We start from the raw sequence: 60,420 nt of genomic DNA, 5'->3' as shown, positions 1-60,420 counted from the left end.
ATACACTCTTCGGGAAGTAGTTCAATAGTAAACCACAGAAAGGGTAAACAAATATGTTTTGAAGTCACACTGGATTCTTTCTAGAGACCCAGTATGTAACTTGGGAAACATGCCCAGGTTCCCCAACGCCCTGCTGAGTGGACTGAAGAAATGGAATAAATGGGTGCCTGTCAGTGCCCTCTGTTTTTGTCTCAGCTCTATCTGACTGGACTCAACCTGAGTTTTCCAGTCCAACCCAATTCCCATTAAATCAATGGCAAAACTCTCACTGATTAAATTTGGAGAAGAATTGGACTCTATGGACCTGATCAAACTCTGCTTTAAGCCATTGGGAGTCTTTCCATTGGCTTTAACGGGAATTGGATTGGGCTGTAAAACCCCACGTTTTCTTGCTCACTCCTCTCCCCCACACTCACTCTGTGGCTGTTTAAAGAAATTCATTCTTGTAGGCCTCTGGGGTTAGTGAGGAGTAGATGGAGCAAGGGAGAGCCCACATCTGAGCTGCTGCACAACCAGCGAGGCAGAGGAGAAAAAAAGGTTCCTGATTTAGGTTTCTAAACTGCTACCTTGTGAAAAATCAAGTTGTTATTTTTGGAGCGGGAAATGTATTCATATGTGATTATTTATTACTTTATTATTTTTCTGTCCATGATCACAGCATCTGATTGCATTGTGTGGATTCAATTACATGGCACAGAGAAGACAGCATAAACAGCACCACTCCTTATATTGCCTGAGTCAGGAGAAAAATGTCCCCAGTGATGATCCATAGTCAGGTGATTGGCCAAAAAGATCTGTCTGCCCCCCAACCTTTGACGCCACCTGGGGAAGCTAATTCCCCACTCATGGACCCTCCATCAAAAGGGTTCTTCCCTCAGTCTCCAAGAGTTCAAGTCTAGGAGTAAGAGGCTGCCTCAGCCATCACAGTGATGCATGCAGGAAAAAACTCTCTCTTACCAGATGTCTGTCCTGCAGCCATGGAGTGTGATTGCATCTCATGCAGACATGCCCGAGAGAGATTAGTCTAGCTCAGTGGTTCCCAGAGATTTGTACTGGTGACCCCTTTCACACAGCAAGCCTCTGAGTGTATAAATTAAAAACACTTTTTAAATTAAATAAATTAATATAAATTAAAAACACATATCAATTAAAAACACTTTTTTATATATTTAACACTATTATAAATACTGAAGGCAAAGCAGGGTTTGGAGTGGAGGCTGACAATTCGTGACCCCCATGTAATCACCTCGTGACCCCCTGAGGGGTCCTGACCCCCAGTTTGAGAACCCCTGGTCTAGCTCACTCGGGTACCAAAACAGTGAAGCTGAAGCAGCAAGCACTTCAGCATGGGTCTTACAATTACTGGGTAATAACTGAGGTGGCCAGCCTGCACTGAACTGCCCGCTGTCATGGCGTCATTCCTTCGGTACTCAAGCCAGCTATGTCTGCATGCGCTGCAATATAGACCTACCCTTCGGTAGTCAGGTCTGAGACAACGTAGATGAAGTCCAAGTTGATAGCTACTGGAAACGGAGAAGCCATGAAGTGCGCAGAGCACCAGTGAATAATACCTAGCTCTTAATTTTTCATCCATAGATCTTTAAGCACTTTGCAAAAGAGGTCAGAATCATTATTTCCTTTTTACAGATGGGGAAACTGACGCACAGAGAGATTAAATGAGTTGCCTGAGGTCACCCAGCAGGCCAGTAGCGGAGCTGAGAATGGAACCCAGCTCTTCTGAGTCTCACCCCAGTGCCCTATTGACTAGGCTGGGGTGGACAAACTATGGCCCACAGGCCAGATCCGGCCCTTCAGGGCTTTGGATTTGGCCCATGGGATTGCCACCCCTGTGGCGCCATGGCCCCACATGACTCCCGGAAGTGGCCAGCACCACATCCCTGTGGCCCCTGTGGATGGGGGTGGGGGCAGCAGAGGGCTCCATGAGCTGCCCTCGCCTGCAGGCACCGCCCCCCGCAGCTCCCATTTCCCGGGAAGGGGGAACTGCAGCCAATGGGAACTTCTGGGGTGGTACCCACAGGTGAGGGCAGCGTGTGGCAGAGCTTCCTGCTTCACCCCACTCCCATGAGTCACTGCTGCACATGCTTGCCACTTCTGGGAGTGGCACGGGGCCAGGGAAGGCAGGGAGCCTGCCTTAGCCCTGCTGCGCACCGCTGCCATCCCAGCGCCGCTCGAGGTAAGTGGTGCCGAGTCGGAGCCCACACCCCAAACCCCTGCCTTGAGCCCCCTGCCACACCCCAACACCCTTCCCTGAGCCACTAACCCCCTACCCTGAGCCCCCTGCCACACCCTGCACCCCAACCCCCTGCCCTGAGCCCCCTCCTCCACCCCGCACCCCTCCTCTGCCCCAACCCCCTGCCCTGAGCCCCTTCCTGCACACCGCACCCCCTCCCACACCCTGCACTCCAACCCCCTGCCCCAGCCCTGCATGCAATTTCCCCACCCAGATGTGCCCTCGGGCCAAAAAGTTTGCCCACCCCTGGACTAGGCCACACTGTAATAGGCGCTCACCCACCCAATTCACTGGGAAGGTGGATTGCTGCTTTCCTCACTAGCAGCAGCTTCTGAGTTGTCTTTAAGGGTAGCCCCAACCTGAACATGTTGCAGCAGTCCAACCTAGAAGAGCTAGTATAGTATCTACCTAGCTGAATTCACACTAGGGATTTACTAAATGCTATCAATCTAATGGCTGCCAGGAACTCCCTGTCTATGGAAAGCTGTCAATGCAGCTTAGTAGTAAATGTGTTTATTTTTTAAAAAGTCAGAATTAATATTTCCCAAATAAGTTTTGAAAATTAAGTTGAGGATCCAAATTCAACACGTTGTTGAGATAGACACAGAGAGCATTTCTCCTAAAAGCAGATGCTGTGTCGGTTTCTGTAAAACACTTCAAATCTGGGGTGTAGTGGAAAGGTTAAGTTAGGCCGTAATTTAGATTCCATGCATACAGCAGTACAGCGAGCAATCAGTATCCACTTCCTCTCCTGCCTTTCCTGCACTGCTGTCTTTAGAACTCGACTAGCTGTGCCGCAGCAGTGAAACATTTCATTTTCAACCGTTTGGACCGTTGTAATTTCATTTTCACTCCAATAAAACTTTAAGGATGTGATTTTCCCATCTTACTCTGCTGATGTAAACAGAAGCGAAACAAAGAAAGACACCCCTTCTCCCACAAATTTACATTAGGACAAGAAACAGATCCAGGAGAAAATGGAATGTCAGAAACATCATACCCGGTTTCTCTTTCTCCTACTGGAAGTGATGTGAACTGGAACTTTGCAGTGCTTAGGGTTTGTCTGCACTGCAGCTACGTTACTGTAGTGTAGACGACTTGCTACAGTGACAGAAAGGGGTTTTCCATCGCTGTAATAAATCCACCCCTTTGAGAGGAGGTGTCTATACTTGACCTTCGGTTGCCTTAACTACGTCTCTTAAGGTGTGAATTTTTCACACCCCTGAGCAACATAGCTCAGTCAACCTAAATTTTAGGTTTAGAGCAGGCCTTAGTTTCCTACCGCTGTTCATTGAATTACAACTTATGAACTGCACAGTACCAGTAAGTGCCTCATTAGCTCACTGGGTATCATTAGTTATACAAGTCCTGAATCAGCAAGGTACTTATGTGTCAACCTGAAGCGCACGAGTAGTTCCACTGAAGTACCTTGCTGAACTGGATACGTATTTCTGTTCAAAATGATGGTATATTAAGGATGGAAGACAGAACAATTTCAAATTACTATGGCTCTTGTGTTGCTGGAAAAGTTGTCACTTTGTGAACTCCTGGTCAAATACATAAGTATCTCCAGTAAACATAAGTTTCATTTCCTTATTTTGAAAATATTTGAAGAAAAAGAAACTCCCTGAGAGAAAAATTGTTTGAAATGGCTGTCTGGGTGATCAGCAATGATAACACTGAGCGGTTGCAGAGAAGACAGAAAGGAAAGTAATACAAACATTCATACACAGCTTTTAATTCAATGTACAATTAATGTTTTGTGATGTATTGAAAAATATATAACAATCATAGGATGTCATTTTAAATTTCACACATTTTTCTTGGTCCAGCTTCCAGGCTAGGCACGGTCTGTGGTGATGCATGCGATGTGGACCTAGAAGCAGTCAGTCTGCACCCAGATAGCCTAGAGTAAAGTTAGTTGTGTCTTGCTGTTTTTAAGGAGAAGACTGTTTTCTCTCTCTCTAATTTTGTATTCTTGTGTGTTATCATTCTAAGAAATAGTGTTAAGTTGCAACCTTCCTGCAAGAGTATTTCATGTTTTTATCAACTTTCCATCTTTGTGCTGTGAACATAACATGTTTAAATCCTACAAAACGGTTCATTTTTCTAATAAATGAAAGAGACTTATAAGAAAATTTTGCCGTGTGTCTAACAGAGAAAACACTGAACCTATGCTTAAATTTACATTATTAGTACTTGATCTACGATTATGGGCCATATTCTCAGTTAAACACATGCAGCTCCATTGACCTAAATGGGGCTGCACAGCTGTAATCGAATTTACCCTTATGAGTCTGTTCCACTGAATATAACTGTTAAATGATGCACACTAGAAAGAAATTATTTTTGAGTGTCTGGATCCATGCATCCTGCCTAAGTCCATGGCCTGCACTGGAAACAAAATTCTTTAGTGAAGCAATTAGAATCACGGTGCCATGAGAAAAAGACCTCAATGTTAACCTCAGCCCCACACATTTAATTGTACTCTGTGCATGTGACCATAAATACATTTAGCTCAGGGTACTTTCTTTTTTGGAGACTATGGTAAAGTATTGAATCATATACATTACAATAGTGGGTGTTACTCAGCCATTGTAGCACCCATCAGCAGAAAAATCGAAATATGGTATTGTTCTTTTAAAAGTAAGTCTGAAATACAGACAAAGTAGCACTAGGTGCATAGAACAAAACTGCTTCTGATCCTACATTCTTGTTAAGGTTGCAAAGTCAAGCACTTGAAAGATAGGAAATGCCAGTATTAAGCTTAATTTTGACCTTTTGTGCATATACATTGTGTCACTATAATTTATTATGTGATCACATAATGTGTTTTTAACAAGCCTCTCTGCTTCATTCAGTGCACCATGTGGACAGCGTTCACTGAGCAGGTAGGATATGTTCTATCCTCATCATTCAATCTGTAGCCTCATGTACTATTTATTTGACATCATCCACACCATGCACTGAATACAAAATTACTAAATTCCTCACAAGATTTTCCATGGGTCTCTTATCGTCATCACTTATTTTTTTACATACATAAATGAATTTATTACACAACACCCCTGTCAGGGGAGGAGACATTATCCCCATTTTACAGGTGGGGAACTGAGGCACAGAGAGATTAAGATAAAAAAGTATACACTCATTTTGGGTGCCCAATTTGCGACACAGATCACGTGATTTTTCAGAGTACTTTGCATTCCGGAGCACTTTATATGTTCAAGCATGGCTCCCACTGACTTCAGTTACAGCTGCGAGTGCTCAGCACTTCTGCATATTAGACCCCCCACATTATTAAGCTGGGCACCCAGAAAAATGAGGAAGACACAGTTCGTGTCCACCATTGAAAAGTTGGTTTAAGTGACTTGCTCAGCATCACACAGGGACTGTGGCAGAGACAGGGAAAGAATCCAACTCTCCAGGGCAGCATTCAACTGCTTCAACCAGGCATCTTTTCTCTTCCTCCATGTCTCTGCTGCATTCACTACACAAATGTCTTCAGCAAATGAAGCAGGGGGTACTACAGACAACAGCATCCTTCTCTGCACAATCCAGATTCATCCTCAGGGGAGCTGCAGCATATGTACTGAATGAGGCAGGGGTCCTGTGGGAAAATACAATGTGATCATGTAATTAAAGACTGTGTCATAAGGAATGTGCACAAGGTGGTGAATCAAGAATACACAGGCAACCTTAATTCTGGCATTTCCTAACTTTTCAGTACTTGACTTCGCAACCTAACATTCTGTAATGTAGATTTTAAATATAGTTTCCTACATTTTCAAAAAGCTAAAAAGAAAAAAAACTCAAAAATTTCCTCATGTGGAACTGTACAGACCTCTGACATGGTTCCTCAGCAGGGTTGAGATCTTTAGCTCCATAGCACAGTCCTCTACCATTTCCGCTAATGAAGTAACTAGCTGCAAGAGAAGGCTGTATTTGTGTATGTGGCCCTGCCACTAGAGGGGAACGGAGACACATACTTTGCCAGTAGTTTTCACAGCTATTTACTAGACAACACAGGAATGTTGAGACCAGGTGAAAATGCCCTTCCCCTCCTTGCTCCTATCTTCCCCCAGTCCCTGGCTCCTGTCATCTTAAACTGCCCTTTGTTCTTATCCCCACGCCTGTATTTTTGGCACCCACCTACCCCTGCTCCTATGCCCACTCCCAGCTCCTGCTCCTAACCTCGCTCCCCCACATGCTTCTATTTCCTCTTCCCCACCCTGCGTCTCTTCATGCAATCCCCCCACCCCCATTACTTACCCCTCTACCTTTGAGTTGGACACCTTCCTCCTTTCCCTGCACCCTGGGCTCCGGCAGGGGGAGCATTGCAAACACAGGCAGGCAGGCTCCCTGCTCTCATTTCTGGCACTTGGCACCACAGTTGCTCCCTAGCAGCCAGGAGCTGCAATTGCAGAGAAAGCTGGCTTGGCCCTTGTAGCACTGTGAATCTTTGGCGAATTTAGCTGCCAAACTCGGACAAGTCTCCACTGAGCATGTGTAAACTGAGATTTTGCAGACGCTTATAATTTACCAAAATTGGGAAATTTTTCACAGAAGTGGCAAAAGGCACATTCCTGATATCAGGTCAACCCCCGTCTCCCCCAATCAAATTTTAAATCCCTACTCCAAAACATGGAGGTGTTAGAGATTCTCATGAAACAGATAAGGAGTACTTGCAGCACCTTAGAGAGTAACCAATTTATTTGAGCATAAGCTTTCGTGAGCTACAGCTCACTTCATTGGAGGCATACTGTGGAAAGTGTAGAAGATCTTTTTAGACACACAAAGCATGAAAAAATACCTCCCCCCACCCCACTCTCCTGCTGGTAATAGCTTATCTAAAGTGATCACTCTCCTTACAATGTGTATGATAATCAAGTTGGGCCATTTCCAGCACAAATCCAGGTTCCCCCCCCCACACACACACACAAACCCACTCTCCTGCTGGTAAATGGACACAAATCAGATGTCAAGAATTATAACATTCATAAACCAGTCAGAGAACACTTCAATCTCTCTGGTCATGTGATTACAGACATGAAAGTTGCGATATTACAACAAAAAAACTTCAAATCCAGACTCCAGCGAGAGACTGTTGAATTGGAATTCATTTGCAAATTGGATACAATTAACTTAGGCTTGAATAGAGACTGGGAGTGGCTAAGTCATTATGCAAGGTAACCTATTTCCCCTTGTTTTTTCCTACCCCTACCCCCCTCTTCAGACGTTCTTGTTAAACCCTGGATTTGTGCTGGAAATGGCCCACCTTGATTATCATACACATTGTAAGGAGAGGTTTCAGAGTAACAGCCGTGTTAGTCTGTATTCGCAAAAAGAAAAGGAGTACTTGTGGCACCTTAGAGACTAACCAATTTATTTGAGCATAAGCTTTCGTGAGCTACAGCTCACTTCATCGGATGCATCTGATCCCTCTGATCCCACTGAGAGTTACCAAAAGAAACTACAGAATTTCCTCAAGAAACTCCCTGAAAAAGCACAAGATCAAATCTGCACAGACACACCCCTGGAACCCTGACCTGGGATATTCTATCTACTACCCAAGATCCATAAACCTGGAAATCCTGGGCACCCCATCATCTCAGGCATTGGCACCCTGACAGCAGGACTGTCTGGCTATGTAGACTCCCTCCTCAGGCCCTACGCTACCAGCACTCCCAGCTACCTTCGAGACACCACTGAGTTCCTGAGGAAACTACAATCCATGGGTGATCTTCCTGATAACACCATCCTGGCCACTATGGATGTAGAAGCCCTCTACACCAACATTCCACACAAAGATGGACTACAAGCCGTCAAGAACACTATCCCCGATAATGTCACGGCTAACCTGGTGGCTGAACTTTGTGACTTTGTCCTTACCCATAACTATTTTACATTTGGGGACAATGTATACCTTCAGATCAGCGGCACTGCTATGGGTACCCGCATGGCCCCACAGTATGCCAACATTTTTATGGCTGACTTAGAACAACGCTTCCTCAGCTCTCGTCCCCTAACGCCCCTACTGTACTTGCGCTATATTGATGACATCTTCATCATCTGGACCCATGGAAAAGAAGCCCTTGAGGAATTCCACCATGATTTCAACAATTTCCATCCCACCATCAACCTCAGCCTGGTCCAGTCCACACAAGAAATCCACTTCCTGGACACTACAGTGCTAATAAACAATGGTCACATAAACACCACCCTATACCGGAAACCTACTGACCGCTATTCCTACCTACATACCTCCAGCTTTCACCCTGACCACACCACACGATCCATTGTCTACAGCCAAGCTCTGCGATACAACCGCATTTGCTCCAACCCCTCAGACAGAGACAAACACCTACAAGATCTCTATCAAGCATTCTTACAACTACAATACCCACCTGCGGAAGTGAAGAAACAGATTGATAGAGCCAGAAGAGTTCCCAGAAGTCACCTACAGGACAGGCCTAACAAAGAAAATAACAGAATGCCACTAGCCGTCACCTTCAGCCCCCAACTAAAACCCCTCTAATGCATTATTAAGGATCTACAACCTATCCTGAAGGATGACCCAACATTCTCACAAATCTTGGGAGACAGGCCAGTCCTTGCCTACAGACAGCCCCCCAACCTGAAGCAAATACTCATCAGCAACCACATACCACACAACAGAACTACTAACCCAGGAACCTATCCTTGCAACAAAGCCCGTTGCCAACTGTGCCCACATATCTATTCAGGGGACACCATCACAGGGCCTAATAGCACTATCAGAGGCTCGTTCACCTGCTCATCCACCAATGTGATATATGCCATCATGTGCCAGCAATGCCCCTCTGCCATGTACATTGGTCAAACTGGACAGTCTCTACATAAAAGAATAAATGGACACAAATCAGATGTCAAGAGTTATAACATTCATAAACCAGTCAGAGAACATGTCAATCTCTCTGGTCATGCGATTACAGACATGAAAGTTGCGATATTACAACAAAAAAACTTCAAATCCAGACTCCAGCAAGAGATTGTTGAACTGGAATCCATTTGCAAATTGGATACAATTAACTTAGGCTTGAATAGAGACTGGGAGTGGCTAAGTCATTATGCAAGGTAACCTATTTCCCCTTGTTTTTTCCTACCCCCCCTACCCCGCCCCCTGACCTTCTTGTTAAACCCTGGATTTGTGCTGGAAAAGGCCCAACTTGATTATCATACACATTGTAAGGAGAGTGATCACTTTAGATAAGCTATTACCAGCAGGAGAGTGGGGTGGGGGGAGGTATTTTTTCATGCTTTGTGTGTATAAAAAGATCTTCTACACTTTCCACAGTATACATCCGATGAAGTGAGCTGTAGCTCACGAAAGCTTATGCTCAAATAAATTGGTTAGTCTCTAAGGTGCCACAAGTACTCCTTTTCTTTTTGCGAATACAGACTAACACGACTGTTACTCTGAAACCTGTCATGAAACAGATGTAAGCACTTTTTAAATATGGGAAAAACAATCTATTTTCCCTTAATCTGATATTCAGACACATGCAAACCATTTTAGCTGAACCTTTTCCCCAATATACCAGACACTCAGGATGGAAAGTATCAGCTTGAACAGTTAAAGTTTGACAATATTATAAACCACTACCCACGCAGCCAGTAACCAGGCCTCTGGAGAGGAAGTCCTGAACAATCACTAATCAGAGGTCAGTATTCTCACACAATTTAATTACAATTTTAAAAATATTTTTAAAAATATAATTAACAGAATAAACAAGATGAAAGCTGGATAATTCCAGGAACTAAGTTAGGTAGATCTGATATCAAAAGTGAAATTGGTAGGAAAAGTCAAGTTCCTTTTGTCAAGATGAGGCGGGTCATTCTTTCCCCATCCGGTAGGGCTGGAGCTCTTTTGCTGATCTGTTTCCTTGTTATTTGTTGCATACAGCAAGACGCATGAGGCTGTAGTAAGTGCTGTACAATCTTTCCTAGGATTAGAGTTTTTATTTTTGAAACTACAGTTGGTGTTGATTAATTTAATTTCATTTAAGGCCTGGACGTTTCTTTAAAGACAAGAGCTGATAGCAAGATACAGAGTGGTTTGAAAACTTTCTCTTCCAATGAAGTCAAGGGAAGAGATGGTAACGACTGTGACTATTGGGGTCTCAAAGAAGATGAATCTCAAAGCAGTCTGATAAAGTTCTGGTATGTATCCACACTCCCAAGTCTTTAGGGATTGGTTTTGAATTTGATCCTATGCAAGTAGTGACAGGTTGTAATCATTGACATCTGCAGTTTTGTCTTGAGAAGAGGGGAGTCTCTTACATTAATTCCTCAGGCTGTCAATACATAGCCTCAAAACATGACCTCTCTAGGACTGCGGTATCTTATGGAGGTGCTTGGGCCAAATCCCAAGTGATAAGCAGGCTCCCAGGCTGGAAAATGTCCTGCCACAATGTCAAGTATAACTTTGAAAATACACGTGACTAAGAGTTGCTATTTTAAATCGTATGAGCCCACATCTTAAAACTGTAACGTTATCTATGTTGGTTATTTAATTGTTCCTAAATATTTCAGAACATTACATAGCATAATATGATATCACTGCAAGTAGTGTTAGAAAAACCTTTGTCCTCAACCTTAAATACAGTGCAAGTTCTAGTCATGTTCTAATTCTGCAGATGTTGGTAGTGATGCTGCAATTTAAATGGCTTTGAGCTTTGCCTTTAAAGAAGTAATAAAATCTCCATGTTTCACCTTTTAAGGATTGAATTTAGTTCCCAGATTTGGCACTTGACATGCCCAGGTTATTTCTGTAGTGAAATACTCACTTTTTCAGAGAAAACATTTAAAAATGCTGCTGTTTAAAATGTTATCCTCTTTTCCTAATTTCTGTGTGTCCTCCAGCAAAATAATCAGAGTTCCCACACAGAGTAAACTGTCTCTCTCACACACACATAGTTTAAGAGACTATCTTAATATTGTCTCTTGAATAACTGCTTTAAACCATATAGCTGTCAGAACTCCTGAGATCCGTTACTTTCATATTCCGACACAGAGTGCCTGCTTCCTTGTTTCACCAGATGTGCTCTGCACGAACCCAGAAAACCTCAGAGCTGCTCTAACTTGCGCTGGGCACTGGTTCAGCCCTTGGTAGCCCTGAGGATCAGCAGGTGTTGAACACGGGTGGCATACAATGGCTTGCCTCTCCCCACTACCACCACCACTTGCACTAAATAGAGCTCAAACAGACCTGAGAATTGGGAGTGTTATTTCTTTTACAACAAAGTTCAGAATGACATTTTGTATTAGTGGTTTATGTCTATTTAAGAAACCACTTAAAGTGTTAAAAGTCTTTTTTCCACAGCTTGAAAATAACGGTCATGTCCTAACTGTCTTTTCAGCCTCAAACAGAACTGAAGCATTTCTAAGGGCACATGCTACAATTACTCCTTCAATCATGCTTCTGCTTAGCCTTACCTGGTATGAGATGATTTCTGTTAGCCTGGCAAATGGAGAACCAGCAATAACTGGTAAGTTTTGTGACATTTAAAATGATACAAAGAAGATGAAATTGAAAGCAGTCTGATAAAGTTCTGGTATGTATCCACACTCCCAAGTCTTTAGGGATTGGTTTTGAATTTGATCCCATGCAAGTAGTGACAGGTTGCAATCACTGACATCTGCAGTTTTGTTTTGAGAAGAGGGGAGTCTCTTACATTAATGTTTCACCTTTTAAGGATTGAATTTAGTTCCCAAATTTGGCACTTTACATGTCCAGGTTATTTCTGTAGTGAAATGCTCACTTTTTCAGAGAAAACATTTTAAAATGCTGTTGTCGGATAGGATGTGGTTGGATAGGAAAGGTGCACTGAAAGTGTCAGGGGTCCTATGGGAAAAATAATATGTGATCATATAATTAAAGGTTGTATCACAATGCATACACACAATGGGTCTTAATCTAGGTGTGATAAATGAAGGGGGCGGAGGGATCTCCTTTTTATGGACACCCAGCCAGCCAGTTAGCTATAAAATCCCTGTTAGTATTTGTTCTCTACTTGCTTTACCTGTAAAGGATTAAAAAAAAGTCCACAGGTAAAGGAAGGAAGTGGGCACCTGACCAAAAGAGCCAATGGGAAGGCTAGAACTTTTTAAAATTGGGGAAAAACTTTCCCTTTGTGTCTGTTGTTCTCTGGGGAAGAGGGGAACAGGGCAGCAGTTATGCTGTGAGAAGCTGAAGGCCAGGTATGAAAATCGTCAGAATCATACCTAGAAATTGCATATTTGGAAACCCAGATATGTAAGTAGATCAGAAATGTCTAGAAAGACGCGATTAGGTTAATTTCTTTTATTTTGTAAAGCTTGTGGGTTCCTCTGTGCTAGCCCCAAATGCTTCTGTTTTGCTTGTAATCTTTAAGCTGGACCTCAAGAAGGTTATTTTTGATGTTTAATTTTTGTAAGTGGGATTTTTAAATATAGTAAAAGCCTAAGACCCAGATGTATTTTCTTTCTTTTTGTTTTTAATACAATTTAAATTTTTAAAAAACAGGATTGGATTTTTGGTGTCCTAAAAGGTTTGTGCCCATGTTTTTTTAATTAGCTGGTGGCAACAGCTGGTTTCTTTCTCAGCTCTTCCCTGGGTTGGGGGTGTGTGTGAAAGGACTTGAGGGTACCCCAAACAAAGGAATTCTCAAGTGCGCCTTCCTGGATTCCAATGGGTTTTGCATTTAGGTGGTGGCAGCATCTACACAGCCAAGGTCAGAGAAAAACTGTAACCTTGGGAGTTTAATACAAGCCTGGAGTGGCAAATATTAGTTTTTAGACTACTTGCAGGCCCCCACCTTCTGCACTTGAAATGCCAGAGTGGGGAATCAGCCTTGACAATAGGCAGCCGCAATTGTGCCATTTCCTAATTTCTCCTGTGGGTCCGGGGACAGAATAGGTCTTCTGCATGTCCTCCTGCATGTCCTGAAACTAAAAGGGGGCTGCCTGGAGAGGGATGGACTCTGCCAGGTTAGAAATTTGCCCAAGACACACCATATGATGAGCAAGTCAACCATGTCTATACCAGATTGATCACAGACCGGGTTAATAATGACCGCGCCATCCACCAGAGCGGACGCAACAAGTATACTACTGGTGTAACCCCAACAAAGAGAATCCCTGGAAGAGATAACATCACCATAGCCACATGGAATGTAAGGACATTGAGACAAATAGTGAAGTTGGAAGAACTTATGTATGAAATGGAATAATACACCTGGCACCTCCTAGGAATCTCTGAGGTCAGATGGAAGAACTTTGGAGAGGTACTAATGGAAGAAGGCCATGTACTCTATTAGAGTGGAGAGGACAAACATGTAAGCGGCATAGGATTTCTTGTGCATAAAGATATCAAGAATTCAGTATTAGGATTCCGTCCAGTGTCCAGCAGGTTTATTTCCATCCTTCTAAAGGCAGTACCATTTAATATCACAGTGGTACGAGTCTACAGCCCGACAACAGACTATGATGATGAGCAAATTGAAGATTTTTACGATCAGCTCCAAGCATCACTGATAAGGTAGACAAGAAAGATATCCTGATTGTATAGGGAGATTGGAATGGTAAAGTGGGTATCATAGGCGCCGACTCCCTGGCTGCTGCCGGGCTGGAGCACCCAAGGGAGAAAAATTAGTAGCCGCTCCGCACCCACTGGGAGCCAAGTTCCCCCCGCCCCCACCTCCTCCTCCCCCAAGCCCGCTGTGTGCCTGCTCCTCCCCCTCCCAGCACTTCCAGCCCGCTGCCTAACAGCTATTTGGCGGTGCTTAGGACTTTCCAGGAGGGAGGGGGAGGAGTGGGGACGTGGTGCTCTCCAGGGAGGAGGCGGTAAAGGGGAGGGGCAGGGGCAGGAACTTGGGGAAAGGGGGTGGAATTGGGGCAGGGTGAGGGGGGGAAGGGGCGGGGCCAGGGGTGGGGGAGTGTCAAGCACCCCCATGGCAGAGGGGAAGTTGGCGCCTATGGTGGGTTCTGACGCACAGGCAAATTAGCGAGATTATTGTGGCCCTTTCTGTAATGCAGTAACCAATGAGAGAGGATTGAGACTTTTGCAGTTTACCAGCTATAACAATCTGGTTCTTGCAAACACATTAGGAGCACATAAAGCAGCCAGACGATCAACGTGGTACACACCTAATGGTCTACATCACAGCCAGTTCGACTACATCATGGTGCAAAACCGATTTAGTTCTGGGATTAACAGAGCTAAAACAAGGAGTTTCCCCGGTACTGATATTGGAAGTGATCATGACCTTGTGATGCTAAATTTTTGGCTGCGGCTAAGGAAAATCATCAGGCCAAAGTTCACCAGAACCAAGTTTGACTTAGCAAGACTCAGAGACCAGAACATTGCAGAGTCATTCCAAGCAATGGTCAGTGGAAAATTTGCCCCACTGCTTGCTTTAGAGGAAGACATAGAAACAATCACCAACAATTTCAATGCTGTAATGCAGTGATTCCCAAACTTGTTCCGCCGCTTGTGCAGGGAAAGCCCCTGGCAGACCGGGCCAGTTTGTTTACCTGCCATGTTTGCAGGTTCAGCCGTTTGTGGCTCCCACTGGCCACGGTTCGCTGCTCCAGGCCAATGGGGGCTGCGGGAAGCGGCGGCTGGTACGTCCCTCAGCCCGCAGCCCCCATTGGCCTGCAGTGGCGAACCGCGGCCAGTGGGAGCCGCCATCAGCCGAACCTGCGGGCGCAGCAGGTAAACACACCGGCCCGGTCCGCCAGGGGCTTTCCCTGAGTAAGCGGCGTCCCAAGTTTGGGAACCACTGCTCTAATGAATGAAGCAGCAATGGACATCCTTGGGAAACATTGTAAGACGACAAAACCATGGGTCACAAATGAAATATTATAAATGTGCAACATTAGAAGAGAACTTAAGAGAAACAAGAACAGCACTAAGGGAGCTGATAAATACAGAGCAATTGGCAGAAAGATCAAGAAAGGAATGAAGGTGGCCAAGGAGATATGGATTGAAAAAGAATGCTCTAAAATTGAAGAGCGTATCAATAATAAAAATAGCAAACGAGCCTTCCAGATTGTAAAAGATCTGATGAAGGAAAGAGGGACCAAAGCTAACGCAATTCAAGACAAAGAATGAAACAGTCTTACAGAAGAAAGGGACATCATCAATAGGTGGACAAAGTACCACTCTGATCTATGCAACTGCCAGACAAATGGAAATCCTATTGTCTTAGACAGCCCAGATTCTTACCATTAAACAACTGTAGGCCAAGGCCAGCAGTGCAGTTCTCGTCAACAGGAGAGTGATTTTGCACCACTGTTGGAGTCTAGGAAGGCTGCCTTTTTTTACCCACACTATTCAACATCTTCTTGGAGTGCATAATGACTGATGCCGTAGAAGATCACATATGCACATTCAGAATTGGGTGGTGGTCAATCTCAAATCTTCAGTTTGCTGATGACACTGACGGCCTGGCAGGCAGTAAGGATGAACTTACCAACCTTGTGAAACGATTGGATGAAACCTCTGCAAAATATGGCATGGAAATCAGTGCAGATGAAATCAAGCTGCTGACAAACAAACGTGACAGGATCAGCTCACATATCACTGTCAGTGGACAAGAGAGGGAGACAGTGAAACAGTTCAGGTATTTGGGGGCAATCATCATTGATGAAGGATCCAAGACAGAAATTCTGTCAAGAACTGTGCAAACAACAGCAGCAGTGGCAAAGCTAAAGCCAATTTGGAGGAATAAGAACATCTCCCTGGAATCCAAACTGAAACTGCTGCACACATTGGTCATCTCCATTTTTCTGTATGCGTGGGAGACATGGACCCTTATGTCAGAACTTGAACAGAAAATACAGGAAGTAGAGGTAAGACACGTCCGTAAAATCCTGGGCATCTCCTACTTCGACCATGTCACTAATGAAGAGGTCTGCAACATCATCACCCAATGCGCTGGGTCATATGAAGACCTCCTGACGACTGTGAAAAAGCACAAGCTGAAGTGGTATGGCCATGTAACAAGATCATCTGGCTTATCCAAGATCATCCTCCAAGGGACAGTACAGGGGAAGAGAAGAAGAGGTAGACAGAAGAAGAGATGGATTGACAGCATAGAAGAGTGGACAGGAATGGACTTTGCGGAGACTCAAGCACTGACACACTATCGTTAGGGGTGGAGACAATCGGTTGATTGCTCATCAGTGATGGTGGCCCAACAACCAATGTGGTTATGGGAGTGATGATGATGATGTTGATGATGAATTTTGGAGTGCTTTTCCTTGCATCCTTAATAATGTTCTTTTAATGTAGGTTTTTGTCTGTTATTAATATTGGTGGGGTTTATAGCATTGCCTATGATTAAGTTTGCCGCCTGCACATCCACTTCCAATTTCCTCTCCCAACAGTTCCAAGAGTTAGTCTTCTAGCTCAGGAATCCCAGTCACCCCTCAACTCTAACTTCCAGTCCCAGTTTTCCTCTTCCCCACCACGAGCCTTTAGTCCAAGTCTGCTGCCCCCTTACAAGATCCTTGTCCAAATCTATTCTGCCGTGCTACCTCCCACCCAGAGGTTTGGCTCTCATCCAGGAGCATAGCCCTGGGTGGGCCTGAGTGGCTGCAGATCACACACTTAGCATCCAGGCCTTCCCAAATTGGGACCAGAGCCCCCCAAATCTACAGGCTGGGATTCCCGACCCTGGCTCAGTGTCTGTGAGCCTGGCCGCTTCCCCATCCTGCCGGCACTGCACACTGCTGCCCTGGTTTCTGGCCCCAGCGCTAGCCCCACGGGCGTTGTGCTTCATGGGGGCGGGTCTGGGTGGGGCTAGCATTGAGCACTGGGGCCGGAGACCAGGGCAGCTGTGCACGCACAGGCAGGAGGGGCACAAGGCTGGGCTGACAGATACTGAGCCGGGGTTGGGAGGGGTTGGCAGACTCAAGCCCCAGTGGGACCCTCCTCTACCCTATGGGCATGCTCTGCAGCCTGTCTGCCCTGGGTGCCTGCTGAGCAGTAAGCGGGGGTGGGGGGAAGCGGGCCTCCCATCCCTCCTTCCTTCCTTGCCCCATTCCCCAGGGCACCTGTGCCCCTGATCCTTCCTGACCCCCCCTACCAGGGCCCCCATCCCTCCTGTCCCTCTCCCCTCACCCCCCATCGTTGCTTGCCCACCCAAAAGCTGGGGCCCACCCAGTTTTCCTATCTTAGCTATACCACTGCTCTCATCCCATCTGAATTTGATTCAGACTGCTTTCTCCTCCAGGCTGCTTTGGCCCAGCAGATGGGGCACTGAGAGCACAGGAGAGACAAGCTCTCTTCTCTCAGTTCTAGTGTCCAGACCTTGCACAGCCTGCAGCAGTTTAGCGCCGAAATTGCACAGGGCTGGAGCTTGCTCAGTGTGGAAAGAATCTTTGGGTACTTTAGCAGCTAAAATCTAAGAACGCTCAACTGAACCTTTGCAAACTGCAGTTTTTCAAAAGGCTTATAAATTGTCTAGATTTGGATGGATTTTCATGAGGACAGCAAAAGGCAAATCTGTCACAAAGGCCACCCTGCCTGCCAAATGTCAGGTCCCTGTTCCAAAGCATTAGCACTCAATAGTATTTCAAATAAAAGTTCTCAAGACTGTTTAATGCAGATCATACAATGAATTCTTTGCTAGGCTTTTTCTCAGAAATGGCAGAACACTTCAGCTTTAGGCAAACACTGGACATGAAAAATTTCAACGTACACAGTTCAATTCTGGTAAAGTTAGAAGCAACTGAAAACAGGGTCTTAGAATAAGAAGTGTTGGGCAACCGCAAGAATGGGCTGTACCATCAGCCCCACCTATTATACAGTAATAATTATCATTCATCTTACTGTATTTACAGCTTCTATTATGGCACCCAGTGATCTGCACATTGTTAAACATGAGTTTGGAGTTATTCTCTCCTGGAACAGTAACATTACAGAAGAAATGGAGACATATTATGTGAAATATATTTTGATTTATAAGTTCAATACAGCTAAGGAAATAACAGTAAGTCACAACACACTTTACACATAGTTTTGGTAAAATAAGATAATGCCCCTTATTTATTGGCTGTCATTTGCAGACCTTTCCTCTAATACCACTACTAATTGGCTATTGCATAGAACTCTTCATTATAATGCAGTTCCATGTTTTCTTCTTCCAGGAAAGACTTCAAGAAAAGGAAAAGATGATAAGACTTGGGTTACACTCTGGTTTCCATGCTAAAGTTAAAACACAGCTTCTTTCAAAAGAAACAGAAGACATTATAAAGGAGAGTAACTGGACTGAATTTACTTACAACGCACCTCCAGGTCAGCCAGTTTTCTGCATAGTGTTAGGATATTAAAAATGTCTGATAAAAAAGTTAGAGATCCACCAGTTCTGAAGTCCTGGCTAATAGCTCTTTCTTGTGCTGGCTATTTTTTGGTATGCATTTCTAAGGAAGGATAATGACAGAGGTCTATAAAATCATGATTGGTGTAAATAGGGAAGTGTTATTCACCCCTTCACATAACATAAGAATCAGCAGTCACCCAATAAAATGAATAGGCAGCAGGTTTAAAACAAACAAAAGGAAGCACTTCTTCACACGATGCACAGTCAACCTGTGGAATTCGTGAAGGCCGAAAATATAACTGGGTTAATAAAAAAGTTAGAAAAGTTCATAGAATATCAGGGTTGGAAGGAATCTCAGGAGATCATCTAGTCCAACCCCCTGCTCAAAGCAGGACCAATCCCTAATTTTTGCCTCAGATCCCTAAATGGCCCCCTTAAGGATTGAACTCATAACCCTGGGTTTCGCTGGCCAATGCTCAAACTGCTGAGATATCCCTCCCCTCCATCAATAGCTCATAGCCAAGATAGTCAGGGATACAACCCCATGCTATAGGCATTATGGGAGAGATGGGTGGAAGCAAACTACAGTTACAAAATGACCACCTCTACTCTATTGACTCAGACATAGAAGCACCCCTCGATCCTCTTGGACTTCCCTAGCAACTGAATGGATTATGGAAGTCCCATAGCACATGGTTGCTGGGGAATCCCAGGTGGGCTCCTTAAGCGACTGCAATAGGAATTTTTGAGTGTTTCTGCAAATGCCTCCAAAGGGACCTCTGGCAATAGGAATAGAAATGTTCCCAATGCCCTATAAGGCAAAGGCAGACACATCCTTTAACTCAGTTCTAAAAACGTGGATCCCTCTCTGTCTCTCTCCTGGATTTGTACTGGCACCAGTCATTTCAAGGATCAATGTAAAGCAAGCAACATGCTAATATCCTTCTCTTTTCTTTCTTGCTTTCTTTTTTGGTTGCAGTATATATCCAAAATTTCTCATGCATCATATATAACATTTCCCATTTAAATTGTACCTGGGACATTAAAACAGAAGCTCCTGAGGATGCTCAGTATTTTCTTTCCTACAGGTAAGGATCCTGTTAAAACAAGCACAAAATAATATTAAAAAATCACCCGAGCTTTACATTACTTCTGTTTGCTTCCTACAGGCACAGCAGAGAAGAGTTTCAATGCCAACTCTATTTAACAAACGCAAAGAACAAAAACATTGGATGTCACATGAAAGAAGTGTATTTTAATCAAGCTAATAAAATCAGATTTAATATCACGGTAAAGGAACTCGGCAACAGTTCAGAAAACCGTTCCTATTACAAAAAATTTACACCTCAAAGTCTAGGTAGGTGTTTTCATTATTGCCTAGCATTGTGAAATGTTCAATTGCTTGTGATTTCCTGCAGGGGAGAGGGGGAAAAAAGCACGACTCACTGCATTCAAAGGGGTATATTCTGTTTCTATAATGCATTGACATTTGTAGGAGTTTGACATAAAGCTCACAAACCAAAGAATCTCTTATACAAATCACTTTGTAATTCGGGCTGTTCGAAAAATGGTAATGATTGTTTTGTGAAAAAAAAAATCAAATGTTTCAAAATCGTTTGTGTCCTGCACAATTTGAAAAGTAATGATTTTTAGTTTATTTAGAACATTTCATGAAGATTTTTATAGAACATTTGTGTTTTTGAAGTTTTCATTTCTCCTAATTTCTTCCCCTATCCCCGCTTTCCCCCCATTTTAATCCTTTTTATTTCTTTCCCCGCTTTTTTGCCACCACAAAAGGGGAAATAAAAACAAAAACTAAAAACCAAATCCTCAAAATTTTCATGTTGGTGTTTAGTTAAAAAAGGAAGATTTTAAACTATACTTATTGGCAATATTCATTTTTTAAAATGAATTTTCATTGAAACCTTTTATGCAAAATGTTTTAGTTGAAGAGTTTCAGTGAGTGCTATTTGTAACTCTGATGATAATTATGGCTGATCCGATAAATTTCTTATTCATTTACTTCTATGGATTAAACCTGGGGAGGAGGGGGGAAAGCTTCTCATAAAAAGTCTGGGTATTTTCCTGGTTGGTTCTAGTTCACATCTCAGTTACAATAAATACGTAGCCACCCTTTTACATTATGAACCTAAAGGGTTGTAGTCAAACCTCAGTTACACTGCCATAAATCTGGAATAACTCTAGATGATCTGATGGTCCCTCTAGAGGCCTTAAACTCTATGAATTTATGAACTCCATTGATATCCGAGCAACAGAAATATTGTCGCAGGCAGTCCAGATTTACACCACTATAACTTATTTCAGAAGATGGCCCACCATGTTTACTCTCATCTACACTCTGACTCAGATTCTGAATTCATTTACACTGATTTACATCACTGGGATTTACTGGCATCACCTCAGATTTACACGGTAACTGAGATCATTATGTGGACCTTCAAACGTATTTCTGGTGTGAACTCTTTGTTCAGACCCTAGGAAAACTTGTGCAGCACTACATTTTGGTTTAGCTTTAAGCTACACTAGACTATTGCGATTACCTAACCAAAATGCGGACAGCATACTTTGACTGAAACTGCCAAACAGAAGCTGCAGTCTGCCAGTATACTGTATTCCATTCACATGCCTGCTTGCTGAAAGAATGTGAAATAGTCTGTTTTTGTTTATTGTCAGAGAAACTGAACCCTCCAATCAATGTGTCTGTATCACTTGAAAACAGAAGTGTTAAAATTAACTGGAAACCACCACCTACTATTGGTTCAGCAAAAAAAAATTGCTTTACATACCAAGTGAAAATTACAGATCTAGAGGTAATATATGGTAATACTTCTTAACCAATATAACCTCAGCTCTATACCAACTAATTCCCCGCTCAGGTTAAACAGAATCAAGTCTTGGTTGAACTTCTGAGAAATTCCAAGCCCTGCAGCAAATGACCTAGCATTTACCATCCTTTCTTCTCAGTACAGCTGGTCAAAAAGTGAAAACCTATTTTCATGAAGATGTAGAAAGTTTTCTTCATTTTGAAAGGAATCAGGTTTTCATTTGTTTTGTTTTGTTTTTTACTGAAAACACTATAAAACGATTACTGACGTTTTTCATTTACTAAACAGCAGATTTTTTGGTAAAAGAAAAATGTCCATAACCATCTCAACATTTTCAATTTTAAAAATATTGGCATTCATTATTTTGTGAAAAATGAAAAAAATAATCAACAATACTGACAAATTTCCATGAGAAATGTCGATTGAAAAGACCAGTTTGACTCTGAATCTTTGTGCTGAAAAATTTTGAGCAGTTCTACTTCTGAGTCATTGCTGATCAAAACTTCCTTAGCAAATACTAGGGTGTTAGAGAGGTTGTTTCTGAGATGAAGGCTCACTTGTTATTTAAGAGCTTGTGATATGTTTTGCAAAAGGATGGGTATGTCCTGGTCAAATTAAAGATTTGCTATTTTATTGTACTCCTTTCCTAAATTTCATTTAGAGTTTCAGTATCTCTGAAACTGGTGAATAGAAGTAACAGATCTCCATAGGCATTGGCATAGGCATTTTGAGTACTTGTGTGTATGAGGGGTGTTATATGCATGCAAGTGTTGTCATAATTGCAGCATTTAGTCGAAATTGTGAAAGAGTACATATCCTAAACTCTAGGCCTTATGCTTATCTTCCCTTAAGAATGTCTGCTAAATGTGTTTTTTGTAGTTCTTGCTATAGTTTTAAATTCATATAGATATAGATATGTTTTGAAACAAAAGACACTGGAAGTTAAAAACAGAGAATGGCCTCCACAATTCATGCTTCCAAAGCTGAGTGTAGACAGAACTCCATGTGCACAAGAAGCAAGTTGTGGGAATTCTGAATTTTGTCTGTGCTCAGAATAGAGAGAGCACCCTGCACTGAGCTACTGGTGAGCTGGGTCCAATATAAGCTATAACCTAGGATTACAATAACATTGGAAAACTCTGGACAATGGACTGGAGTATTTATGGACACCAAGAAGGAAACATCCTTACTCAGAAAAGCACTTAAAGATGTGTTTAGGTGCTTTCTTGAATTGGGGCCTTAAAGCACAATGTTGCATTTTAATAGGAAATTAGTTGAATATAAAAATTTCAGCATGAATTTAATTAAGACTTGCCAACTTTCCATCAGACATTTTTCTCCCTTCAAAATAAAAATGTATTGGAAAAATAAAACTAGATATGTAGTTCACTCTCAAAATATGTATTTAGTCCCCAGTCCTGCAAGGATTTACTCATGCACTTAATGTTACGCACATTGAACTCAATGGCAGTATTCACCTGCATAAAATACATATGTAGGTCTTCGCAGGACTGAGATTGTAACCTGTGTATTTCAAATGCCATAATTTGTACGTGATGGCAAAATTCCTACAATAAAACATCCAGTGTTGGTTTTTCATGAGTGCTATGAAGATTTGAAAAAGCTTCCCTATATAGCTCAAGCATCTAAATTAGTTGTACTAATGAATACAGTGTAATATTAATATTTTGTAATATTTATTTTAGAGATGGACCTCATCTGCCTTAGTTTTTTTTTAAAGCACCTGACACTATAAAATGTAAGCAGCTGAGCTGAAAAGTTATGGTCAATTTATCTGGACAGCTAAATTGTAGGGCTGTCAATTACTTTCAATTAACTCACAAAAATTAATTGCGATTATTAATCGCAGTTATAACAATAGAATATGAATTGAAATTCATTACATATTTTTGGATGTTTTTCTACATTTCAATATTGATTTCAATTACAACACAGAATACAAAGTGCACAGTGCTCACTTTATATTGTTTTTTTATTACAAATATTTGCACTGTAAAAATGATAAACAAAAGAAATAGTATTTTTCAGTTCACCTCATACAAGTACTGAAGTGCAATCTCTTTATTGTGAAAGTGTAACTTACAAATGAAGATTTTTTTGGTTACATAACTGCACTCAAAAACAAAACAGGGTAAAACTTTAAAGCCTACAAGTCCACTCAGTCCTACTTCTTATTCTGCCAGTTGCTAAGACAAACAAGTTTATTTACATTGACAGGAGATACTGCTGCCTGCTTCTTATTTACAATGTCACCTGAAAGTGAGAACAGGTGTTCACATGGCACTTTTGTAGGCGGTGTTGCAAGATATTTACCTGCCAGATAAGCTAAAGATTCATGTGCCCCTTCATGCTTCAGCCACCATTACAGAGGACATGCTTCCATGCTGATGATGCTTGTTAAAAAAATAATGCATCAATTAAATTTGTGACTGTACTCCTTGGGGGTAGAATTGTATGTCTCCTGCTCTGTTTTACCCGCATTCTGCCATATATTTCATGTTACAGCAGTCTCGGATGAGGACCCAGCACATGTTTGTTTTAAGGACACGTTCACAGTAGATTTGACAAAACGCAAAGAAGGTACCGATGTGAGATTTCTAAAAATAGCTACAACACCCGACCCAAGGTTTAAGAATCTCAAGTGCCTTCCAAAATCTGAGAGGGTCGAGGTGGGGAGCATGCTTTTAGAAGTCTTAAAAGAGCAACACTCTGATGCGGAAACTACAGAACCCAAACCACCAAAAAAGAAAATCAACCTTCTGCTGGCGGCATCTGACTCAGATGATGAAAATGAACATGTGACAGTCTGCACCACTTTGGATCGTTATCAGGCAGAATCCGTCATCAGCATGGAAGCATGTCCTCTGGAATGGTGGTTGAAGCTTGAAGGGACATATGAATTTTTAGCACATCTGGCATGTAAATATCTTGCAATGCCAGCTACAACAGTGCCATGCAAACACCTGTCTCACTTTCAGGTGACAAAAAGCAGGCAGAATTATCTGCTGCAAATTGTAACCAATCTTGTTTGTCTGAGCGATTGGCTGACCAAGAAGTAGGGCTGAGTGGACTTGTAGGCTCTAAAGTTTTACATTGTTTTATTTTTGAATGCAGTTTTTTTTTGTACCTAATTCTACATTTGTAAGTTCAAATTTCATGATAAAGAGATTGCACTACAGTACTTGTATGAGGTGAACTGAAAAATATTTTTGTTTGTTTTTTACAGTGCAAATATTGGTAATAAAAATAAATATAAAGTGAGCAGTGTACATTTTGTATTCTGTGTTGTAATTGAAATCACTATATTTGAAAATGTCAAAAACTTCCAAAAATATTTAAATAAATAGTACTCTATTGTTAACAGCACGATTAATCATGATTAATTTTTGAATCGCTTGACAGCCCTACTAAATTGATATCTACCCATTCTTTGAAAATCACAATGTAAAGTGGAAGTGTGCTAGTTGCATATTGTTGCCTTTGTAACCCACATGCACTATTAGAACTGTACTTTTCCTCTTCAAAATAGACACGTGCATTGCTCAGCATTTTCAAATTCAATGCAAAAAGTTAGGTTTTAGCAAAGTCTGTATTTAGACACTTAAACACAAGGACGCTGTGTGAGGTGTTGAGCACCTGTAGCCTTTGCTGAAGTCAGCATGTGACTAGCTCTGTGCATAAGGAGGGCTCACACAAAGCACACTGTCAGGATCTAATCTAAGTATCATACAACAAAGGACAACAATGAATAAAGCCTGGAGATGGGGGCAGAGAAGGATGAAGGTCATATCAGTGAAAGGTTGTTACACAGGCTAAGTTTGGTATTTTAGAGGAACATTTGTCAAAGCCCAAAGGACAGTTAGGTGCTTAACTTCCATTCAAAGTCGGTGGGAGTTGGTCACCTAAGTGCCGTGTGTGCCTTTGAACATGCCCCGTCCCCCATCCCACCTGAGATGTTTTAGTTGCTTTTATAAAAAGTAGCATATTAACATTTTTGGCATTCCTGGACCGAAGGTTGAGATGGAGGTCAGAAAGGATTTACAGGAGGAGAGTAAAGTCACATGGTACACAGGTCACACCTATGCTGTGCACCAGCCCATGCCGAGAAGACAGCACGCTAAATCTTTTTAAAGGTGTAGTGTAGCCGGCACCTCACTTGCTTCCCCAACATAAGAGCATAAGAATGGCCATACTGGGTCAGACCAAAGGTCCATCCAGCCCAGTATCCTGTCTACCGACAGTGGCCAATGCCAGGTGCCCCAGAGGGAGTGAACCTAACAGGTAATGATCAAGTGATCTCTCTCCTGCCATCCATTTCCACCCTCTGACAAACAGGCTAGGGACACCATTCCTTACCCATCCTGGCTAATAGCCATTAATGGACTTAACCTCCATGAATTTATCCAGTTCTCTTTTAAACCCTGTTATAGTCCTAGCCTTCACAACCTCCTCAGGCAAGAAGTTCCACAGGTTGACTGTGCGCTGTGTGAAGAAGAACTTCCTTTTATCTGTTTTAAACCTGCTGCCCATTGATTTCATTTGGTGGCCCCTAGTTCTTATATTATGGGAACAAGTAAATAACTTTTCCTTATTCACTTTCTCCACACCACTCATGATTTTATAGACCTCTATCATAGCCCCCCTTAGTCTTCTTTTTTCCAAGCTGAAGAGTCCTAGCCTCTTTAATCTCTCCTCATATGGGACCTGTTCCAAACCCCTAATCATTTTAGTTGCCCTTTTCTGAAACTTTTCTAACGCCAGTATATCTTTTTTGAGATGAGGAGGCCACATCTGTACACAGTATTCAAGATGTGGGTGTACCATGGATTTATATAAGGGCAATAAGATATTCTTGGTCACCTAACTGCCGTGCCTTTGAACCCTCCCCTTCTCCTCTCCCCCTCCTCCCTGGAGATGTTTTAGTTGCTTTTATAAAAAGTAGCATATTAACGTTTGGAGTTAACACCACTGGAGTCATTTTGCCTTGCAAAATTATAATGATTCCAGACCTCATTGCTTAGGTTATCACAACTTCCCTGCACAGCTCTCTGCCTCTTAGTTTATTCCTTTGTATCTTTCTTCCACTATTGATTCTCCTTGTCAGTAACAGTCCCCTCCCCTCCTTTTTTTCTGCCTCTTGTAAACCATGTATTATTGCACATGTATGATAGTCGGCCTGAATTTTCATAAATGACTAATTATTTTAGGTGCCTCAATTTTTCAGTGTCCAACTTGAGAGACCTTAATGAGCCCTGACTTTCACAAATGCTGAACACCCACTCTGAAGTCCATTTTAAGGTTAGTTACCCCAAAATTGTGGCACCCAGAATTGCTAGTTATTTTTGAAAATGTAGGCTATTTCTTTAGGGAAACAAATACAATTCTGTGACAAAATCAAGCCAAAACAAACACTAACAAAAACAAAAACAAAAGAGCTTGGCCTTAATATGGTTTCCAGGCTCACTCTAATTGAAAATCAACAAGGAGTCATTGCTTTTTGTGTATTAACATTCTCCTGTTCTGTAGCTTCTCACCTTATCAGCTCCCAGGCTTTGCCCTTTTGTTTTGGAATCTGACTTTTCATATACCCCAGCTAGCAATCAGACTGTGATTTACCATAATCACTGTCACTAAAAATACATCTATATTAGGTTTGAAAGAGAGACAATGACATTTGAGATCTCTAGTATTATATGTTTCTGAGTTGTATTGCTAAATCACTAAAACAAAACCTGTGCTAGCCTGTAGATGTGTCTGAAGAGGAATATGTGCATCCAGTTCATGATCCAGCAAAACAATATGTTGTTCAAGTCAGAGCAAAGAAAATAACATGTATAAGTAACAAGATTTGGAGTGAATGGAGTGAACCAGTTTTTATTAATGATGGTAAGTTACCAGACTTCTATGACTCATAATATATAAAAGGGAAGAACTTTAGCTGCCAAAAGGCAATGCCAGAACAAATAGGAATACGGGACCACGTCTTGGGGGTCAGCCAGACTACATGCAGTGCAGGTTGAGAGAAGGGGTGCAAAGATGGAGTGAAATGCCTAGGAGCCCTAGTCATGGACCAGGACCACTTTGTGCTAGGCACTGTACAAACACAGGACAGAAAGACAGTCCTTGCCCCCAAAGATCACACTCCCCTGATCCTGGGGCCACTGTGTGCAGGGCTGTTCTCTTGGCTGGCTGCTACTTGTTCCAAGAGGGAAAACTTCGACTGGGGGTTAGCACAGTATAGGACCATCCCAGACCTGACTCCTTTCCTCCAGTCAAATCCCTTACCCTAAAGCATGGAGCTATCTTAGTGGCCTCTTTATTGGCTGCGCATTACTGGAGAACTTCCTTCTGAACTGGAGTGATCTTTCTGAGAACAGAAGCACTAGCCCGATGAACAAAATCCATCAATGGCACAAATGCAAAGCAGCTATGTTGCCCTCAAAAGAGTTGGCCTAATATATTCAGCCCTGTTAATAGATCATGGGGACAATTTTTCATTCTGGCAGAGCTAGAAATTGGAAGAAGTAGAAATTAGGTTTGTGCCACCTTTTCATCTCTCCACATTCCGGAGCTGTCCAATTTATACTTCCTTGCCCATGGCCCCCAGGGGACATTGCAACAGCCAAGCAGAACTGGAGCACACGGACACTTGCCTACACCCACTATGCCAGGGTTATGCCACCTCCTTGCCACCCAGGGAAACCCCTATGCTGGGGTATTCCTGATGAGAGAATCTGCTGCCTTTCTGGTATCTTGATGGTGTTAGACTGGTGTAAAGGGGCCACAGAGCAACAGAGCACTTAGCCCTATATGCATATATATGGAAATATATATATTTGTGTGTATGTGTGTGCCTGCGCACAAAATCTTACACATATCTAATCATTTCTTCAGTGTGTCCTTCAGAGGATCCTCCTCATCTGCCCTCCAGCTTTCTGTGGGGCTTCTACAGGGCTCTGTCCTTGGTCCCCTTTTCTTCTCCATCTTTCCACCTTAGCTCTGCCCAATCTCATCCACAAACACAAATTCAACTACCATCCCTGTGCTGGTGACTCACAGATCTACCTGTGTGCCCCAGACCTGACTCCTGTCCAAATGAAAATCTTTGCCTGTCTTTCTGACATCTTCTCGTGAACATCTAGCCATCAGCTAAAGCTTACCATGGCTAATCTTTCCTCCCAAACCCTTCCTGCTGCCTCCTTCCTTGATCACTATGGACAACATCACCATCCTGCCAGTCACTCAGCCCTGTAACCCAGGCATCGTCTTCAGCTTGGACATGAATCAGGGATGGCTCAGGGGATGTAAAATATGTAAACAAGACTTGATCCTTTGAGAAGAGAAAATGGGTTTATTCACCCTCCACCCATAGCCACTAAGAAAAAAGAAACAAAAATTGAATAGCAGAGTTCCCTAATATGAGTAGTCGTTGGTTTCCTGCTGTTCAGATATGAACAAATCTAAAAGAAATTGCAAAGGTGACTATGTTAAAAGCAGACATGGTTTACCGTAAACTCATGCTACACCCCTGGGATGAGCACAGGATCTTAGAATTAACCATATCCAGTGACAGTATCCTTGGATATTTGGGGAATATGTTCCACTGCTTCCTCCCCCTCAAAAGCCAGTTCACCAGATCCCCCTTCCTGCACTCCACCCTGCATAGAATCATAGAATATCAGGGTTGGAAGGGACCCCAGAAGGTCATCTAGTCCAACACCCTGCTCGAAGCAGGACCAATTCCCAGTTAAATCATCCCAGCCAGGGCTTTGTCAAGCCTGACCTTAAAAACCTCTAAGGAAGGAGATTCTACCACCTCCCTAGGTAACGCATTCCAGTGTTTCACCACCCTCTTAGTGAAAAAGTTTTTCCTAATATCCAATCTAAACCTCCCCCACTGCAACTTGAGACCATTACTCCTCGTTCTGTCATCTGCTACCATTGAGAACAGTCTAGAGCCATCCTCTTTGGAACCCCCTTTCAGGTAGTTGAAAGCAGCTATCAAATCCCCCCTCATTCTTCTCTTCTGCAGGCTAAACAATCCCAGTTCCCTCAGCCTCTCCTCATAAGTCATGTGTTCTAGACCCCTAATCATTTTTGTTGCCCTTCGCTGGACTCTCTCCAATTTATCCACATCCTTCTTGTAGTGTGGGGCCCAAAACTGGACACAGTACTCCAGATGAGGCCTCACCAATGTCGAATAGAGGGGAACGATCACGTCCCTCGATCTGCTCACTATGCCCCTACTTATACATCCCAAAATGCCATTGGCCTTCTTGGCAACAAGGGCACACTGCTGACTCATATCCAGCTTCTCGTCCACTGTCACCCCTAGGTCCTTTTCCGCAGAACTGCTGCCTAGCCATTCAGTCCCTAGTCTGTAGCGGTGCAAGTACTTCTGGTCCTCTTTTTCCCTTCCTTCCCTCAAGAGTTTGCAAGGTTTGTGTGCTAGGGTGGGGAGATTGCCAGGAGCACAGCCTTCCTTTACCCATCCCTAGATCTCTATTGAGCACAGTACTTAAACACGTGCCTCACCTGAAGCAGTCCCTGACTTCAGCCTGTCTGAGACCTTCCTGAACCAGGGCCCTGGAGGGCAGGGAAATGTCTGCTCTTAAAATCGATTTCCTTACTCCACCCCTGACAAGTGGATTAGCGCTTAAATCGTCCTTGCCGAGTCGAATTTGGGGTGCTGTGGACACAATTCAACGGTATTGGCCTCCGGGAGCTATCCCAGAGTGCTCCATTGTGAGTGCTCTGGACAGCACTCTCAACTCAGATGCACAATTGTTTGCCATTGCTCTGACGCAGGGAGGGGCAACTGACGACACAGCTTACAGGGTTGGCTTACAGGGAGCTAAAATCAACAAAGGGGGTGGCTTTACATCAAGGAGTATTTCAGGCAGGACTTCACGGAGGGTTCCAATAAGAAATGGTGCACCTAAGTTATTGTTCTTATTGAAACAAGGAGGTTAGTCTGGCCTCTGATTGATACATGGTTAGATTTATCTCGCTGCACCTTCTCTGTGAGTGACTGCAGTGTGACCTAGAGGAATGAGTCCCCTAGACGTGGGGCGGGTTTGCAAATGAGTACAAATCTGGTCTATTTCTTGTTTTGATACACTCCATCTATCTTTTACATCTTTGGCTGGCAGCAGACGGTGAAGAAGGACTGCATGCCATCTACATCTCATGGCTGCTCGGCAGAAGATGGTACAATAGGACTGCTAGCCATCCTCATCTCTTGCCTGCCCAGCAGAAGATGATGCAATAGGACTGCTAGCAATCCGTATCACCTGCCTGCTCACCATAAGATGGTTCAATAGGACTGACTGCAGGACTAAAGAGAATGACTTGATCAAGTCACTCCAAATTTAGTCCCTGCGCCCATGTCTGCCCAGGCGCTCCTGATCGACCTCACACAGGTGACCAGGAGCACCTCGGACATGACGATGACGGCTGCCAGTCCTACTGCATCGTCTGCTGCCACAAGGCAATGGGTTGCTGCTACTGTGTAGCAATGCAGTACCACATCTGCCAGCACCCCGGAGACATACGGTGACAGTGAGCTGAGCAGGCTCCATGCTTGCCGTGGTACGGCGTCTGCACAAGTAACTCAGGAAAAAAGGCGCTAAACGATTGTCTGCCCTTGCTTTCACGGAGAGAGGGAGGGAACGGGGGCCTGACGATATGTACCCAGAACGACCAATGACAATGTTTTAGCCCCATCAGGCATTGGGATCTCAACCCAGAATTCCAATGGGCAGCGGAGACTGCGGGAACTGTGGGATAGTTACCCGCAGTGCAACACTCTGGAAGTCGACTCTAGCCTCGGTACTGTGGAAGCACTCCGCCGAGTCAATGCACTTAATGCACTTAGAGCATTTTCTGTGGGGACACACGCACTCGAATATATAAAACTGATTTCTAAAAAAATGACTTCTATAAATTCGACCTAATTTCGTAGTGTAGACATACCCTTAGTTTCTCCTGATTTCACAGTAAAACCATATGAAATAGATATAGATAAGTTCAAACTGGAAGCCCATATTCAAGCCCTTCATGCTCTGAAATTGATCTGGGTTGGATCTAAAACCAGTTACACATCTCGCCTGATGGTAGCACAAAATGATGAAAAACTTGATTGCTAACCTTATCTGGTTTCTGCCATTTTGAGTTACATTCTGTGAAGTGTGTTGTTCAAAGGAATCCGAACCTAAGCTTTGGTTCAGTTTTGAGCCTCAACCCTAATTTAAAACTAATCCACATTCAAATATGGCCTCCTCAGCCCACATCCATGAAATCAGCTAGGCTCCACTCAAAGATGGTTATTATTATTTGTATTGTGGCAGTGCTTAGTGCAATAGGTCTTGTATAAACACACATGAAAACAATTTCTGCCCTAAAGATTTTACAATCTAATCAGAAATGTAATGTCACTTTTTGCTGAGTCTGGGACTCAGTTTTGAATGCACAAGGAACCTTGATTCAGGCACGTTTTGCATGGTTTCAGCTTTGAGTGCAAAGAATTGGAACAACTTTATAGTCACAAGGTTAAAATGTACCCAATATAAACCACACTGAATGAACTACATAATGTATGAACAAGTTCTGTGCTATAAAACCTGAACCTGTAGAATATTTACCTCAAAAGCAGATGCCCCTACCATAATTCTATTGTGCATAGAATAGCAGCATAACAGTAATACTTCTGGAAACTATAATAATTAATAATAATAATAAATTAACAGCTACCTCATGTATAGCACATTTCATCTCAAAGATCTCAAAGTGCTTTACAAAAGAGTTCAGTATCATTATCCCCATTTTGCAGATGGAAAAACTGAGGCACAGTGTGGCAAAGTGACTTGCCCAAGGTCACCCAGCCAGTCAGTGGCAGAACTAGGAATACACCCAAGGTTTCCCTCATTCCACTCCAATGCTCTATCCGCTACCTCTCATAAAATCTCAAAGAAGTGTTATCTTTGGACTTACAGCATTGCAGAAAGGACCATAATATCATTTGATTCAATAATTCATAGAAACGAGGCCATAGAGCAGGGATGGGCAAACTGTGTGCCAGCCATTTTAATCTGGCCCTTGAGCTCCCGCTAGGGAGAAAGGTCTGGGGCTTGCCCCGCTCTGTCGCTCCATCGAGGAGCAGGGTTGGGGGCTGCTCTGCATGGCTCTTAGAAGCAGCGGCATGTCCCCACTCCGGCTCTAACACATAGGGGCAGCCAGAAGACTCCACTCTGCATGCTGCCCCACCCCAAGCGCCACCCCCACAGCTCCCATTGGTCGGGAACTGTGGAGAATGGAAGTTGCAGGGGCAGTGCCTGTGGATAGGGCAATGTGCAGCACAGCCACCTGGCCGCACCTCTGCATAGGAGCCAGAGGGGGGACATGCCGCTGCTTCTGGGAGCCGCTTGAGGTAAGCGCCACCTGGAGCCTGCACTCCTGAGCCACCCCCCTGTGCCCCAACCCTCTGCCCCAGCTCTGATCCCCCTCCCGCCCTACGAACCCCTCAGTCCCAGCCCAGAGCACCCTCCTCCACCCCAAACCCCTCATCCCTAGCCCCACCCCAGAGCCCGCACCCCCAGCCAGAACCCTCATCCCTGCATGTCCCAAACCCCTGCCCCAGCCCTGAGGCCCCTTCTGCCCTCCGACCCCTTGGTCTCAGCCCAGAGCACCCTCCTATACCCCAAACCACTCATCCCCAGCTTCACCCCAGAGTCCGCACCCCCAGCTAGAGCCCTCATCTCCCCCGCACCCCACGCCCCGCTGCCCCAGCCCGGAGACCCCTCCCCCATGCTGAACTCCTCATTTCTGGCCCCACCCCAGAGCCCGCACCCCCAGCCAGAGCCCTCACCCCCTCCCACACCTCAACCCCAATTTAGTGAGCATACATGGCCTGTCATACAATTTCCATACCCGGATGTGTCCCTTGGGCCAAAAGGTTTGCCCACCCCTGCCCTAAAGTGTATAATGCAACCATTTATGGTTGTACCTTTTCAGGATTCTATATTCTCTTCACTTTACTAAAACTAACTTTCCCTCTTCTTTTTAAGAATATAAAGATAATAAAATGAACACCTGGAAGCTGCTCATACTAATTTTGTTTCCCTCCATGATCTTCACTGGAGGATTGCTGATATTTCTTTGTAGAAGGTAATTTACATTTTTTGGGAGGGGCAGATGGGGAAGGAAAGGGGGAGTTGTCTTTCTGAGGATACACAAACACTTTGATGAATCAGTGTTCTACCAAAAACAGATCTTCCTTTTCATAGGGGGGGTCATTATACTTAGAATAATCAGGTCATTGTGAATTAGGGGGCTATAATTCTGAAGACTAATCTGATGAGAGGCTGAGAGCCCATAACAGCTGCTGACTTCTCTGGGGATACTGGGAACATATGTGTACTGTTCCTTAAAAGCTGTAGCAAGAAGCCTGGCTGGAGGGGAACCTGGGAAAGTGCTAGGTAGAAGTTCTCTAGTGAAGTAGAGAGATGCAGGTAGACAAGCTTTTGGGACAATGTTGTTTTTCCTTTGCTAACAGTCACTTGATCAGTGCTAGAAGAAGTTGACCTTTTTCTGTGACCTTTATATCCTTGTTGGATAACAGACAGCATTCAGCATCTTTCAGCAGGCACAGCTGGTAGGATCAAGCCTCCAGTGACTTGCCCAAGGCCACACAGCAGGGCAAGCCACGGACAGAGCCAGGGTTAGAACTTATACATTCCTGATACCTTGTCCTATCCTCAGAGCAATAGACCTTGTTGCCTTTAGACTGATGCTTCCTCTCTGTATATACTGCTGGTTTACTTAACATGTTATTTTACACATGCTCACAAACAAGACAAAAATACCCTGGCATGAACAATCTGCTCCTGCAGACATTTAATAGCAATAACAACCCTGTGTTTTCATCTCTCTCTCTCTCTTATAGGTATAAATGCATTGATCCTATACGCACACCTATCCCACACCCTTCAAACAGAATCAGAATCTGGTTAGCTTCTGATGCTGCTCTGTGTCAGGTACAGTACATGCTGACCTTTTCCTCCAGTACAGTGCTATGTATGTTGCACATACAGGGTCAGGATGGTATGGCTGAAGAAATTTAGTCAGCTGGGCAAATAATAGCAAAGAAATATTCCGGAGCATTCTTGTGTCTCTAGCCCATGGAGTTGCTGGGATGGAATTTTCCACACCTTTAATTCAGTGTTTGTGTATGTTTGAGCTGGAGAAAAAATTGGGGCAGTCATTTGCATTGGTGCCAGTGCAGAACCCCTGTGCTCCAGAGGAACTCGGAGAGTGATTGTGCCTCCAGGACAATCATGACCATCTCCTAGCTGGGTGGCCGGGTGTATGTGGTATATAGGAGTGTGTACCCCTACCGTTCTCCTTTTGAGATGCTGTTGAAAGAAGATGTTAATATGTGGATCTCCTCCTCCCTATCCACTAATAACACCTGTCCTTGACAACTCCACGGGATCCTCGTTCTTCTATTGGATTCCATTCCATTCCAGATAGGTTCTTATACTACGCCCAGCACTGTAGTATCTGAACACCTTCCAGTAGTGCATTGAGCAAGATGACTAACATCTGTCACATGTTTGTTTTCCATTCCTCTCCCCAGAAGGAGCAGTGTGTGGAGTGGAGCGCTTCATTTGGGATTTTTTTATAAGGTCAAAGAAATGCACCTTGTGCTTACAGCATAAGGTGGTGAGATTTGTGACAGTTTTATACTGATAAAATAAAAACCAGCAGGATCTTATTAAAGGGGAAAAGGCAAAATGCCACATTTATTGTCAATAGAGAAAGAATCATAGTAAGCAGTTAGTTATAGCTATAACATTCCATTCAATTTCATATTTATTCACACATTCATTCATACACACACACACACACAGGTTCTGCAAGGTTGTTATCATAGCTACAAGCCTTAGAGTTGCTCATGCCAAGCCACTGGCCAGGTGGCCTGGACATAAGGAGGGAGCAGGGCCTTGTCAGATGCTCATCTGATGCTCCTGGAAGTCGGTTTGCAGAATCAGACCCCAAAGTTCTCACTTTCTAGAGTCCATTTTTATAGGAATTTATTCCTTTGCCAGTCTATGGGAATTGCTTCATCATGCTGTTGCTGAATCAATCAGCAGATGGCACATTCCTGACGGCTCCGTGCTGCCAGATGTTATCTTGTTCTTTGGTTCTCCCATCCTTGAGGCTGTAGGGTGGATTCCAGTCTGCCCTCCGGGGGTCCTCAGGTTATTTCCACTTGACACCTTCTTCAGCCGATGGACATTGGATTCTTAGGCTGGCACCTCCCTGATCATTCACATTTATTTGAGCATAAGCTTTCGTGAGCTACAGCTCACTTCATCGGATGCATTCAGTGGAAAATATAGTGGGGAGATTTATATACATAGAGAACATGAAACAATGAGTGTTACCATACACACTGTAACCAGAGTGATCACTTAAGGTGAGCTATTACCAGCAGGAGAGCTGGGGAGGGGGGAACTCTTTGTAGTGATAATCAAGGTGGGCCATTTCCAGCACTTGACAAGAAGGTCTGAGGAACAGTAGTGGTGGGTGGGTGGGTGGGGATAAACATGGGGAAATAGTTTTATTTTGTGTAATGACCCATCCACTCCCAGTCTCTAACTAAGTTAATTGTATCCACTGATTGCAAACTGGATACAATTAACTTAGGCTTGAATAGAGACTGGGAGTGGATGGGTCATTACACAAATAAAACTATTTCCCCATGTTTATCCCCCACCCCCACCGTTCCTCAGACGTTCTTGTCAACTGCTGGAAATGGGCCACCTTGATTATCACTACAAAAGGTTCTTTTCTCCCCCGCTCTCCTGCTGGTAATAGCTTACCTTAAGTGATCACTCTGGTTACAGTGTGTATGGTAACACCCATTGTTTCATGTTCTCTATGTATATAAATCTCCCCACTGTATTTTCCACTGAATGCATCCGATGAAGTGAGCTGTAGCTCACGAAAGCTTATGCTCAAATAAATTTGTTAGTCTCTAAGGTGCCACAAGTCCTTTTCTTTTTACGACTACAAACTAACATGGCTGCTACTCTGAAACCTGATCATTCAGTTATTATCCACACCAAGCACCCAGCCACATACATCCTCTATCTCTATTTTAATCACAATTTTTAACAAAGCGAGATGACGACAACAAAAGGGCGGGGAGTCTCTGGGTGCTATTTCTGTTGTTACAGAGTATTGCTTTGAGTCTCTCTCTGTGTGAGTAGTTGTTGTTTCAAAGAATTGCTTTGAGAACAGACTCTGTCTTAGAATGTGCTAACACACTTAGCAGCTTGCAAGTTTCACACAGAGAGGGAGAGAAACAGTCCCAAAACCCAAAAGACCTCTTAATTAGTAATACCCTGGAATTTAAACTATGGGGAATCAAACTCATTTGTGATTTTAATACAGAACTTCTTTAATATGATCCAACAACAGTCCTTAGTTTCTGTGGGATTTTGATACATAGTCTTGGGCAGCCTCTCAGAAAGCTTTGTCCATTTTGTGCTCCTGAAGAGTAACTGCGAAAAAGGTCACACCACCATCTCTTTCAGGAGATGAAAAACCCAGCCAGAACTCAGGGGAAGATGAGCCTTCTCTCCTTAAGAAACAATATCGGTCTCCACTTCCTTCTGTGATTGGCCAAACTCGTTTGCCACCTTTTCTCAGCCAAAAAGGGCATTGCCTTATTGCTTTCCTCAATAAAACAGTGCAAATTAAACTGATATTTCTGTACAGCAGTTCACTGTGGCTTGCCAAACTGTAAGGACCAAGCCATGGTGGTCGTGTCTATGTTAAGCGTTCCCCTGGCATCTGTAAGAGGTTTTTTTCAGAGGCACAGAGCCTCTTTTTACTTCAGCAACCTTGTTTATTCATTATGTGAATGGAAGATCCAAACAAGCAGTTACTAATGTTGTATATTATTAACACAGCAGGAGTATGGCCTGGTTCCCCAAATTCCCGACATGCTGTTTATCAGCGATCTGAGCACACCTGTCACAGGTAGGTCCAAGGAAACACATGTGTCTACTGACCTGCTGGTGACAACAAATGGCAGGGGTGAATGTTGATAGTGCTGACAGAAGAGGGAGATTGGTATATGGAATAAAGAGTACTTGGCAGATCCTTTATATGAAACCATGGTTCTGTATAGAGACGAGAGTGGGACACAGAAAAATGACTATTAGTGTCAAGATGCCTAGAGAGACTTGCCCAGACCCAGCCTGTCTCATCCACAAATGAGCCTAACCCCTGAAATAAGATAATATTTATTATCTTGGGGCTAGAGTGTGACTGTGCCACAAGCCCATGTTGCATAGTTACACTGCCCCAGGAGCAGACCACAGATCATATTGGGATTCAGAGAGTGAGTTGGCTGGGGCAAGGAGTGGACTGAGAGTCTAACAATGTAGTCTCTGTTTCCCACTTTGTTCCAGTAATCTGTCCCAACCTGCACATGACGTGTGGTTTGCACAAATGTAACAGAATGCAGAATCTGATCACGTTTGCTACACCACTGAGTGAATGCATTTGTGTGTAATACAATTTTACTCAACAGAGCTATGTTTCAACACGAGTGAAGTGAACATGCACTCTGAGATCATATTGGTCCCTCTGGAAAAGAACCAACACAAGGGGATTAACTATTGAAGTTTCTTAAGCATCTGGAAAACAGCCTACATGTATTAGCATATGTATCCTGAAGGATGATAATCCTCATTGCTGTATCAGTGGGTTATCTTTTCTGTGCTGAATTATCTTGTGGAGATACTCTAGCTGAATCCAAATAGGTCTGAGCCAAGAACCAGTCTGAGCCCAGCAATTTGACAGATCTCAAAAAGGTTCTACTAGTGACATCATGAGATTCCTGAAATGTGTATTTGGGTCACAAGAACAGACACCAGAGACAGTTTGTAGTTTGTCTTTTACAACTACTCTTAACCACAACACTATTATAGCTACATAATAGAGGGTTAAAGCCAGTTCAGGTGAAATAACATGAGGTGGTTTTTGGATGCAAATTATGCTAGGATTTGGGATTAGAGTCGAAGGTCAAATCAGTGTTAGTGTTTGGGTTTTCATTTCATAGCACTGTTATCATATGAGATTGTGGCCAGAAGAGCAAGATCAGCTGTTCTTACAAGACCAATGAATAGTTGTTAAATACCTGATTGATTTATGGGCAAGCTAAATTGTGGGTGATGACTGTTTTTTATAACATTCCTGGAGGTAACAGCTCCTAAAGGCTGTATAGAACTTTGAGACATTTATAATCTGAAAACATTGTATCATATTGTTGATAAGCAGACATCAGCAGAGAAATAATAGCCTTGTATAAAGATGTAAGATCCTTTAATGCTAATGTAGAGATGCTTTTGGACATTGTAACTGGGCGGCCTGCCCTTTTAGGAGCCAAAGACCTGGAGCTGGCTAGTCCCAACTAGTTAGTTTATTGGCCACACATGAGAGAGAGAGAAAATGGAGTTCTACCAAGCCTATCTATAAAAGAGCAGCAGGAAGCCATGAGGTCAGAGAGACTCTGAACAAACAGAAAGATTGGACTTCAAAGCTCTCCAGGCAGGGAGAGACCCTGAGCAAGCAGGAGAAGGAGTGCAGGGTTCTCCAGGCAGGGGAGAAGCCCGAGGCCTTACAGAAGAATTTGTTGCTGGAATCCGGAAACTTTTGTGTGGGGGCTCTTACGTTTTGTCAGGGCTCAGAGGGTAGAGCCTTTAACTTGTTTCAACTGTTCCTTTCAGATTGCTTTATTAAATGGAGATATGCTGACATTAATTAGAGAGTTCGGCTTCTTTTTGATGGGGCTGTTAAAGTGACCTCAGTGTTACCTCATCAAAAGAGAAAACTGAGACAGGCTGCAGCAGAGACTTATGTAAGCAGGGTCTGAATGACCTCTCCACTGACAGCTAGCTGGGGACGGGAAAAGATTTCAGGACCAGACTGTATTTAAATGAACACATCCACTCTGCCTAGGTATCCAGTGGACAGGAGTTATGTAGCTTCAAGTGATCAACTTTGGCTGGTTTTGGGTTACAAATCACTTTAGTACTTAATTCAGGGGTAGTGAAATGTTGTTATCAATGTTGTTCTCTTTACTGTATAAGTAAAGGGCAGCAGACCTGTGCTAAGCCTGTCCTGACTGAGGGGTCACCCTCAACTGAAATGAACTTACTAAGTCAGAGGCTCAAATGCTGGACCAGTGTGAAAGTAGGAGGGGGTGGGGATAGGTGTCCTTGCCAGAAGTTGTGGACTGTATTTCAAAGCCCCAGGCAAGTGTAATCTGCCCTTCGCCTATGTTCAAGGATAGAGCTAAGTAAGGCTCCATTAGGAGTCTTTTGTTTTGTTAAGTGATCACTAGAGTTTAAATCACTCCCTGTGGGACAGCATTTCTGCCCAGCTTGCTTCAGCAGCCCCATTAAGAGATGACAATCACTGAGGCGAACCTCAAGAGACTGACCTGCAGAGAACACAACAGAGAGGTAGGTGGCAGCAGAAGGTGACTGTGTCTAGCGCAGCAGCTGGCAAGGCGGCCAGTGGAGTAGAACTGTGTGCAAAACATCTAAGAACTGCAGCTTGCAAGAAGGTGGCCGGCAGAGCAGCGATGGTGGAGCCGAATGGCAGCTGGTGGGGTGGCTGGTGGAGTGACAGCCGGCCCACGAAGTGGCGTCTGGTGGAGTAGCCAGCATAACAGAGAGCGGCTGGCGGGGCAGCCAGCAGAGCAGTGGTTGGCCAGCAGGGCGGGGAAACCAGAGCAACTGTTCAGACGGTGGAGCAAGCAAGATGCCCTTCAGCCCCCACTCCCGGTGGGAGGTGACCTCACACAGATGCATCTCTGAACTCTGGGTCCACACTGACCAAGGACAACCACTGTGAGTGAGGTGTGGTGAGGGAGCAGAGAGGGGCATGGAAAGGGAACTTTTGGTTGTAGAACTTAAGAACCTGAGACAGAAGATACTGCCCCACGCACTCTGGGGTGGATGTTTTGCTCACAGATTTATGTTTATGAATCCTGCTTGTGGCATTTTCCCTAATTAATATTGGGTGACTTCTGTCCTTTCATTAAAAGTTTGTTTTCTACACTCAGACTCTGTGCTTGCGTGTGGGGAAGTATTGCCTCTCAAAGGCACCCAGGGGTGGTGTGTAATTGTCCCAGGTCACTGGGTGGAGGCTCGAGCCGGTTCTATGTTGTATTGTTGAAAAGGAACCCCTAGATATTGAACCCGCCCCTAGTTGCTGCTGGATCCACCTGGCAGAAGGTTACACATCAAAGCTGCGCAGATTTTGGAGCAAAGAGTTTCTAGTTATAGAATTTTCTGAGGGCATTGCCAGACAAAGTGCTAGCAAAGGGAGACAGCTTTAGGGAGTAAGAGGAGAAAGGAGGATATTTTCTGCTATCATGTAGGTTATTTTTCAATATTTTTATAACTGAGTGGCAGTTCTGTGCTGTCCAGCTAGGGCTGTTTATTTTTTCCTATCTTTTTAAGAGATTTTTCTCTCCATTTCCATACAATTGCCAGCAGTAAGAGTTTATTCTGAGGAAGACATAGTGAATTGGCTCTCTGAACTGCTAACTGAGGCAGTCACTGGCTGATCCTGGAGAGGGAACAAAGTACCCTGGACTTGCAAAGTCAGGTAATAGCTTGTGTGAAGAAGGCTGCAGTCTTTCCCCACAGAGAATACTAAAAATGGGTGCTGACAACCATAAAGCCCAATCCAGTGCCCAATGAAGTCAATAAAAGGCATCCATTGACCTCAGTAAGCACTGGAACAGGCCAGTAGTGACCAAAGGGAGAGCCAAATGATCTACAGCAGTGGTTCTCAAACTAGGGCTGCCGCTTGTTCAGGGAAAGCCCCTGGCAGGCCGGGATGGTTTGTTTACCTGCGGCGTCCGCAGGTTTGGCCGATCGTGGTTCCCACTGGCCGCGGTTCACCGCTGCAGGCCAATGGGGGCTGCAGCAAGGGCGGTCAGCACATCTCTCGGCCTGCTTCCTGCAGCCCCGATTGGCCGGGGGTGGCGAACTGTGTCCAGTGGAAGCCGCGATCGGCCGAACCTGTGGATGCAGCAGGTAAACAAACCGGCCCGGCCCGCCAGGGGCTTTTCCTGAACAAGCAGCGGCCCTAGTTTGAGAACCACTGATCTACAGCACCCTGGCTATTGTTACTTGTCTTTGTGGCCTGGAGTTTTTATGTCAGGTAAGCATGCCAGTGCACCCCCACCTGCAGCTATGATCCTGCACCGTATCACACTATCAAGGGGGAAAATGCTCATTAGTTACTACACATCAAATCCTGTTTCAAACTGTCATTGCAACTCCTTTTGTTTCTTAATTGTGTAACTTTAGCGCCCTCGTGGCCAAGATGGAGTCTGCTCTGCAGGCAGCTCTGGCCAAGAGACGGCGCGCGCAGGAATGCAGCAGGAAAAATTCTTTTCACCTCAGGGGCACCTGTTCCAAACCCCCCAGAGTGAACACCCCCACCCACAGGAAAAGTACAGTGGATATAATAAAGGGAGATATTTATTTACAGAGGGATGAGAGGAGAAAAACAAGAAGGGTAAGTATAGGGGGAGCAGTAGAACAGGGTTGCATCCAAACCAAGGCCCCACAGGCCCAGTGGTAGCACCGTCTGAAAAGGCAGCCACTGAGGAATGTGTCTGCACACACAGTTCAGGAGTTCTGAGCAAGTTTCAGTTCAATGGTGAGTTTTGGGTGCTCCTGCTCATCTTCGGCACCAGTGAACTTTCCCTAACAAACCCCCTCAGTGCCGTTTTTTGCCGCTCTCTGCAAAGCCACACAGAGCAACCACCTCCCCACTTAACTAGCCAGCAGCCTCCCTCCTTATTCCCAGTGCAGAGTTACAAGCCCCAGTACTCACAGCCCCATGCAGCTCTGGGCAGCAGTGATACTGGGTCCAGCTCTGGCCTGTCCTTCTCGGGCAATTCCTCCCTGGCACAGTGCTCCTCCTGGCTCCTGTCCGGGGGTGTCCCCGACTGGCTGCTCTGTCCCTCCCAGGCTTCAGGCAGGTTCTTTCTGCTTCCTTTGTCCAGGGCCTCCAGGCTGCAGCCCTTCTCTCCTGGGGAGCTCCAGAGCCACACCCCCAAGTTTTCCCTCCTTTCTCTCACTGCTCCCCCGCCCCACTAGGAAAAAGATTTAAAGGGGCCATGCTCTCTCAACCCCAAGGAGTTACACTTGTAAACAAAAGGTACGATTACCAACACACTTATCTTTCACTCAGGAGATCAGACACCCAAAGTACTCTATTGGCTGCAGTTCTAGCGATAGCTCGGGAATGTGGCTAACTCTGTGGATCGACATGGCAGCCATTCTACCCTCGCAGTGCTACATGGCATGAGGTGAAGGTATCACTTCTCCAACTCAAACCACCAGAGGAGGCATTTTTGAAAGAAGAGGCCTTAATTCACAGCCTTTGAAGAGGCCTTAATTTACAGCAGTTGAAGATACAGTTCATAAGGTGGAAGTATTAAAGTAGCAGGAGTGCAGCTGACGTAAACAAATAGTGCACAATAACGAAGGACTTCTGGAGTCCAGACTTCAAATGGTGAATCAGGCAACAGTGAGCATGGAATAATATTTTTTGGCCTGAAGGACTCTTAGCCCACAACTGGTGCCGGGATTTAAAGCGACACATGGTGCCTACACAAGTGAAAAGAATGTGTCGTCATTAACGGACAATAAACTGAGCGACCAGTTTGTAAAATAAAAGTTACTCTGACTTTAATCATCTCATTTTAGGCCTCTTTTGTTCACTTCACACAGTCACACACAGTTCAGCCCCAGTGGCAGTTTCCGTTCGAAAGAAGCCTGGGACTGTACTATCAGGTATACTGCAGATGAAGATTAAGGTGCAAAAAGTTGTGTGAGGGAAACATGTAGAGCATCAGCTTGCACTCTGTGAGACATTTACTTAACAAAAACATAGTCACATCAGCACTCTCTGTGGCATTCTCAACCCAATAGGCTAGTCCAGGGCTGAGGGACATTGACAGGACCGTGTGAGGGCTATTTTCCTGCTGCTGTTTCTCTATTCATTGTACCTGTAATTCAGAGAGAGAATTTCAGTTTCTAGCTAGCACATTTAACACACCTTTAAATAACTTTTTCTTAGACGGTTATAAAACAGTATAATTTATTTTGCAAACTAGAAGGCCAATTTATGCATGTATAGTTTAAAAATGTCCATTATATACTCAATAAATCTTTAGTATCTGAAAGTAGTGATTCTGCTATCCATTAAATAGGTATTAATTAGAGATAAGTGAATAATAGATTTTTTTCAGTTTGTTGACCATTTCAAAAAGTAAACAAACATTTTGGGTTAGATCAAAAACATCAAAACACATAATTTTAATTTATTTATGTATTTATTTATAGTAAATAATAATTAATCTATTATTTTATTTTAATTTAATTAATTTTTTTCAAAATGAACAATTCTGCAAAATTTACCTGAGTTTGCAAACTGTTTTGGTGTCACCAAAACTCCATTTTTTGGCCAAAGTATGTATCGACCAAATAATCGCATCCAGTTCTAGTATTAATACTCTCTGCACCTAGAAAAATTTCTTCTGAGCTATTGTTATGTTTCAGGGATGTATTTAGCTTTCCATATTATTATAACATATAATTTACTTACAGCATGTGCAACCTTTACTCACATTAGCGAACACTTAGGTACTTGTTTAGTCTCGGTCAAGTCAGTGAGGATGTTCCTGTGACTGAAGTGATTCATGAGTAAGGATTCCAAAATCTAGAGCTCAAGTGACAGGGACTTCTTAAGAGCTTTTGTAGTGCACACAGCATATGAGGATTTATGTTTCCCTCCATTTATGCAGAGACATCAATCCCATTACTGATACTGGGCAGTGGATGCAAAAATTATCTTTAACATTATAAAGCCCTATGAAATATTAGGAATTGTCATGTTCACTTTTTCATCTCTGGGGCCCTGATTCAGGAAAAGACTTAAATATGTGTCTAACTTGGCCCTGGTCTACACTAGGACTTTAGGTCGAATTTCGCAGCGTTAAATCAATGTAAACCTGCACCTGTCCACACGATGAAGCCCTTTATTTCGACTTAAAGGGCTCTTAAAATCGATTTCCTTACTCCACCCCGACAAGCGGATTAGCGCTTAAATCGGCCTTGCCGGGTCGAATTTGGGGTACTGTGCTACGAGCTATCCCAGAGCTATCCCAGAGTGCTCCATTGTGACCACTCTGGACAGCACTCTCAACTCAGATGCACTGGCCAGGTAGACAGGAAAAGAACTGCGAACTTTTGAATCTCATTTCCTGTTTGGCCAGCGTGGCAAGCTGCAGGTGACCATGCAGAGCTCATCAGCAGAGGTGACCATGCAGAGCTCATCAGCAGAGGTGACCATGATGGAGTCCCAGAATCGCAAAAGAGCTCCAGCATGGACTGAACAGGAGGTACGGGATCTGATCGCTGTACGGGGATAGGAATCCGTGCTATCAGAACTCCGTTCCAGTTTTCGAAATGCCAAAACCTTTCTCAAAATCTCCCAGGGCATGAAGGACAGAGGCCATAACAGGGATCCGAAGCAATGCCCCGTGAAACTTAAGGAGCTGAGGCAAGCCTACCAGAAAACCAGAGAGGCGAACGGCCGCTCCGGGTCAGAGCCCCAAACATGCCGCTTCTATGATGAGCTGCATGCCATTTTAGGGGGTTCAGCCACCACTACCCCAGCCGTGTTGTTTGACTCCTTCAATGGAGATGGAGGCAACACGGAAGCAGGTTTTGGGGACGAAGAAGATGATGATGAGGAGGTTGTAGATAGCTCACAGCAAGCAAGCGGAGAAACCGGTTTTCCCGACAGCCAGGAACTGTTTCTCACCCTGGACCTGGAGCCAGTACCCCCTGAACCCACCCAAGGCTGCCTCCTGGACCCAGCAGGCAGAGAAGGGAACTCCGGTGAGTGTACCTTTTAAAATACTATACATGGTTTAAAAGCAAGCATGTGAAAGGATTAATTTGCCCTGGCACTCGCGGCTCTCCTGGATGTACTCCCAAAGCCTTTGCAAAAGGTTTCTGGGGAGGGCAGCCTTATTGTGTCCTCCATGGTAGGACACTTTACCACTCCAGGCCAGTAACACGTACTCGGGAATCATTGAACAACAAAGCATTGCAGTGTATGTTTGCTGGCGTTCAAACAACATCTGTTCTTTATCTCTGTGTTATCCTCAGGAGAGTGAGATATCATTCATGGTCACCTGGTTGAAATAGGGTGCTTTTCTTCAGGGGACACCCAGAGGTGCCCGTTCCTGCTGGGCTGTTTGTATGTGGCTGAACAGAAATGTTCCCCGCTGTTAGCCACGGGGAGGGGGAGGGTTGAGGGGGTAGCCATGCGGTGGGGGGAGGCAAAATGCGACCTTGTAACGAAAGCACATGTGCTATGTATGTAATGTTAACAGCAAGGTTTACCCTGAAAGAGTGTAGCGACTGTTTTATAAAATGTGTCTTTTTAAATACCGCTGTCCCTTTTTTTTTTCTCCACCAGCTGCATGTGTTTCAATGATCACAGGATCTTCTCCTTCCCAGAGGCTAGTGAAGATTAGAAAGAAAGAAAAAATACACTCGTGATGAAATGTTCTCTGAGCTCATGCTGTCCTCCCACACTGACAGAGCACAGACAAATGCGTGGAGACAAATGTCAGAGTGCAGGAAAGCACAAAATGACCGGGAGGAGAGGTGGCAGGCTGAAGAGAGTAAGTGGCGGGCTGAAGACAGGGCTGAAGCTCAAATGTGGCGGCAGTATGATGAGAGGAGGCAGGATTCAATGCTGAGGCTGCTGGAGGACCAAACCAGTATGCTCCAGTGTATGGTTGAGCTGCAGCAAAGGCAGCTGGAGCACAGACTGCCACTACAGCCCCTGTGTAACCAACTGCCCTTCTCCCCAAGTTCCATAGCCTCCACAACCAGACGCCCAAGAACGCGGTGGGGGGCCTCCCGCCAACCAACCACTCCACCACAGAGGATTGCCCAAAAAACAGAAGGCTGGCATTCAATAAATTTTAAAGTTGTAAACTTTTAAAGTGCTGTGTGGCATTTTCCTTCCCTCCTCCACCACCCCTACTGGGCTACCTTGGTAGTCATCCCCCTATTTGTGTGATGAATGAATAAAGAATGCATGAATGTGAAGCAACAATGACTTTATTGTCTCTGCAAGCGGTGATCGAAGGGAGGAGGGGAGGGTGGTTAGCTTACAGGGAAGTAGAGTGAACCAAGGGGCGGGGGGTTTCATCAAGGAGAAACAAACAGAACTTTCACACCGTAGCCTGGCCAGTCATGAAACTGGTTTTCAAAGCTTCTCTGATGCGTACCGCGCCCTCCTGTGCTCTTCTAACCGCCCTGGTGTCTGGCTGCGCGTAACCAACAGCCAGGCGATTTGCCTCAACCTCCCACCCCGCCATAAACATCTCCCCCTTACTCTCACAGATATTGTGGAGCGCACAGCAAGCAGTAATAACAGTGGGAATATTGGTTTCGCTGAGGTCTAAGTGAGCCAGTAAACTGCGCCAGCGCGCCTTTAAACGTCCAAATGCACATTCTACCACCATTCTGCACTTGCTCAGCCAATAGTTGAACAGCTCCTGACTACTGTCGAGACTGCCTGTGTACGGCTTCATGAGCCATGGCATTAAGGGGTAGACTGGGTCCCCAAGGATAACTGTAGGCATTTCAACGTCCCCAACAGTTATTTTCTGGTCTGGGAATAAAGTCCCTTCCTGCAGCTTTTGAAACAGACCAGAGTTCCTGAAGATGCGAGCGTCATGTACCTTTCCCGGCCATCCCACGTTGATGTTGGTGAAACGTCCCTTGTGATCCACCAGAGCTTGCAGCACTATTGAAAAGTACCCCTTGCGGTTTATGTACTTGGCGGCTTGGTGCTCCGGTGCCAAGATAGGGATATGGGTTCCGTCTATGGCCCCACCACAGTTAGGGAATCCCATTGCAGCAAAGCCATCCACTATGACCTGCACATTTCCCAGGGTCACTACCCTTGATATCAGCAGATCTTTGATTGCGTGGGCTACTTGCATCACAGCAGCTCCAACAGTAGATTTGCCCACTCCAAATTGATTCCTAACTGACCGGTAGCTGTCTGGCATTGCAAGCTTCCACAGGGCTATCGCCACTCGCTTCTCAACTGTGAGGGTCGCTCTCATCTTGGTATTCATGCGCTTCAGGGCAGGGGAAAGCAAGTCACAAAGTTCCATGAAAGAGCCCTTACGCATGCGAAAGTTTCGCAGCTACTGGGAATTGTCCCAGACCTGCAACACTATGCGGTCCCACCAGTCTGTGCTTGTTTCCCAAGCCCAGAATCGGCATTCCACAGCATGAACCTGCCCCATTAGCACCATGATGCATGCATTGGCAGGGCCCGTGCTTTCAGAGAAATCTGTGTCCATGTCCTGATCACTCACGTGACTGCGCTGACGTCGCCTCCTTGCCCGGTATCGCTCTGCCAGGTTCTGGTGCTGCATATACTGCTGGATAATGCGTGTGGTGTTTAATGTGCTCCTAATTGCCAAAGTGAGCTGAGTGGCCTCCATGCTTGCCTTGGTATGGCGTCCGCACAGAAAAAAGGCGCGGAACGATTGTCTGCCATTGCTCTGACGGAGGGAGGGGCGACTGACGACACAGCTTACAGGGTTGGCTTACAGAGAATTAAAATCAACAAAGAGGGTGGCTTTACATCAAGGAGTATTTCAGGCAGGACTTCACGGAGGGTTCCAATACGAAATGGTGCACCTAAGTAATTGTTCTTATTGGAACAAGCACGTTGGTCTGGCCTCTGATTGATACATGGCTAGATTTACCTCGCTGCACCTTCTCTGTGAGTGACTGCAGTGTGACCTAGAGGAATGAGTCCCCTAGGCGGGGGAGAGGGGGAAGAAAATGAGTACAAAACAAATCTGGTCTATTTCTTGTTTTGATCCACTACATCTATCTTTTACATCTTTGGCTGACAGCAGACGGTGCAGAAGGACTGCAAGCCATACACATCTCATGGCTGCTTGGCAGAAGATGGTGCAGTAGGACTGCTAGCCATCCTCATCTCTTGCCTGCCCGGCAGAAGATGGTACAATAGGACTGCTAGCAATCTGTATCGCCTGCCTGCTCACCATAAGATGGTTCAATAGGACTGACTGCAGGACTAAAGAGAATGACCTGGTCAAGTCACTTCTAATGTAGTCCCTGCACCCATGTCTGCCCAGGCGCTCCTGGCCGATGTGGCCAGGAGCACCTCGAACATGACGATGATGGCTACCAGTCCTACTGCACCATCTGCTGCCACAAGGCAAGGGGTTGCTGCTGCTGTGTAGCAATGCAGTACCACGTCTGCCAGCACCTAGGAGACATATGGTGATGATTACCTGAGCGGGCTCCATGCTTGCCATGGTATGGTGTCTGCACAGGTAACTCAAGAAAAAAGGCGCGAAACGATTGCTGCTGCTTTCACGGAGGGAGGGAGGGAACGGGGGCCTGACCATATGTACCCAGAACCACCCGCGACAATGTTTTAGCCCCATCAGGCATTGGGATCCAACCCAGAATTCCAATGGGCAGTGGAGACTGCGGAAACTGTGGGAGCTCCGGAAGTCGACTCTAGCCTCGGTACTGTGGAAGCACTCCGCCGAGTCAATGCACTTAATGCACTTAGAGCATTTTCTGTGGGGACACACACACTCGAATATATAAAACCGATTTCTAAAAAACCGACTTCCATAAATTTGACCTAATTTCGTAGTGTAGACATACCCTTAGAGTTAATACCTAGCTTATGTGCTGTGCTGAATGGGGGCTGTAGTAATATACACCCATCCAGAAAAGCATGGTGCTTGGGGGTACCATGCAGCAAGGTGAAGCTTTACGAGGCACAACAGTTATATCCTTGTGCTCTGATGACTACATAATTGCCTGAAAGTAAGACCGTCTTAGGCACATTCAGTAAAGCAATCCCCAAACCTGAGCGTGTGCAGAGCTGAACTAGATGGCTTGCAGACTACACTAGTGAGTCACTGCTGCCACCTACTGGACACATGATGTATTCTAACTGATTCAGCTATTTTTAAAGCTTTCATGTTGGCTTAATCAAGGGTCTATCTACACACAAAAGTTATATAGTATTGCAATATACCAGTATAGTTAAAGTGGTACAGCCCCCATCCCCATGTGGATGCATGATATACTTGTATAAATGTGCCTTATACTGGAATAGCTTATTCTCCTTTCTGAAAAGGAATAAACAATTCCAGTATAAGGAACCTTAATGTCAGTATAACTGTCCACACTAGAGGTAGTACAAGTATGACTGTGTCAGTACAGAATAACATAGTTATCCCAATATAAAAACAGTGTGTAAGCCAGGACTAAATTTACTTATAAAACTAAATTAATTTTCAGAGTACTTAATCAAGTTCTGTGAATTTTTACATTTGTAATGGTTGATAGGCTGGCTGTTCAAAAATTGTAGGATAGCGTATTTAGTTGCAGCTAACAATATTGTGATCACCATTGCTCAAGATACTCTCCTTGAGCGGAGATGGGCTTGAATCGCAATATTTGGGTCCAAAGTTTGACTCTTCCACCAGCTAAGTATACTGGTATTTAGATTCAAGATTCTGGTTCAGGCCCATCTTGACTTCATTTCCTGTGTTAATTTAGTCATTCCAACAAGCAGAGATTTTCAACAAACTGAAGTACAGTTTGATATAATGTGACTTCATAATTTCAAATGCATGAAAATACATATTCAGTGATAGCTAAATAAAAAAGAGATGTGTGTGCATGGAATGGTGGTGGGGAAAACACTATTGAAGTCAAAGGTAAAACCCCATAAGACCAGGTTTAAATGCTATACCCTTAGCACAGAGTCCTTTTTCTCTCCATTACTATCATGTGTGATTCCACTCATACCTTTAATTACCCAGTGCTAAGCTGAATCTTGTGTTTAGTAAAACTAGATCTGCTTGCTAGTGAAAGATAAAAAGGAACAGGCTGCCTGTCATAAAAATGCATAATATTGCAAGAAAATATGAAGTCACAAAAAAGCTTTGCGAGGAAAACTTGTACAGCACCAGCTGAACTATGCTAGACACGCTTTTTGGCAACCTTAGCAGAAAGGCCAAGGCCAGGACTTTCAAGGCAAAGCTTTCCTAAAGCCTGCAGCCTTAGTTTTAGTTCTTACAACACCCGACAGTTTGCTGGTCACTAGGTCCCAGTGTTGTGCAAACCGAATTATGCTCTTGTGTCACAAGTATGAGAGCCTGTGATTTCAGTTAAGTTTTACTTTTAACTAGGGGGTTCACTTAGAGCAAAATTAAATAAAACCAGAAAAATGGTAAATACCAGTGAATCAAAGCTATCTATGTTTACAAAGCTCTACAATTATATCCACCATATAAACTTAAAATAGCTTCCATGTCCCACTCTGTCTACCATTTTTACCTAGGGCACAGCACATCCAAAATACACAATCTTAACAAAAATCATTTGTAAAATAACTACCTTAGAGAAAAGAGAACGTTTGCTATGAAAAACTAGAATCTATAAAGATTCATAGATTTTAAATCCGGCAGGGACTATTCTGGTCATCTAGTCCAAAGCAAACAACTTCACCCAAAATTTCACCCAACCCATTTTCCAATAATTTCTGCATCAAGCCCATAACACCCATCTGAGCTAATGCGTATCTTTCAGCGAATCATTCAGCATTGATTTAAAGACTGCAAGCGATGGAGAATCCAGGTAAGACTGGACCATCCTGGCAATGGAATTAGTGTTAGCATACAAGAATGAAAAAAATATTACAAGATGCTAAACATGTGTCTGAGGCTGAAGAAAAATATATGCGATTATATTGTATTATTCAAGAAATAGCATATGATTAAAACTATTGTGCGCACAAGCGAAATAGTGTTAAATCTTACATTCCCCTTGTCTCATATCCTGGGACCAACATGGCTACCACACTACAAATAGCAAAGCAACTGTAATTGTTTCAATAAAGTAGGAGGGTTTCTTGCTGTTGTTCTTTCATTCATTTGTTTTTTTCAATTACAATTTATTAGCCTGTGGTTCCTTGGAGTGTAGAGATGCTCCTCTGTCTAGTTACTCCTTCAGTGAGTGTGTATTGGGCAGTTTCTGCTGTACCACATTCCTTGTGCACAGACCATTGGGACACATACAATGCTTTTAGGAGCTCCCCAGTGCACGGGGAGCACGCCCACTGCACCATGACTTAGGAGGTACTTGGTCCTAGTGCTTCTGGGGTTGCTGACCGGCCTAAAAGGGGCAGGGAGGAATGGGACGGTGGCAGGACAAATCCTCTGTATGCCACTGTCCACCTCAACTCTGTCCAGCAGGGTTAACCAGCCCCAGAGGGAAGCCTGGTGCACTCCTGAGGCACACTCGTTTTTGAGGTTTCCCTGCGGCATCTCCACACTTCCCTTAGGGCCGCGATAGGCTTTACTGGGGCAATGAGGACTTTCTTCATCTACTCCACAGTTCAAGAAGACCTTTCTGACTGTTTTTAGAAAGCATTTTTATCCAGGTGAATGGATTTCAAACACTAGGTGTCAGTCAGCCCCCTCACAAGTACCACTGATTCTCACGGCTCAGACTATTTCTCCGTATTAGTTAACCCTGTTTTATGAGGCACCGGAGACATAGTCAACAACATACAAATTCATGCCAACTAGTTGAGCTAAGTTATGTCATTAGTAAATGCACTTATCCCAAACCTGGGCCCAGCAGCTTCCGCAGTGCAGACCCCGTGGGAGATTGCAGGCTTCCGGAGTTCTGCAGTCATAGGGGACACGCTAGGTTCTGAAGGAAGGGACATGGGGGACTCTTTTCCTATGGGAACCTTGTATAGGCTATTTGGCTTCCCAACTCCTTTTCAGGGACCGAGTCTGACTCGATTAGCCAGATACAGCAGCCAGGCTCAGGGTAATGACATCAGGGTGCATTGGCTATGAGCAGTACACCCCCCAGTGCCCCAGAAAGGGAATAAATTCTTCCCTGGATGACTCTCAGTCACCCAGACAAGACACTTTAAGGGATGGTACATTCTAAAGGCATCCCTTATGGACAATTCATGCCTGGAACAGAGATGGTGGGATACCGTCTTACCCCTGCAATTAGCTCCATAACGTGTGTGAATGTTATGTATGTACAGCAGCCTCAAAAGGATAGGAACCTACCCCAAACACATCCATCCCTCTCTAGAAATGTTAGGAGGGCTATTGGAACTCCTTCTACATATACTTCCCTATGAGGGTGACTAGAGTGGGACAATCTCAGTAATGCTAGTCAGATGTACGTGAGTGAAGAATCCTGGTTTGGTGAAGTTTTACACCCATTGTGCACAGATGTAAATGACTACACATAATGTTTAAACCAAACCTTTTCCCAGGACCTTATATGTACATTTTTGCTCATTCTCTTCAGCTACATTTTGATTCAGAAATCTCAATAAACCTTCAAGAATCTCAGATATATACTCCTGGCATATGTTTGGACTCCATGTTTTCCTAGAAGCATACATATACATTTCAGTTTCACTGCATATGCTTCTAACGTGATGTGACCATTATATCCAATATTACTTTAGGTGACTCAAATGTGTGAACACAATTTATAATTAAACTATGCACTCTTTTCTCACATGTGTATTTCGTATCACTATCCATGTTCTGTGATTTATGCAGTGAAACACCCTATGACAATGCATACCCACCCGTAGGAACAATCACACTACATTTTCTGGGCCCAGTCTTTAGGTCTGGACAAGCTGTGCTGATCACCTGGTGATTCCCTGATTCCCAGGGGTACCATGAGATGGTCTGGCTCCTGGTGTAAATTAGAGCAGCCTGAGATGTCATTGCAGTAATTGGGGATTTCCAAAATACAGAGTGCTGCAGCCACACCTTTCCAGCTGACACTGCCCAAATGGCTTTTGCACGAGCGGCTGACAGTGGAGGTAGCATAGGCCTGGCTATATCAGCCCTATATTACTTGAGGATTTTCCTGCAATAGGGAAATCCTCAGCTGTTTGTATAATCTGGCCCTAGAGGTGTGTCTACACTGCATTAGGCATCCGTGGCTGGCTTGTGTTAGTTGACTTGGGCTGGCAGGGCTGGTGCTGTGGGACTGTTTTATTGCAGTGTAGACTTCTGGGCTTGGCCTGTAGTCTGAGTTCTGAGACCCTTCCACCTCGCAGGGTCCTAGATTTTGGGTTACATCCCAGTCTATCCCAGAAGTTTACACTGCAATTAAATGGCCTTGCCAGCCCAAATCAGCTGGTACAGGTCAGCCATGGGGGTCTAATTGCAGTGTAGACATACCCTAAGTCTGTTCTGTGGCATCAGAGTTGCACAAAGCAATCTAGGATTGGATTTTCCAGTGCCCTGAAACTTGTGGAGTCTCTTATACTAATGCAAAGTGGGTGTTAAATGCTAAAAAATCAGAATGAGTGCACTTTTCACCCACTAACCTCCATGCACTTTGTCTAGGTGTAAATGAGTACACAAAGTATAGAGCTATGGGAATGAGTCTTCTAGTTGGGCTATGGTTTGGCCCCCTGACATTTGTGAAATTACACTCTCAAATGTATTGCTGCATGAGCATTATTTTTGTATTATTTTGCTTCCTCTCATTGCTGAATTTTAATACTTTTACCCTTCTGTTGGGAGGAAATAGTATTGAATCAGTTTCCTGTCCCTGCACACGTCTCTCTAAAGCTATCCTTCCTTTCCTCCACCCTATTATTCAAAATTCTTACTCCTCTGGTTATGTCCCACTGTGTTTGCACTGAAACCCCTTTAGATTAATCAAAACTCTGCCTTATGATTGTTTGTATTGTGGCAGTATCTACAGGCCCTAACACAAAATCAAGGCTCCTTTGTGCTAGGGACTGTACAAACACATGGTGAGAGACACCTCCTACTCCAAAGATCTTACAATCTAACAGAAAAGACAAACAAAGGGCATGAAGTAAAACAGACACACAGAGAGGTGAAGTTACTTGCTCAATGTCACAGAGCAATAAATAGAACTCATGTCTCTTGAGTCACAGTCCAGGCCACTCTGACTGGACTCTACTGCCTCTCAGCCTTCTGTAGTATCTTTCTATTTTACATGTATATCTCACACTCATTTGCTTGAAAGCGGCCTTGAACAAACATTAGCAAGATGCTGCTGGCTGCTATTGAAAACTGTCCATTACTGGCATAAAACAATTGCCATTTATGACTTCAGCTAAGCTGAATACAGAAAAGAAGGCATTTTGCATCAAAAGAATTCACAATAGCTGAAAATCTGCTTTTTACAAATGAAAGCATCTTCAATTTAAACCTATCCTGAAACAACATTCTCTGTACAGTGTGACAGGTGTGGCAATCTCCTTGACAAGCCTTACTGAATTAAGGTAACCCTTATTGAATTAAGTATCTTAGGAGCTCGCTGTTTTGAAAATGCAAATGTTTATGTGCTATTGTGTGATTGTATGTAACTTTTCTATGAGACATGACTAATGTGAAGCTTGAGTAATATTATGAGCTTCAAAGTACTCTTTTAAACAATGGACTAAAACAAGAATGGACTGTTTGTTGAGTAAGTTTCCTAGGAAATATTTAGGAGGAGGGGAATGCAAAGGCACTCCTCTTGACCTGATCTTTTAAAGCTTTGCCATGGAGCAGGGACCTTCGTCTACGAATGATCTGTTCCTAGTATCAACAGGCCCAAGTGGCATAAAGGAGTAAAGTGATGCTGGCAGACCAAGTGCCAGCTCATGCCAAAGCCCCAGATAAATTCACTTGCATATTAGTATAGGTCAAAGTGATTGTTAAATGTATAAGAGTGTATTTGGTGTTTAAACTTCACTTTCACTTATCTGTATTGTTAGGGGGCTTATTCCTTTACCCACTCACTTCCCTGGTCCTTCTTGCATGAACAAAGAGCAACAATACCCGAAGTTCAAAGGTGCAAACAATTCGATGTTTATTGGGGTGAACTTCCAGCAAGCATGATTCCAGTTTCCTTCCTTAGTATCCTCCTTTCCAGCTCTGACACCACAGAGCCTTACACCTGTGTTCCTGTTCCCATTCCTGCCCTTAGCCAAACATGATTCCAATTTCCCCAGCCCCATTCCCTGTTCCCATTTTCCCCTTTAGCAAAACATGATTGCAATTTCCTTACCCCTATTCCCTGTTCCCATTTCCCCTCTTTAGCAAAACATGATTCCAATTTCCGCACCCCCATTCCCTGTTCCTATTCCCCCACCCACACACCCATCCCCTCCCACCCACGCCCACTCACTTCCTCATTGACTGCAGACTATATAGTAAAACTTGAGTTCTGCTTAGCTATACCTTAACCAATCATTTTCCTGAAATTTAACTAACCAATCCTAACATATTGTAACATGATTATGTAACCAATTATATCCCACCACCTTAATTAGTTTACACTCAGCAACATTAATTATACAGCAGACAGGAACAATCACAGAACCAGACAGATATTATACAGACAAACAATAGCAAAGTGGAACTATAATGACAAGACAATACAGAAGTGAGGATTTCAGATCCCAGCTATTGATAAGTGAGTTCTTGCCAGACAGGATGCTATCAAACTAAGTTTCCGTTTACATTTTCTAGGCACTTCCCTTTCTCTGGAGGTGATAGGAATACAATCCTGTCCTGATAGTGCCTAACAGCCCAATAGCACCTTATTTCAATGTGATTAGTTTGAAATGTGAGAATGTGACTGTTCGCTTCCTAGCTTATGGCTGCCTCTGCTGCTTAGCCAAAGACCTTAGCCTAAGAACAGGGCCTCAGACTGTCACAGTAAGAAAAGGCCCTTACACCAGCAAACAGTGATTTTGATTCTTTCTTTTGTACCTCTATAACTAGCCAAGTGATAAGAATACACCTAAATTCTTAAAGTACAGGCCTTTGCAGACAGGCCAGAATATCTATATCCTAACATGTATCCGGTTATAATGTAATAGCAAACATTTACTTGTGAATACCCCTGTAACTAAATAACCCATCAAGAAGAAAGAAGCTGTGTGGCATGCAAATGAAGATCTTTACCAGAAAAGTGCTAATTTCAAAGCAAGTAGTCATTGTGCGTGATGATCGGAGCTCAAAGACTCTAAATGCATTCCTCACTCCCTGTCATCAAAGGAAAAGCCCTCTTAGGTAGTGATACTGTCAGCTTGTTTTCTGTGAGACAAAGCTATAAAAATGGATTCAGGAAAGATCCTTCATCTCTGGACTGTTTGGATTCTAACAGAGCAGAACAACTGAACGAGAAGACGGCGATCCCCAGAGTTACTCTGGATAGCCCTGAGAGATACTTTTTGGAAACTGGCAGATTACTACATCTCTGCTATCATTTGGAATTATAGACTGTGGCTCACCTGTACATATATTTTACCTGCTTTAATCTCTCAATAACTCTCACTGCCTTTTCTTAGCTAATAAACCTTTAATTAGTTTACTATAGAATTAGCTACCAATGCTGTCTTTGATGTAAGATGCAGAGTACCAATTGATCTGGGGTAAGTGATTTTTGGTTTGAGTGACCTTTTATCACGAAATCCAGTTGTCAGTATGGCAAAGTAGACTGGAGAATCTAAGGGGACTGTCTGTGACTCCATGCTAAGACTGGTATAGTGATCCATTTGTTACTGAGTTGGTGAAATCTAATTATAGGACATATGTCAAGGTTCCTTCCCCACTCTGAACACTAGGGTACAGATGTGGGGACCTGCATGAAAAACCTCCTAAGCTTCCCTTTACCAGCTTAGGTCAAAACTTCCCCAAGGTACAAAATATTCCACCCTTTGTCCTTGGATTGGCCGCTACCACCACCAAATAAATACTGGTTACTGGGGAAGAGCTGTTTGGACACGTCTTTCCCCCCAAAATACTTCCCAAAACCTTGCACCCCACTTTCTGGACAAGGTTTGGTAAAAAGCCTCACCAATTTGCCTAGGTGACTACAGACCCAGACCCTTGGATCTTAAGAACAATGAACAATCCTCCCAACACTTGCACCCCCCCTTTCCAGGGAAATGTTGGATAAAAAGCCTCACCAATTTGCATAGGTGACCACAGACCCAAACCCTTGGATCTGAGAACAATGAAAAAGCATTCAGTTTTCTTACAAGAAGACTTTTAATAGAAATAGAAGTAAATAGAAATAAAGAAATCCCCCCTGTAAAATCAGGATGGTAGATACCTTACAGGGTAATTAGATTCAAAACATAGAGAACCCCTCTAGGCAAAACCTTAAGTTACAAAAAAGATACACAGACAGAAATAGTTATTCTATTCAGCACAATTCTTTTCTCAGCCATTTAAAGAAATCATAATCTAACACATACCTAGCTAGATTACTTACTAAAAGTTCTAAGACTCCATTCCTGGTCTATCCCTGGCAGAAACCAGCATATAGACAGACCGAGACCCTTTGTTTCTCTCCCTCCTCCCAGCTTTTGAAAGTATCTTGACTCCTCATTGGTCATTTTGGTCAGGTGCCAGCGAGGTTACCTTTAGCTTCTTAACCCTTTACAGGTGAGAGGAGCTTTCCCCTGGCCAGGAGGGATTTCAAAGGGGTTTACCCTTCCCTTTATATTTATGACAACATACGAGCAGTTTGAGATGTCTGCCCTGTTTCTGACAGCCTGCCCTGAGGTAGTCATTCACAGTTGTGAGCCACTGCAGACATCCTGACAAGTAACTCAGTGATTCATGGGGTGTTTGTTTTGAGCTAAGAAGGTTATGAACATGTAACCACAGGAAAACCCCTTGGTGGGTCTTGAAGGAAACTGCAGCCTGGAAATACTGTGGTCAAGAGGGAGAGAGATACAGGTCTCTGCCCAAGAGAAGATGACTAAGGAGGCAGAAGCCAAGAGTAGATGGGCTTAATCTGCAGCATGAGAGTTTGAGGTTAGATATTAAGAAAAACTTTCTAACTCTAAGGACAGTTAAGTACTAGAACAGGTTTCCAAGGGAGGTTGTAGAATCCCTGTTTGGAGGTTTTTCAGAACAGGTTAGACAAATACCTCTCAGGGATGGCCTTAGCGCAGGGAGATGGACTAAATAACCTTGAAGGCCCTTCCAACCCTACATTTCTATGATTCAATTCTCGGAATCATCTGGCAGATACAAGTAAAGGCAAAAGATTTATCCTTCAAAATGAGCTTGGAGGACCTGTTGTATGAAACTGAGGATTTAAAGCTGAATTGGCATCTCACCACCAAAGAAAAACAAATCTCCAGAAGATGCAGTATGTGGGTTGAATTCGAGCTGCGATTTCTCAGTCTTGCTCTGACTATATAAATATGTGCACTGCTGGGATAGGCCAGTTTAACATAATCAGTGGAAATCTTTCTTTCCTTAAGATATTCACACAAACTTTAGAAGGAGAACATTTCAGTGACTGAACTGATTAGTAGGGTTCCTACTTAGAAGCCATGTGGAAAGTCATGCTGATATCTGAGTCACTAACATGATGACTAAAAGACCTCAGTGACTTACAAACCAGCTCTTAAACCCCCATGAAAAAGGAAATTATACTTTTCTTCATGTGGTATTAAGGGCTATATAAATGAGAGACTATTTTACAGGGAAAGTAAAGATGTGAAATGACTTATCTAAGAAGAAACCCAAGTGAGAAAAACACAAACAGTTTGTAACCAATATGTGATTATTGCACATGATTTCAAAAGCATTCTGTTAGCATGCAGATCATTCTTGTGGTTACCCAGATGCTAAAGGATGTGTGCAGTTCTCCCCGTCATTGAAAAATGATATTGAACTTGTCCTAATACATTCAATACAAAATACAGTGTTAACATTGCAATGTAAGGGCCCATGCAGTCTTGCTCCCATTGAAGTCAATAGCAAAGCTCTGACTCACTACCCTGAATCTTTCCCCTCACTGGGACATGGGAAATTAATTATCTCCTGGCAACATTACCCAAAGTCTGGTTACTATACATAGCTGGGCAGAGACAGGTTTCAGCCATGGGTGGGAGGAGTAGTTTGGCAACCACATTACCTTTACCGGGCCACCTCAGGATCCAGACTGTATGACTGTAAAGCACAGGCAGGCTACAAGCTCTTATGAGCACCTATTAACTTCCATGTGAGGAGGATCTGGCTTTAACACTATACTATAGCTGAAGCTTTTTTTTAAATGTTGATTTTGTCTTGTAAACATCACTCAGAAACAATATTTAAAAAATAAAGATTTATTTTTCACCAGAGATAGATGGTGCCTGGTGTAAATAGCTCAAATAATTAGCTGGATTCTATTAGGAATCATCATGACAGAACAGGCGAATGGTCCATCTAGCTTCTCAGTCACTTAGAATACTGTTGACTAAATAATTTAGAGGAAGGCTGGTATCTGTGGGGCTTGGGGTTAGACTCCCTGCTTTCTCTGCATGTGAGGAGATGGGTGTTAGGAATCTAATTGGAGGAATATAAAACAATTCTGCAAGTTGAACACTGGCATTTTCTTCCTTCTTTACCCCATTTGTGGAGAAGTATGAGCTAACTCTTAGAATATCAGCGCCTGCTCTTGCATGTTTGATAAAAGCAGTGAAAGTGAAGGCTGTGAAATGAATACAACTAGCTCATGACTATTCATTCCACTGTCCATGAAGGAGATCTAGTGTCTGTTTACAACAAATCTATGTAGAGTCCCTTAGACTGTGAACCAAACCAGATATACATTTTCTGGCAAATTTATCACCATTGTAAGACTCCTCCATGACCAGATGACTGCCTCCATCCTGTGCAGTGGCTCCACGTCTGAGCCCT

The 60,420-nt window shown here is 43.8% G+C and overlaps 1 protein-coding gene across 1 annotated transcript; it reads left to right on the top strand.

The window, feature by feature from the left end:
* Window positions 1-10,202: 10,202 nt before the first annotated feature.
* On the top strand, window positions 10,203-38,165 carry LOC311518077 (interleukin-5 receptor subunit alpha-like; the record flags this gene model as incomplete). Its single annotated transcript, XM_084623521.1, has 13 exons — window positions 10,203-10,215; window positions 10,300-10,453; window positions 11,653-11,781; window positions 18,122-18,270; window positions 18,428-18,575; window positions 19,580-19,688; window positions 19,770-19,957; window positions 21,295-21,431; window positions 27,209-27,353; window positions 33,533-33,632; window positions 34,411-34,501; window positions 37,448-37,517; window positions 38,074-38,165. Exons 3-13 carry the CDS (start codon window positions 11,709-11,711, stop codon window positions 38,163-38,165), a joined length of 1,302 nt encoding a protein of 433 aa, XP_084479647.1. The 5' UTR covers window positions 10,203-10,215; window positions 10,300-10,453; window positions 11,653-11,708.
* Between the last annotated feature and the right edge of the window lie 22,255 nt (window positions 38,166-60,420).

Source organism: Lepidochelys olivacea, assembly GCF_965140295.1.
Source record: "Lepidochelys olivacea isolate rLepOli2 genome assembly, chromosome: 1".
NCBI classification, from domain to species: Eukaryota; Metazoa; Chordata; order Testudines; family Cheloniidae; genus Lepidochelys; species Lepidochelys olivacea.
This window is presented reverse-complemented; position numbering and strand designations above follow the sequence as displayed.